The 72089-nt window shown below is 44.9% G+C and overlaps 3 protein-coding genes across 4 annotated transcripts in view; 2 read left to right on the forward strand and 1 right to left on the reverse strand.

The window, feature by feature from the left end:
- Positions 1-11671: 11671 nt before the first annotated feature.
- LOC134096159 (gamma-aminobutyric acid receptor subunit alpha-2) lies at positions 11672-41583 on the forward strand. The gene is made up of 10 exons (XM_062549913.1): positions 11672-11804; positions 12271-12356; positions 14010-14125; positions 19743-19810; positions 24485-24705; positions 25854-25936; positions 27127-27264; positions 33013-33165; positions 37809-38011; positions 41278-41583. Exons 2-10 carry the CDS (start codon positions 12286-12288, stop codon positions 41581-41583), a joined length of 1359 nt encoding a protein of 452 aa, XP_062405897.1. The 5' UTR covers positions 11672-11804; positions 12271-12285.
- Positions 41584-60498: 18915 nt separating this feature from the next.
- guf1 (GTP binding elongation factor GUF1) lies at positions 60499-69041 on the forward strand. The gene is made up of 17 exons (XM_062548512.1): positions 60499-60964; positions 61547-61658; positions 61927-62075; positions 62158-62238; positions 63291-63368; positions 63459-63542; positions 63635-63699; positions 64510-64713; positions 64982-65121; positions 65957-66080; positions 67056-67188; positions 67502-67645; positions 67884-68017; positions 68100-68201; positions 68444-68563; positions 68649-68685; positions 68791-69041. Exons 1-17 carry the CDS (start codon positions 60758-60760, stop codon positions 68923-68925), a joined length of 2049 nt encoding a protein of 682 aa, XP_062404496.1. The 5' UTR covers positions 60499-60757; the 3' UTR covers positions 68926-69041.
- A 111-nt stretch (positions 69042-69152) lies between these two features.
- Positions 69153-72089, reverse strand: part of gnpda2 (glucosamine-6-phosphate deaminase 2) — a 6037-nt gene continuing 3100 nt past the window's right edge. For both annotated transcript variants that reach the window (XM_062548513.1, XM_062548514.1), the window contains exons 4-7: positions 71940-72089; positions 71463-71647; positions 71058-71232; positions 69153-70511 (exon numbers count right to left, since the gene is read on the reverse strand). The exon at positions 71940-72089 is cut by the window's right edge and continues 33 nt beyond it. In XM_062548513.1, the coding sequence (XP_062404497.1) occupies positions 70447-70511; positions 71058-71232; positions 71463-71647; positions 71940-72089 (575 nt within the window). In that variant the 3' untranslated portion in view covers positions 69153-70446. The remainder of the gene's footprint in view (positions 70512-71057; positions 71233-71462; positions 71648-71939) is intronic.

A 72089-nucleotide genomic window follows, 5' to 3' on the forward strand; every position in this document is an offset into this window, starting at 1 on the left:
GTTCTGACTTTTCCATTCCCGTATTGAACTGGATTTATTGCTGTGACTGAAGAGAAGGAAATAATTATTCCTCTCCCCCAACTCACACACGCACGCACACACGCACGCACGCACGCAAGCACACACACACACACACACACACACACACACACACACACACACACACACACACACACACACACACACACACACACACACACACACACACACACACACACACACACAAACAGACAAACACACGCACAAAACCAAACTGTGTTAATACATTCTGAGGCTTAATTTTACAAAGAACAATAAAAAGTGCACTACTGCACAACAAGCAAATGTTAGATTACCACAACAATTAGTCCATTATGGATATACACTGATTTGGCTATAATGTTCATCTTGTGTTTGGTGCATGCTGCATTACACAAGTTCACACTTGTTTCTGTAGGAGCCATGAGATGTTCATCGTTGCCAGATTATCAGTGCTATTTTTAAGACAGTGGCCGCTTCTGCATAGTGTGATTCAAGATCATTTGAATAGGGCCCCCTTCTGGTTAAACTGATGAGCACAGAAACGCCACAAAATGAAAGTTGCTACTTTTAGATGGCCATTTAAAGTATTATCACATTGTATTTATCACAGAGGATTTTGTGGAAAACTAAACAAGGCTTGAACTGTAAACAATGGTTACAGTAAGTTATGTTTTTCAATTAGAGGGTTGTGTGTTTGTTTTAATATACAGTTAACTATGTATTTAATGGGTTTATCTTACTGGGCAAACAAAGACCTGTGGAATGGGACCAGATGAGGCAGCTAAAGACTAATGCCAGAAATGTCTTGTCCTTCACTGCAATACTTGGTAATGTGAGAGTAAGTGGGTGGTTATTTATTCACAATACATTTTTTTTTCTCTTTGCTTGTTTTATATAATTTTTGTTATAAAAGCCAGGGGGAGAAAAATCATTTGCAATTATGTTTCTGTCAGCATTTATTACTTGTGACATACCCAGGCATATGTGCAGGCAGCCCTCTCACACATAACCTCCGCCCACATAGGACCCGCACACACCCACACACCTACGCATGCATATATAGACACACACATATTATACAAACACACACACACATGCTCACAGTTTCTGTGCTATTTATAAACACTGTTCATGTAAAGATCAAAAAACGGTATGCCTTCTATTTCTGCCTCTCGGCAAGATGGAACAAGCTGGATGTTATATACTCTGAAGCTCAGTGCCCACTTTAATCCTTGGTGTCGAGTGAAAGTGTTACATTTTTATTTTGGCTGATGTTCTGTTTTTTGTTTGAGCTTATTATTATTATTTTTCTTTTTGAATGGAGAGAACATGAGGATAAATACTTGAACACATGACCTCCAGTATTGCTGTCCCTTGAATAGAAACACACACAGTTGTACAGAGGTTCGGTGGTGGTCCTCCTACACTGTATTGCTTGCGTGGTCTTTCCTTGTCATGAGCTCAAGAACAGTGTCCAGACCACTGAATGACTGAATGAAAAGACAAACTGAAGTGTATTTATTACCCACCTATTCATTTAGCAGATACTTGTTCAAAGTGCCTTATATATGTGAACTATATCATAAGGGGTTACACTGTCCCTGGAGCATCTTGGGGTTAAGTGCCTTGCTCAAGTGCACAACAGGGGAAGCTGGGAATTGAACCCACAACTCAAGCTACTGTACCCTTGCCCAGCTCCTTAACCACTACACTACCATCACCCCATGGTAGCTTGATAAACTACTACAAAAACACCTTGTATAAAAACATTTAGTCTGCGGAAAATACGGAAAATAGTTTTTTAAAAGAGGTGTATGCGCCATCCTACTTATCCAGGTATTTCCCGTCTCAGCCTCTCTCCTCTAAGTGAGGTACATGTCTTCAGTATGACTTTTTTACGTTGACATTCAAAACGCACTTAAGTGGTGTTTTCCAGGAGATTAAGCCCAGAACTGGATGCAAATTTCTCTGATTTTGCATGCCATGCCATGATGCAACAGCTTGCAAAAAGAACCGCAGAGGATCCGAACGCACATGACAAAGAATTCTGCTCAGGTTTGTTTCCCTGGTAACCAACTAGTGGTATATTAGCAATTGTAAGAGCACACACAAACTCCTGAGAATAGCACCAGTGAGGTTGGAATCGGCAGGCCTGTGCATTTTGATTCGAACAGAATGACTCACTGTGGAAGGTTTTAGACAGAGAGTGAGAGAGTGAGAGAGAGAGAGAGAGAGAGAGGGAGGGAGAGAGGGAGAGAGAGAGAGAGAGAGGGAGAGTCTCTGGGGCGGTCAGGAAGTAAGGCTGCTATTGCACAGGTTACACATGGCCTTTAGCCCACAGCGGTCACTGCCCCCAATGAAAGCTGTCACTCCCGGAGCTGCCCCACTGAGTTGCATTAAAACAGGGGAAGCCATGTGAGTCCCTGGGGAATTTCACAGCCTTTGTTCCTCTCCAGTGAGGTGAGTCCAGCCATGGTGGGTTTGAAAAGCCACTGAGAAACAACAATAAACAAGTATGAATTGATGGTGTGATTTTTAATCACAAGTATTAGAGTATATCTGAGATGACATACATACAATACGTCTGAACTGAGATGGCCTTGTCATCTATACAATGTATCTGATTTATGAGTCAAAGTCAATAGCACACCTCACACAGAGAGGTAAAATCAGTCATATCCTCTCTAATGAGAACATATGCATGTGATTTCCCCCAATTTGTCCTAATTATTGTTGGGTAGAACCAAGCATGTACAGTATGTAATGATCAGTCATTAGGCAACACTTGGAGAGTAACAGGAGTCCCGCAGTGTGCGGCGGTGCAGTTGAGGATCTGGTGAAGGTGTGATGAATGAATACCTGGGTTAGGTGCATTCCCATATGCCACACTCTGCACCTTGCAGCATCCCACCTCCCTTCTGCATTTGGATTTGCACTTGCAGTTCAACTGTGTAGCCATCACAACTTCTACACCTCTCTTACTTTTGTAACATTATGATGGCATACTTTGGAAAAATGGTTTCCTTTATCATCTCTCTCTTTCTCTCTCTCTCTCTCTCTCTCTCTCTCTCTCTCTCTCTCTCTCTCTCTCTCTCTCTAATACATGTTGCATCTCCTTTGGAACCTGATGTGGGCTTGTTGTGCTAACTGTAAGACTCCTGCCAAAAGAGGGTTGTTGCACAACCACCCACCCCCAACTCCTGACCCAAATCACTTTGACTGCCACTGACGATTCCTCCCACCCACATACGAATGTCTCACAACATACAATGTAGTATGAAAACATCATGACCCATTCCTCTTTAGTAAAAAAGGGTAGCATTTGTTTATTTATATAAGCCTCTACAAGGGAAGCATCTTATAGGCCCATTTCCAGACGTTATTATGAAACTCCATCTTTTCACCTGATGTATCTCACCTCTTTTCTTTGGAATCAAGCACTTATGTCCTCCGGGTCGATTCCTTTTGAATTGCTTGTGAGTGTAATATGATACAGTAGCTATGCGTGTAATACTAGAAATAGTCGATATCCTTGCTGGAGAAAATAGAGCTGAAGTCTGGTTTTGAGATACGATAGTGGTCAGGTAATATGGACCTGAGTGACAAGATTCTAAAACATTATCTTTTCATGGCAGTGCTCTTCATATAGGTGGCCGTGTGCACTGTACACACATCCTATAGTATAAAGCGCACAATAATTTGTACCAAATGGAGCTTGAAAACAAAACAGTAAACTACTCCTTGCAGATTATTTTCTTCGTCTTTTTGAAGATCAAGCTCAGGTCACGTTATTAGTGCCCAGAGGTAGATTTTGTTTATAGTTTAGTCCTCACACATGGGAAAAACAAAGAACACAGATGCACAAATCATACGTCATCCAATTTAAGATAATGGCAATTAAAAAGTTCCTGCAGGTCAGATTCATCGTGAGATACTGAAGTGCATTAAAAAGTAGAATTAAAATAAAGATATGTAAAATCATTCAAATATATCAAATATATAACTTTGACTTATTCCTCGGTGTAGTGGGGGCAGGAACAAAGCTGTTCTAGTTTCGTTTTGTTCTAGGGATTGTGAACCTGCGACTAGAGGGGAGAAGCTGAAAGTCAGTGCGCAGTGGATGGGAACTGTCATTTGAAACTGAACTGGTTTTGCGCGTTAGCTGCGCTTTAGCTGTCATTTTGGCCTGGCCTTGCACAATGAGAAAGAAAAGTGAGGGCAAAACAGTGTTTTTTCGCCTAAGATGTAGCATATTGTATCCATTTTGGCTGCCAAGACGAAGAAAAAATCAGGAGAGGAAAAACAACTTTTTTCTCTTTCTCTCTCCCGGCTGTATCGCCCATGGAGTATTTATCAGTGTCAGCGACCCACCACTGCCTCCGCAACATCACGAGCCCTCCGCGCTCGCTGCACACTGCTTTGTTGCCTCGGCAACAGGCTGTAGACTGGACCGGTAATCCATGCATCATGTCGTGATCAGCTGATTGAAGCGATGTTAAGGAGCATCTGACTCCGGAGTTTAGCACCCTGATCACGCCTAACCCCCAGGAGAATATGAAGTCGAATAGGGTACATTCTGGTAGCATCACATGATGGATCATAGCCACAGACAGAGGGACAAATGAACTGTCTTGTTGCAGGGTAAACTTATCTGATGGTGTCAGCAGGGCTTGATTTATGCGAGTCTGGTGGTATTCACAGGTTGTGTTATATCTTTTATTCACTACATCCTGTTGTTTGTTTCTTTTAAGAGCACACTATAGTCGAAGCAGGCCTATTGTGGACAGTAGCATTTTAAACTGATGTCCTCCAATGAAGAACACATCAAAGAAAGTTTAGAAATGAACAGATCATGCAATTCTGATGCTTTGTTAACTCTGTTCACTGTTTTCTTTTTCAAGCCTCATATGAATATATCATATTTCAAAGGAAAGCTTGAATATTCGTTGGTGAGTTATTGTTATAGACATATTTAGTTCATCCAGCAGAGGTCGCTGTTCGTTGATTGCTAGTTAGGCTTTCTGGAAAAGTGAAGTGGATGCCTGGGCACTTACATTTCCATTGGAATGTGGTTTGTGCCCCATTGTGCGCCAGGCAGCAGGTGGACGTCGCGATGTAAAATAAGTAGCACATTTTACCATCTGGTTGTCTTAGCTTCTGCCTGCTGGGTGACCTTCACCAGTAAGTAAAAGGAATTCCCTGTCCTTGACCAGCCAGTGTGGCTGATGTTGCTACTGATGCAATGCCAGGCAACACTAACACAGCACTTACGCCCTGGAGCTACACAGACATTTAATATTCATTCAATATCAACCAAAGCTTTTTAATCTTCATGGATAGAGGCTTGACTGAATAGTAAAAGTCAGCTTTTTCACAGCTCACTACAAATATGTGCTGTGTTTTAAACACATTTTGTCACAGATATTTTTTCCCCCATTGTTCAGTCAATTAGGCGCTTTAAAAAAAAAAAAAAAAAAAAAAAAAAAAAAAAAAAAAAAGAGAGAGTGAGACTGGAACGCACCAGTCACTTAAAAGCTTAACAACACAAGTGACTGCCTTTATCAGTCATTTAATGTACTTCTTTTTTAAAGTGAGCTATCACTTGCTTCCATACCAGACATATTTATGTGCAGGCTTTAACCCTCTTGTCGTGTTTGGGTCAAATCTGACCATTTCACAACTTACAATACATCTGATTACCTCAAGACCTTATGATATCCTCCACACTGCGTACTTGAACATATAAAAGTGATGTTCACCTATTTCATTCAATTTTGAGTGTTTTAATCAAGGTTGATTAAAACACTCAAAATTTAATGAAATAGGTGATCATCACTTTTATATACCTGTGGTGTTCCCGGTCAAAAGTGACCGCCATAGGAAATGAATTGGTATCCATAGTAAATTCATTCAACATACAGAAAACCTCCCCATACACACTGCCCCAGCTCACTCACACACTCTCACACACACACACACACACTCTCTCTCTCTCTCTCTCTCTCTCTCTCTCTCTCTCTCTCTCTCTCTCTCTCTCTCTCTCTCTCTCTCTCTCACACACACACACACACACACACACACACTCTCACTCACACCCTCACACTCTCTTTCACACACACACACACACACACTCTCATACTTCTGAACAAATTTTGTTTTGTGCTAATTTACTGTAAGAGCAGTTAAAACAGACCGGTTAATTTTGACCGGTAACACTAACGTAGGGGACTGGAGGCTAACATGACCGGAGGGTTAATTAGAAACACATTTCTCATAAATAAGGGGGAGTTGTGAAGTCTTTAGCTTTATGTTATATGGTTATGAAGAATAATTGGAATGTCAAGAGTAATGCTATACCTTTCAGAATCACTATCATAGTACCATAAAACAGCAGTTGTCATTGTAACATGTTATCTGAACCAAATGCTTGAATACCTTAAAGATATGTAGCAATATAACTACTACTTTGTTACTGTATTATGTGTCCTAAAGGGTTTATCTACTGCACCACCTTTGTTAGTTCACACACAAACACACACACACACACACACACACACACACACACACACACACACACACACACACACACCTTACACACAGGGAGACACAAAGCAGCAAGGGTACTGAAGGTCACTTAGCTTTCACTGTCTGCTGCGAGGGGCAGTGGCCACCGTGACCTGCTGTCACGGCGACAGCGTGGCTCGGGGATCAATATGGCCGCCCGGGGGTCTCTCATAATAAGCAGGTGGAGCTCCAAGCAGCTGATAAGCAGCGAGGGCTCCCAGCACAAAGAGAGGGCGCAGCGCGGGGTTCGGATCAGCTTGGAGGGGAGCAGGGGTGGGGATGGGGGGTGGAGGCTGTGCCTCCATTCATGCTTGGCAATGGCACGGTTGTGCCTTTGAGTGCAGCCGATGGACCTGGAGTGAAATGGCTTAGAGGCAATGCGGATTGTGTGCTTCTCTGGTCAAGTGAACCCAAAGAGGAAAGGAGAAAAGAAAGAGGGAGAAGGAGCGATAACCAAGTAAGTATTAATCACAGGAATTAGTCCTGAGTTGGACTTCCTTTCTGTGCATTTCAATGCTCAAAAAAGAAAGGCAGAAATAAATCGATGCAGTATTTATCCACTTTTATGCTGTGCTTGCAAGGGAGCCTAGGGTGTTGCAATTGGGCTTGCCGTATTTGCAGACTTTCTGCAAGACTTGGTTAAAGACCATTGAAAGGTTGCAGAAAAACACTGTGCTGGATGATTGCTTTGGATTGGAGTTACAGTAATTACTTGTTCACTCTATTGTCATCTAAGGAGAGTATATGTCCAACCCTCAAATCCAGGTGACATATTAGTAAGTCAGGAGTCATGTGCGCTAACTCAACATGATTGCCTTGGACAGCTCATCGTCTGAGCTTAATCAAAGGCTCTTGTTTTTTTTGTCTTTTCTTGTCTTAGGGATGCTTCCCATTGTGGTGAAGCATTCCTATAATGAACACAATGAGAGGCACGTTGCATATCTACATAAAGACACACCAAGTGGGATGTAAAAATAGGGCCAATGGAACACCAGGCATGTGTCACATGTAGCCACATCTCAAACAAGACTGTCAGCTCTGGCTCTGTAAGTACCACATGAGTGTGCAAACATACATCTCTGCAACTGCAGGGGACTTCGCTCAGTGTTTGTAAGCGTGTGTGTGTGTTGGTGTGTGTGTGTGTGTGTGTGTGTGTGTGTGTGTGTGTGTGTGTGTGTGTGTGTGTGTTTTCAACGCATACTTTTTTAATGGTATCATTAGACATTTCACCCTCCCACACACACAGCCCTCCCACGCACCCCAGCTCACCACACACACACACACACACACACACACACACACACACACACACACACACACACACACACACACACACACACACACACACAGCACCCCCACACACCCCAGCTCACCACACACACACACACACACACACACACACACACACACACACACACACACACACACACACACACACACACACACACACACACACACACAGCACCCCCACACACCCCAGCTCACCACACACATACACACACACACACACACACACACATGTTTGGCCCAGCACTTGCAGCGTTTGAATGTTCACAAGAGAGCATCATTTCAGTTGGAAAACTCTATGCCTCTTTTGTTCCTCAATCATGGTACAGTTTGTATGGACTATTCTTGTTTGTGTATGTGTGTGAGGGCATGTGTGCGCATGTGCGTACGTGTGTGTTTGTGTGAGTGTACAGTATGTGTGTGTTTGACTGCGTGTGTCTGAGTGTGTGTGTGTGTGTGCGCGCATCCGTGCGCGCATGTGTGTTTGTGTGAGTATTTGTGTGTCTGAGCGTGTGTGCATGGCGTGTGTGTGTGTGTGTGTGTCTGAGAGTGTGTGCATGGCGTGCGTGCCTGCGTGTGTGTGTCAGTGTGTGTGTGTGTGTAAAAAGACGCTACATGATTTATGCGATACATACAGCCCTCTTTCTCCCCCTCGTCAAATCTAAACTACAGTTCTGTTGAGCGAGACAGACAGAAGGGGTAGAGATCTGGGAATGCAATTAGTACAAGATCAAAATTGCATCTCAGCTTGCCCACCAGAGACGCGCTCATTTTTGTGCTGGGAAAAGATGTTTCAACTCCTACGCTTTCTTCACTTGGAGGTGTCGTAGTCTTCTGATGGGACTCAGCTGACAGAGGGGGCATATGTTTGCCAAGGATAGGCACAAGATGCAATTACTTTATATTAAAGACTGGAATATGAAACTCATAGGTATAATATATTTCTTTCTAAGCAATTTTGTTATGAAACAGTCGGCGCAGCATGAAAAAGGCATCCCAAAACTCCAGAGATGTGTGGTAAGGCTTTTTTTTCTACTGCACAGTTATGAAATGAGCGGTATTGGGGTGCCACTCTGGAGACGTGCATTTCAAACACAGCTGGCCTGTATGAGGAGCCCCAGTCCATGTTTCTGACCCCCCCCCCCCCCACACACACACACACACACTCCCCCAAAATCCCCCATGCAGGCACACTGTAGGCACATATGTGACATGATGCTTTTTGCCAGCAACCCTCTTGTTGAAAATCTCTATTTTACCTCCACAGAAGAAATGCTCTCTCTCTCTCTCTCTCTCCCTCCCTCTCTCTCTCTCTCTCTCCCTCCCTCCCTCCCTCCCTCCCACCAGATACACAGCATTCTCCTGTCTGTCTGTGCTGTTACCAGCAGGCGCACCATCATGGCCACACGGTCCTCTTGTCACTGTGCGTCACTTGGACAGAGATCTCCCCCAAATGGCAGAGCGCAGCGTGATGCCCCATCTCTAGCCACCAAAGGTGGATGGCAGAGCTTCCCCACTGAGCCGTGGTGGGATTGCATTGGACGTGAGCATGAGACGCTGCCGACAGTCAAAGCTCCATTTCACTTCCCCTTCAAGAGTAATTGCTCTCCGTCAGGCTGAGTGATCTCCTCGTGGTTTACATTTTATTGTTGTGAGCCTAAACAAAAGCCACGTTGAGATGCAGGCCTCAATTATGCTCCCAACGTGCTGGTGCAGGAGTTAAGTGTTTTGAAACAGTGTGATGAGTCCTATTCTTAGCACCAGTGATGTATAGCCACGTCAATGAAATGAATGAAAATGGTGTTAGCAGCCATTAGAGTACAGGTTAAACACAGCTCAGTCACAGAGGAAAGCTAGGTATCATTCTGTCCATCCCTCTCTCCATCCCTTAGTTCCCTCTCTCCCATACACTCTTTCTTCTCTCTCCCTCTCACTTCCAACATCTCTCTCTCTCTCTCTCTCTCTCTGCAGAGGAGCTTTATCACAGTCATTTATTATGGCAGTTGTTCTACTCTGGGCCAACCTAGACACGCCATTTCAAATAATGGCATTCCTCTGCATTGGTTTTCTCATCACTAACTTAATTCATGGACGCTGGCAGGTGATGGGAACAGGAGCAGGACGAATAAATAAATAAATAATTAAATAAAAGTCTCTCCACTGTTTAATGTCACTGATACTTTCACACAACATGCAAAAGCAACACAAGCCAACTCCTGTGCTGCAGGACCTGAAGAAGGCATGCTGAAATATTTAAGCCAGGACTGCGGGACACGTAAGCTAAATTAGAGTTTAATCGTTAGTGCTTGATCAATGATCATCCTGAGGTGATTTAGTGGGGAGGCTGGGAAATAAATCTGCCGACTGCGCAGTTGGGCAGCGAGGGAGCGCCGCGCCACCTGCCCTCTGCTCAGACGGCCATGCGAGACTCGCAAAAGCCGAGCCCGTCTGGGGAGAATAAGCACGGAGGCTTTACAGTGAAAACACTGGACTCTGTGTGGACACAGCCATTCTGCAGGATGAGGAGGATATTTGTTGGCAACCTGCGCTTGCTCCATTAGGCTGACTGGTTGTCAAGTCGCTTTGATTTACTCTGCTTGGAACTCATTGTATGCGGGGCCTTATTTATGCGTCTGTCTTTCAACAATGCATAAATTCTCAGAACAGTGGAGGCAAGCAAACACATAAAATATTACAACCCTCCTTGGGAGCATGAGGACGTTTATAGCAGATTTCCCAGATTAAGATGTTGGCCTGTGTCAGTGATTTCTCCTGTCCTCCAACCATGCAGTATGCAGCTTATATGCACACCACGTACACACGTACAAACACTCGCACCATATGCAGTGCTGTCTGCACATGTGCTTTACGCACTGCTGTATTGGTAAACATACTCTCTCTCTCTCTCTCTCTCTCTCTCTCACACACACACACCCACCCACCCACCTACCCAGCACCCACACACACACACACACACACACACACACACACACAGACACACACACACACACACACACACACACACACACACACACACACACACACACACACACACACACACACACAGAGAGAGAGAGAGAGAGAGAGAGACTTTATTACTCCTCAAACTATTCTATACTCTAATTGGTGTTCTACTATAGCACTGCAGTCTGAAGTGTAAAGTATGGCACATAAAAACTATATTGTACATTTTTGGGTGGATAGGTGCATAATTGTATCCATTAGAATCCATATTGTTTTTGTTTGATTTGTTAACCAACATGCTGTTGACTAAACACTTACTGTAGTAGGCTATCTCTGCCAAAATTCTTCACAGTACCGTCATGATTACCATCACCATTAATGATTCATCCCTTTGGTATCATCAGACACACCATCATCATCAACATAATCGTCTTCATCATCGTCATCAGCGTCACCATCATGTATTATTAACAATAAAACATTAATATCGTATTTAATGATTGTGATATCCCCATAGTAACTACCTCACTCCGTCACAATCTTTTGATTTGCAAAAAAAGGCTCAGTGCACTGAACACACTGCCTTTAGGACCCTGTTGTCAACGAGCGGCTCTTTCTTTGTAGTTTTTCTTCCCTCTCACGCGCAAAATATGTATTGTGGACTCAGTGAGACCCAACCAGAGGTGAACCACTTAGTGGCGTGAGTTAGAGTTGGGGTTAGACAGAGAAGGTGATAGCCGTTGTTTATTTTTCAGACTTGGAGACGTGAGTCTCCACTAGGAATGTATGAGATTGGCACTGGAAGTAGGCTATTATACGGCTCGCCCTCTTTGCAGTTGCGCGCTCCCTTGAAATCTTCACCGACACCTCACTGAAACCATCAGTGCCGTGAGCTGTTGAGCTCAACTTTCATATATTCAGTGTTTGGATTGGGGGAAAACAACAAAGATAAGCATCTTATCCAACAGGTGAGCATGTTCATACTCTTGTTTTACTTAATTTCAGGGCTTTTGGGTGCTGACAACAATGAGCGGATGTTAAGATCTACATTTCAGTGCGTTTGGAGAATATTTGAAGAGGTAGCCAACACGTGAGTGTTTGTTTGACACTCATCCACAAGCTGTATTTGTTTTGGACGGAGGCGTTATTTTTCTTTTCTTTCTTTTTTTTAAGGAAATTACCATGCAACGGCTGGAATTTCAGTGGCAGTCAATGCACATCAAGTGGCCTTTGTTAACGTGTTACAAATATTAATGTAATGGCTGTCCACCAAGATAGCCTAAATTCTTTTACATTCACAGAAAATAAACAGTTCACGTAAAATATCTACTAAATTGTACTAAGTTGAAGATTCTTAACTGTCAGTAAGTAAATGCTACTGGAAGTGTTACAATAATTTAACCGCTTTCCTCCGTTCCGCTCCATTTTCTGTAGGTGTTCAAACCAGCAATGAGGGAGAGGGTGATCATATTCTGCCATCTGTTCTTCTGTCTGTCATTAGCTGTGCTTTTGCACTCAAGGTAAGCATTTTATTTCAATTTAGTGAAAAGAGAAAGTATTAAAGATGAGTGGTATAGCTACAGCGTCAGTCCATCAAGTTGGTCAGCAGTCCAGATTCCTGTCTTGATACACATTCATTACACTTCATTTTAAAGGTCACATCACTTTTTTTGCCCGAGTCTGGTAAGATTCTTGTTTGAATGACCATTTTAAGCAGCATGGTATAGTATAGTCCCGCACTCCTGGGACCTGGGCGATTCCTCTAGGTGGAGGCAGATTCCAGCTTCGCTGAGAGAGGAGTGTGAGGAGTAGACTACTGAATGTTTGGGGGAGCCCCGTTTCATCAAGTGCACGTTGACTGAGTTTTGTTAAATCTGATAGTACAGCGCCTGGCGCGTTGCACAAACACAACATTGATTGCTGGCCAAGCAGTGGGCTTTAACTGTGCATTTTGTTCGCTTGTTCCTTTGTTTATTACTGTATGATTGGCTATTTCGCCAAATTGCTGCCTTGGATTTAATACTCAGAAATCTCCACCTCTAAAATTCGACACTGTACACACACTTACAAACGACACGGTCCGCTAGTCACCTCCAGGCAGTACAGCCTCGGAGAGGGTGTGCAGAGACCGTGACTTTTACCTGAGCAGATTGCCTTTACCCATAAAGAATTATCTCACTTGACCTCCAGCTAAGTTTACTACCTCGTTAGTTTTGCAAAAAGCAAAATGTCGCGCTCAAATGTCATTTCATTAGGCTATTTAACATGAACGAAATGTTGAGTAGAAATAACTGTTTTGAAGCACGAATATGACCTGACTGTTAATCATGGAACAAGACATCAGATGTTAGAGGGATACATATCGACCATCAACAGTCTGCATGTTCTAATTTCATAACAAACTTTGATGTTTTATGCATTCTTGCACAGATGTCAAAGTTTCATGGAGAATCATTGTAATCTACTTTATTTAGTGGTATGGATGTATATTTTTTTCATATACTGTAGACAATATAAATGATATATATTTTATTATGAATTCATAGAAATTCACCTGGTATGAAAAAAGCTTTGAGGAAATAGGCTATTGTTGGTAACAAATATATTCTGATTGTGTTGCATGTGTCACCAGTAGACAAGGCATTGTGTTCATAGATAGGCTGGTGACAATACTAATACTGTATATTGCACAAACCTTGCTGAATGTACAAATAATTCTCATCAATTAGCTGCCATTATCCCTCAGACTCCTATGGCATGTAGAATTGAGTTCTACAGGAGTAATGGCGAAGTGGAGGACATTCATTGTGCTTTTAAGTGCTTGTAACTTACACATCAGCAATTTGCAGTGGAAGGAAGACTCGTTTACGAAAGGACACAGAGAAAGGCTTTAGGGGGGTTTGGCACATTCACTAATGCATCTGCGTAGGAAGCGAACCTTGTTGGCTGAATTCTGAGTCTGGCCAAAGATGTTTCTAATGTCTGTCTAATATTGCTGGTGGATCTGCTCAATAAATCCTCAATAGTATAATTATTATATATTAGAAAAACAGGCCCCCATCAGACCACCCCATTACATGTCAAGATGATGTAATGATAACAGCACTTCACACATTGTTGCTGCCCGTACCCTGCATGAGCAACTGGTTAACACGTATCAAAATCCCTTTTAGGTCGGTTTCTGGCGACGCCAGTACAGATGCCTTCAAGAACAACATCACACTCTTCACACGGATCCTGGACAGACTTCTGGATGGCTACGATAATCGGCTGAGACCTGGCCTTGGAGGTAAGACACGGGACCTGCTGTGCCGAGTCATGTCAATTACATTACACTGTTTAGGCCATTGTTTTTTTTTTCATTACATTCTGTATGTGGAATAACCATTTTGTTTTTTGTTTATCTACCAAATGTTATTGCTATATTGATATTGTTCCCATTTCCCCCATTCACTTCATATCAGAAGTGACTCACTTATTTCATCACTGGTGGCAACTTGAACGGCAGTAGCAATCTCCTTCTGTAAACACATTGATGATAGCTGAACTCTGATCTGTGCCAGTTCCATTTAGGCCAGTGCCAAAAGCATCAGCTCAAGTTTCAGATGACCAAACATCATGAATAAGGAATGGCAAGAGTTGAAACACGGGCAAAGATCCTTGTTTTTACAGGAGCTGTAAACTGCCTTTGTTATCCCTAATCTCCTGCTGCTGCATTGAAACTTGTGTTATTAAAAGAAAGAAAACAAAACAGAAAGAAAATCCAATAAATTGGGCTCAGTGTCCGTTTCACACCTCCACTGTCCCACCGGCTCCCTCAGGCCATTCATCTTCCTGTCCTGCCTCCTTGCTGATCTTTCACATGCACACTTTGACCCCCCCAAGCCTGACCATTAGCACTCTGGGGTCATCATTAGGGTGTAGTGAGCTCCCTGTAGATCTCTCGTTAGTTGATTGGACACTATCATTTGTTCTTGATCCATGTGGTCAGTGTCAGGGGTCAACCCTCAGAGACCCATCTGATTGGGAGGTCATCCCAAAGCAGTGCTGTCAGCTGATTTGGATGATTCAAGTGCGGACCCAAGCCCATTGCTCTTAGAGAAGTGGCCCTTGCTTATGTTACTGCACTGAGCTGACTCAGGCCCAGCCCCCCCTTTCTCAACCATCACTTATTCCTTAAAGCTAATGAGAGCAGATGAAATTGTTGCGATGCGAGAGCAGCCAATCGGTGCACATTAAAAGACACAAGCGCTCGTGTCCATCCAGACGAGCAGAGAGGAGGGGAAACAGACGTGAAGTGATTGGGTTTGTCTGGCAGTCTGTCAGCAGCTCAGCCTCTTACTCACCCTGACACAGGGCCGCCCCATCCATCGGAGAAACCAATCAAAGTGCCATGAGCGCAAGAGTGACGAGTCATCACCGGCAGCAGCGCTAGCGGCTCGGCCAGACGGCCTGGGGTGGGGTGGGGTGGGGTGGGGTGCAGTAGGGGGGCATGGCAGCTCATCCACACTCAATCCAACGTGGCCACAAACATGGCTGACATTTAGATGCCACGGCCAGAGCACGAGTACAGTGTTCCTCTGAGGCAGGCTGATGAAATGAAACAAATCCACAGCTGAAGCTCCACTGACTTCACCTCATCTCATTTAAACTGACGAGCGGCTTCACCAGCATTGCCTCAAGTCCGCATGCTGTTAAAGCACAGCCTTGAAAAGAGAGGGACGGTTGTGTAGGATACTAACATGCAGGTATTTATACTGCAGGATCCTTTATAACTCAAGAGATGTCACGATGCACCCAGTAAACATGTGGTAGTCATGGTAATCGGTTGGCATCGCTAGCTCTAGTCTTCTACTGACTGATTGCCATGCCCACTTCTACAAAGTATTTATAGAACATCATCTGTGATACATCGTTTAGATAGACGCAGGTGAAGCCAATGGTGCTTGATGGTCTGTCACGTAGTATGGTTTGGTCAACTTCAAAGCACTCAGGGCCATGTGAACATATTGCCCATATGTCAAGCTCATCTGACACTGAATACAGATAGTGTGTGTGTGTAGAATCCACCATTAGGGTACATAGATGGACTTTGATCATGTACACAGATGTAGGCCTACTTGTCCATCTCTTGTTCCCACAGGGTTGCTTAGTAACCTACTGTATTTTTTCAGGGTCAGAGAGTTTTCAGGTGTCCCACAATCTTGGGAAGGGATCAAAGGCTCTCGTATTTTATCTTGCCTCTCAGGCCCGAGATGTCATAAGATGTACAGGAGTAATATTGCTATGACATTTTGGAAGAGTTGCTATGGCATTTTCATTTTCTTCACAGTGGTAAGAGAGATGATTTATGCTAAACTCAGGGATCCCAAGGGTCATGGAATTTCTTGAATATCATGGAATTTTAATAAAGTCTATTCCAGACATGGAAATTCGGGAAGTACATCAGTTTTGGGGCAAAGTCAGGGAATATCAGGACTATTTGTTATAGCAAATGAAAATGTTGCCAAAATACATAAACACAAATATATCTCCACACACGGCATCTGTGATTATCATGTTACTAACTTTTTCCATTACAGCTTGCTTGAGTGGTTGTGGTTAGCCCTACATTGTTCTTTCAATGCTCAGTTATTTATCTCCCAAATGGTCATGAAAAGTCAGGAAATAGTCATGGAATTACATTTGACTCAGAGTAGGAACTCTGTATGCTTTGGGTTTCATTTCTTGCGCTCACGATTGAAAGAAAATGTCCTGTTCTCCGAGTAAAGAGCACAGATTTCCTGTGGCCGCTTGCTATGTAATTGCGACTTAAACACACTGTGGGTCAGAGACACAGATGGGGAAGATGTTGTGGTTGCAGTCAAAGGAAATGGCGTGTCATTATCCCTTATTATCCAATCACAGCATGGCCTAACAGCTGATCAGCTTTGATGAAGGCACAGAGAGGTTGTGAATTTTTTGTCTTTGAAAAGGTGAAAGGGTCCACAACGCCCCCCCCAATCCCACCATCCCCCTTCCCCAAGACTTCACCTCCGTCGTTGGCACGCACTCAGATGGCATGGGCAGTAGCACCTCCTCGGGGTGATTAAGGTTTGCGAGCGAATCAGAGAGCAATCCCTCAACATTGGCTGAGCGGTGCAGTTATCAGCGCCGGTCAGGGGATTTAATGATCTAATAAAAATCACATTTCAGGGCAGCATAGGCCGGCCCTTTCATTATTATTCTGTCCTCAAGAGTGGGCTATTGATTGAGTTGAAGGTGATTTTTGTCGCCGGTTCCCCAGCCCAGCAGGTATTAGGCCCCCAATTGCAGGATGATGATAAACAGCATGGGTGGGGGCTGTTAATCGATGATAGGAAGTGAATGATGGTGTGAAGCAGCACAATAAAAACTCCACACAGGAGTCCCTTGGGGGGGTGGGGGGGGGGGGGGGGGGGGGGGTATGGTGCCTGGAGGGGTAGGGTATGTGGTGGTGGTGGTACAGCTGCAGACTCTTCATTTGGGAATACAAGGCCAGTGCAGCAGGCTGAGACGGTGCCATAACATACTTACAGAAGCTAAGGGCACCTTCACGATAACATTGTTGTAAATGGTTTTGAACATGGACTGCAGAGAATTTGCTTTGGAGAGCAATTTTTTTAATGTAAAAAAAAATCCCAGTTACGTGTTACAGCTCTAATTTAGCATCCGTGGCCAATCAGTGGAAATAAAGTCCATGCATGCATTGTGAGGGCTGAGCTATGCCAGAGGGATGTGTTGTTGGTTATTATTTAAGACTTAAATGGATGTTGGCATGCTATCGTCCATAAGCTGGAGCGGGATCATTAGGGGCGGTTGGAGTGTGAATTGGCAGCAGGTGAGAGAGGTGCAGGTGTCCACGTTTGTCAGCTGGCTCTGGTTGAAGCGCAGACAGGGTGCATGCATAACCATGTGTGTGGGGCTGCTGCTATTAGTGTAGTGCTTTCAAAACCAACCAACCCCCCCCTTCCCCCCCCCCAACACACACACACACACACACACACACACACACACACACACACTGTCATATATTCGCCATCTAAATTCCACCCCCTTTCCAACCCAACCCCCACCCAGCCCCCCCCCCCAGAACCTTGGTGCCTGCGCTTGTCCCAGAAGGACCCAGCCGCCGCTGGAAATTTAAATTCAGGCAGGCCCGCAGCCACCCTCATCTCATCTGTTATGGCAGACAACCCCCCTGCCCCCCCCCCCCCCCCCCCCCCAACACACACACACACACACACACACTCTCTCTTTGGGTTAGCAGGCATAAACGTTTGAGCATCCGCTGTTTAGAAAGTGGGAGTTCTCATGCAATGTCTCATCGCCCCCCCCAGCCCCCTAATACATTGTTGTTGTTTCTTCAGCAACCCCTCATTTTGACTGGGAGAGAAGCAGGCACACACGTCATCTCCATCTGTCCTGGCACATTCTGATATTTCTGGGCATATATGAATACTAAGGGGTGAGGGGAGAAAAACACAGGCATCAAGGTCTTTCAAAGCAGTTCTGAGGATTCTTTGCCATGAATAAACCAACCTACATTACATATCTATTAATAAAACAGACTAGCATCCTCGGGCATTGAATGCACTCTAGATTTTTTAAATAGTAAATCAAAATCCCTGAAGGCATTAGCTTTGTATTTAAGCATTGTGTGTGTATGTGCTTATCAGACATGTGCAACATGCTCTTATTTTGTTTTTATTAGGTGTGTGTGTGTGTGTGTGTGTGTGTGTGTGTGTGTGTTTGCAGAGTAACGGGGTCATATTTCTTCATAAGACAATTAGATGACAGCACTCATTAGTTGTCTTGTTGCAACCTTTCATTCCCTCCTGTGTCTCTAAATCACTTTTGGGAAGTAGATGGTCGGGCGCACCTACCATTTTGAAATGAAATAGATGGCCCCTTGTTTCTTCTGCGTTTGGTGTTTAATATAGAAACACCTGCACATATGGTCACAAAGACACACACATACACACACACACACACACACACACACACACACACACACATATGCACACACAGATGGTTGCACACACACACACCATCACACATTCACAATCTCACACATAGACTCACAATCATGTACACAACTGCACACACACACACATACCCACACATACCCACACATACCCACACACCCCACGCATACACGCGCACATAGAGGAGCATGCTATTAGAAATGCGTCAGCATGGCTGGGACTCTGTGTAAATTACCCTTATTGCCTGTTCCATTTGATCTATATGGGTTTGTAAATGAATAGGCTCTGGAGGTAGATGTTCTCCTCCCCTCCCTCCTGCCATATAAGGGGGGAGTGCTGGCTTGGGTACTCCTGCTTGATAGCACTTTGTTTAGCCTAATGAACAGCTCTTTACAATGGAGGGGAGTCTCAAGTCAGAGAGGGGGATAAATAAGGGAGGCTTGGGGGCGTGTGTGTGTGTGTGTGTGTGTGTGTGTGTGTGTGTGTGTGTGTGTGTGTTGGGTGGCAGAGTGAGCCCTCTGGATCAGGAAAGCGCTGGCGCAAACCTTTTCATGATAGACCAACATAAACGCAGGCTGGGGAAACTGCAGAAAAGTGCCCCTATCGAGGCACAGGGCAGCTCCTAAAGAGAAGAGGACAAATCCTGTGGTTTGTTATGAAACGATAACTAGGGGGAAACCACAGAGTTGAAGCCATTTACTTGGAATAGCTGGTTGTCATGGACAAACTGCCATGGCAGTCTGTGCAGCGGCGGTGTGTGATTGTGTAAGAGCAGCAGCAAAGTGAAACACATTAAAGTTGCTTCAAGTTTCAGGGACAAAAGGAGGGGAAGAACCGTTGGTGTTTTTTCTTTCCTCATCGTGTCCTTGTTTTCTTTCTCTCCCCCTCCTCTAATTGTAGATCGGATAACAGAGGTGACAACAAATATCTACGTCACCAGCTTTGGTCCTGTGTCAGACACAGACATGGTAAGAGCTCCTCTTTCTCTTCTATTAGTATCTCTGTGTTGACAATTAAAACTGAATCACTCATGCTCAACTACGTATATAAAGTATTCAAATAATGAATTATTACACAAATAAATAAAATACATAAGTGAAGTACAAAGGGAGAGATAGTAGAATATAGCTTGTGAGTAAATAAAAACAACAGGAAAGCCCATTACAGACACATTATCTACAGTGGTCTCTTCAAGTTAACGTGTTTAGAGTGTCATTTGAGTGGAGCTTAACACATAATTCCCTCTCCGTCCTTCTTTGTGTTGGTCGGTGGATAGTTCTTTATTGGTGCCTCAGTATAATTTGCAGCACAATAATGAGACGTGTGCTGAAGGACAGTTCTCATATCCTGGGTGTGGCGTCGCTCCTCTCCTGGAGTCTTGACGAGAGAAAAGCGCTTCCCTGGCATCTGACAGCCCCTGTGCAACAATTAATTTTGATTTTTAATTTCAGATAAAACAGTGTTTGATGTGAATGGATTGCATGTCTAAACACACACACACACACACACACACACACACACACACACACACACACACACAGCCATGCACACACACACACACACACACACACACACACACACACACACACACACACACATCTGGCTAGTGGCTACAATATTAATTTCAGCCTTGAAGCTGTAAGGCAGGGAGACCCTGGTATTAGAGTACTCAGCATCTTAATTCCCCGCTTGATCCTTTCGCTTTCGTTTCTCCAACGTCTTCACAGAGCAGCAGACAGAAAGATCTGGATTGCCCTCTAAACAAACTGAGGGGGCCACTAATTGCCCCTAATGGGAGAAGCTGCATGGCAGAGCTAAGAGACGGAGCTCTCTAAGTGGCCTGGCTCCGTATCGTGCCCGACTCCAGAGAATGATGCTTCAGGCCTCCTGAGCTTGTCTGATGATGAGTCAGTAGGATTGCATATAGCTTGTCTACCACATGTGCAGACGTAAAGCAAAATGATGGAGTCCACTTCCATATTAGGAATGCTGTAGAAGTATTAGGGGTGGAACAGCACTCACAAGTCACGATTTGGTATATACACCTCTCGATTGATTGATGGTTGAGGTCTTGAAGCCAAGTTCATTTTTGCAGTAAGCTGGCCGTAAGTACTGTTAGCCTAACATTCACTGAAAATATTACTGATGCTCAACACATAGAAGCAGGAATAGTATTTTGAGAAGGTGTCAAATGTTTTCTGGTGTTAATTAACTGCCACTTAAAATGTTTGGGAACTCACATTTAAAGCATGATCCACACGCAAAAAAGCCTACTGTTAATTGCTATTTAAAACTGCAAATGGTACATTCTCTACAAACCTGTGTTGAACATGTTTTTAAACCTAAATTGTTCGGTATATTTGTACCTTTACACCCCTAATAAATAAGCAAAGGTATTGGATTATGTTAGGTTTGACTGTTAGGTGTAAGGATTCTTAGAATCTTAAAAGTCTGGGACAACACCAGCAATAGGTCTCTTTGTAGTCTTGAGGTTTATTTTTAGTTTGATTGTGAGTACGGTGTACAGTACTGTTTATCAAGGAATATTAAACATACTTCATTTCTAACATCTGGATCATCCATAAACACCATTCTTACCAAATGCATGGCAGTTAAAAGTGTGTGCCTCTGTGAAGACGTCAACTCAACCCCCTAAACCCACTTGCTTGACTCTGCTACAGCACATATCCCCTTGGGCCTTCCCATTTCTTTTGTGAGCTCATGCTCCTCACTGTGCTTTATTCAGAGGGGGAAGGATGTAGCCAGTGTTCAATTCTGACGCTCTGTAAGTGGGTAAAAGAGATAGGCCATATGTGCCGCTTTGCCCTCGTCTCATAGCTCATCTCATTCACTGACTCCCCCCCCCCCTCCTTCCTCCCTCCAAGATAGATGTTCCGCTGTGAAAAACCTTCTCTCACTCACTCTTTGATATATTTTCCATTCGTTTTCAAAAGGCAAAACTGGCTCTTTTTTAACAGCCTTGTTCTGCCGTGCTCGTATATTTCCCTCCATTTCTTATTCAGGTAGCACATTAGTCACCTGTTTACTGCCACTGAAATGGATTCCATCCCCACCCAGGGTCGCATATAGTCCTCTTTCACAGATGCAGTTTTATATCTAATGAATAACTTAAAATGCTGTTTTTGTTTTGAAGCCATTTTTATAGAAAACGGGCCCTTCAATGTTGTTGTTTCGGGAGTTTTATTTTTTTTGGTTTTGGTCTTTAGTTCATTGCAAGCAGCAGTGTCAATACATCATCTGCAGCGTACTCCAAATGATCCTCTCAGTCATGCAAAGTCGTCTGTCCCCCCAGTCCACTCCGAACATGACACACAAAAACATTCATCAGTCATCAGCCCTGTTTCATACACACACCTATTAACCGGCGTGCGTTGGAAATGGCTGACTCCATGAATCTTAGAGGCTGATTAATGACTTCCCCCATAGCTGTCTCAAAAAGTATTTCAAAGACGCTTCCTAACTAGGCGTCAGCCAACTTGAAGGCTGGCAAAATGCCCACACCATACTGGATTAGCCACAGCAGTCAGTGGACCCTCGAACCAGGCAAGTAAACTGATGAAGACATGAGCTCCACGATTCCTTATAGACTCTCTTCGTCGCAGTTTTCTAGTAGAAAACAGAAGGAGGGGTACCGAAAGCAGATGAGAAGCCATGGACAGGTGTGGGCAGGATCCGGCCCTAAGCTGGCCCAACCCCATCACATTAGGCCCACGTCTGTCCCCCTTTCTGCGACCGCGTTGCCACTTTAATGAGGCCTAATGAGGCGTGAGTCTACGGCATTTTGTAAACAACCTGGAGGAGGTTAGGGAGTAATTTAGCACGGCCCTGGCTCCTGTGGCCAGCACGAGAGCGGCTCCAGGTGCTGCAGCGCTCCCCTGCCATTAGAGGGATCATTTGACTGAGCCTGCCCTGCCGCCAGTCCTATGCCTGCATGCCTCATTTCAAAGGGACACTCTCTCTCTCTCTCTCTCTCTCTCTCTCTCTCTCTCTCTCTCTCTCTCTCTCTCTCGCCGTTTTCATCTTCTCTGGATAAAACTCCTCCTCTTTCCACTGCGTAAACTGATTACAGTACTTCTACTCTCTATACCACAGCTGTTCCAATGTCCAAAGTCCCTCACCAATAAGCTAGAAATAAAGTGCCCCCCTTCCCACCCCACCCCACCCACTCATTTCCCCTTCACCCCCCACCGCCGCCTCCATTTGCCCTCCATAGAATGTCTGTTTTGTCTGTGCGTGATAGCGCCGCACACATTCATGGGGCTCTGTCAGAGTAGCACTGGCGGCCAGAGCTGGGATGACAAATGCTTAAGCTGCTCTAGTCTCTTAAGATGCTGTCATCCACATGTATGATAAAGATCCCCACACCTCGGGCGGCGGCCCCCCCGCCTGCAGCGGCCCATGATGGATCTGCGGCAGCTTTTGTCTCCCTTTTGGCCCCGGCTCAGCGGGGCCCCCTACTGTTGTGGCTGCTGCCTTGCCATGCGTTACTGTTTATCTCATCCCGCCGACACAAGGGAGGATAAGACGCACACGCGCGCACACAAACACACACACACACACATATACACACACACACACACACACACGTAATATATTCAGAAACATACACACATTCAAAGAGAAGAGGAGAGATTGTGTGAAAGATAGTGTGCTAGAGATTGTAGGTTTTTATGTTAGATTTATTTTTTTCAAACTGAAGGCCAAAAGTTGTCAGTATCGGGGAAACTGTGATAAATGGCAATTATATTTGACTCCACAGTGCAATGTTGAAATACATAGAAGATAGACTTTCAGTATTTTATTAAGTCCACTGTATATACACACACATGACACACACATACACACTCACGTATGAACACACACATGCGCGCTCAAACACACAGCCAGCCATCATGCCTATTAATGGTGTTTGCCTCTGAGCAACACAGAGAGCGTGTGTGCTATAAGAATGGAGTGGAGGATGAAGTGAAGCAGAGAGAGAGGAGGAGGGGAGGAAAGGAAAGGAGGAGGGGAAGGGGGCGGAAGGGCAAAGAGAGCTGTGGCTTGTTTGGCTTCTGGATTGCATTCTGGGCCCCAGGGCCTCGACCGGGACCCGGCACAACCGGGTCGGACGGGGACACGTCAGCGGAGCGGCGTACGGAGCGAGGCCAGGGAGCGTGCGCCAGACTGCACCTGTTAAATAACCCCCCACCCCTCCTCCAGCCCTCCTCCAGCGGCCTGCCGTGCTCATAAAGAAGGGGCTAGTTTTCCTGTGTGCTGTTTCACTGCCCCCACTGGTGTCGTTTGCGTAACGGGTGACAGCGAGCGTGTGTGTTTTTTATGGACTGGGGCAGGCCTTTGTAGCCGCTTCACAAAGTGCACATGACAGCGTGTTTGTGTTTTTCATGCGGCGTGCTGTAACATGCGCCACTGCCTGCTAATGGCCCCCACATAAAGCTGCAGGAGCCTCAGAGCCACGGGGACATTTAGGGGTGGGAGGTGATCAGCACCAAATCATAGCCAGAGAGTTATGAGCGAGAGATGATGTGTCTGTCAGTGGCGTTGTTTGGACAGCCGTGACTGTGCTGCTGATGCATGGTCACCGTGACGGCTGAGTAATGGCCTCATGTCTGACCTGACAGGAGTACACAATAGATGTCTTCTTCCGCCAAAGTTGGAAGGATGAGAGGCTCAAATTCAATGGGCCAATGAACATCCTGCGCCTCAACAACCTCATGGCCAGCAAGATCTGGACACCAGACACCTTCTTCCACAATGGCAAGAAATCGGTTGCCCACAACATGACCATGCCCAACAAGCTACTGAGAATCCAGGACGACGGCACCTTGCTCTACACAATGAGGTAGGCTACAGTGGAGAGTGGAGACTTCATCTCACCGTTGCAATAGACTCAGGTCCATGCATGAACTGTCTCTGCTGCTTTGACGCTGTATGCTACTGCCAAATCAGACAGGTGACTAAATCATTGAGAGGACTTTTTTTAGGCATCTACACTGCACTGTAAAATAACGCAATTGATTGGATAAAAGCACTGTAAGAACCACTTTTCAGAACCAATGAGGGCACTGAAAGTGGCCAAAGGAAATCTTGAAGCTGTCAAAAGTATAACAATTGATTAAAGAACCCTTGTAGACCTAATAAATCTGACAATGCTTAATATGGAAAAGTTTCACTTCAATGTAATATCCTGTGGACAAGCATATCACAGTAGGCCCACTAGGCCCAGACTTCCATGAAGCAGAGTAGCTAATCAAAAGTCCACATACGATTGGAAGTATTATCAGCCTGGGGATATCAGGAGCCTTTCAGCATGTGCTAAATGACAACATGCCTACTCTAAAGAGCGGAGTAGTTGGGTGAGTGTTAAAGAAGTGGTTTTACTCTAATGGGAACATGCTTTTGTGTGATCCTTGCTTAACATTTAAAGGGCACTCTGAGTCATAGTTCTCTCCCTTCACTCTGGCTTCCTCTCTGGCTTTTTCTCTGCACCTGAAATTGCCTTCTTTCCCCTTCATTCTGCCTGGGCACACGCTGAAAATGTTAAAGTGCTCCTGAATCAATAAGAGAGAGATTTAGTGCGGAGCCAGTGGCAGGCCGTTACTTGTGACAGGAGCTATTATTGTGAGTAGTGGGCCTCCGTAGATGTCACGCAGGGCCTTTGTGCCACCGGCCCAATTGACTGACTTTAGAGGAACATGCTGGGAGACGAGGGCAGCCAAATTTCCCCAGAGCTGCCCTATGGAGGGGGCCAATGTGTCTAAGCCAACATCTCAATGCATCACTTTTTGTCAGATGCATCAGATGTGTTCCTTCCACTGTGATTCTGTTGAGGTGGTTATCAAGCTATGAATTGATTATGATGTTTACAATACAGATGTCTTTCTTCTGTGAATCTCTTCTAACGCTCTCTCTTTTTCCTCTCTTTCTTTCTCTTTCTCTCTCTCTCTCTCTCTCTCTCTTTCTCCCCTCCACTCTTTCTCTCTCTCATAGGTTGACAGTGCATGCAGAGTGTCCGATGCACCTTGAGGACTTCCCCATGGACTTCCATTCCTGCCCTCTCAAATTTGGCAGCTGTAAGGACCCTCTGCACACACCTTCCAAGGCACACTGTTATGCTGCGACCGTAATTAATATGTAAAGCACAACAACCCAAAGTTTATGCAGCCTTTCCTAATGAATTTGGGTGAAGTTTATGCTCATCATAACTTGTGTCATAGACAGGTTTACTCTTCCAGTAATGCGCTGTGGTAAATTCAAAGGCCTGCTGTACTAAACATCTGGCTCGTAGTTAGAGATCTATATGCCTTGACAGGCACTGTTATGGAAATAAGATCAATGATAAAAGTTCATGATTCAAATCGGGGGCAAAATGCCTACCGTGCAGTTCCCTGATATAAATAGTGTTACCATCTCCCAAACAATCCAAGGGGTGCTAATTTGTAACTGGGTCCTGACATCAAATGTCAGAATGAGTGAATGCGTCCTGAGTGCATGCTTGTTTGTGTATCCTTCTCTCTGTTTCTCTCTCCCTCTCTCTCTCTCTCTCTCCCTCCCTCTCTCTCTCATTCTCTTTCTCTTTAGTGTTAGGGAAGGCGCTGAGGGGGAGAAAAAAGAGGATCATTCTCTAATGGCCTGATGACTCACCACTTGGCAGAGCGATGGCTAATATTCTCTGCCATTTGATATACATCATATTTTGCATGGGATGTGGGAGGGAGGGAGGGAGGGAGAGAGGGAGGGATGGAAAGAAGGATGGACGGGACGAGAAAAAGCGAGGGTGTCATCGACCCTCCTGGAAGGCTGAGGCTGTAACCAATCAGGCGCTGAGATAACTCTGAGGCGAATGCGTGCCCAACTCCTTGGTTTAAAGCGGAGTAATTATCAGGGCCTTTGTCTCTATCCTGATACCTGCTGAGAAAAAGTACTAAGTTGGAATTAGTGAGGAAAGCCTCCTGTTCGCTGTGGGGCCTGGACTGAGCTGTTCCTCGTCTGCTTAGATGCACACACCAAACTCTCCCCAGCTTCGTTCGGTAGAGACAAAACCTTGTTTTGTCTAGTTATAGTTTATTGCCTTGTGCAGACACTAAACTTATTTTACTGTCTGGTTCAAGATGCAAACAGCAAGGTTTTGTCTTGGGTTAGGTGCCTCAAATATTGTCCATATCTGCTGCTTTCCTTTTCCGTACATTTTGATATTTTTCTTGTTTGATGACATGCCAACGATGATGTTGTTGTTGTTGTTGTTGATGTTGTTGTCCCCCAGATGCCTACACCATGTCAGAAGTGACCTATGAGTGGACGCCCAACACCACGGTCGTCGTGGAGGGAGAGAGTTCTCGGCTCAACCAGTATGATCTTCTTGGCCAAACAGTAGGACGAGAGACCATCAAATCCAGTACAGGTCAGATGTCACACCAATAAAGGCATGTTAGCGGTCAGATATCAGCGCACGTAGTAGGTCAGATATCACTCTAATGAGAGATCACAGGTCAGACAGCACACTACTGAGGGATTGTTCCCGGTCAGCCAGCACACTAATGAAAGCTTGCAGCAAAGACCACCTTTCTTCTTTCCACCATGCACATGCATTTGAATTGAACTTGTAAAAGAAATAGCATTTCCCTAATAGCCCTACCTAAACCGCCATTATACCATTAAGCACAACCTTACATACTAATTATCCATCTGTAATGCTACAATGGTGTCTGTGCTTATGTGCACTCCAGCTAAATCCCACCTCCAATCTCCCAGGATCCTGTATGTAATTACACCAACGTACTCGAGTATCATCATGCTGCTACTCCTTGTTGCACCTCAACTGTACTTAATTGTGTAATATAAAAAAAACGAACAACAGCATAGTCATATAATCATCTTTGTTGCATGAGTCGGTGTTGTTGCATGTGTTTTAGTCATGTAGGCATTCATGTACATCAGCATATTCATATTCACGGGCCACGTGGAGTCCCAGGCAACATTATGTTTGTCATGTCGGCAGTTCGTCTCCGCGAGCTTTACAAGCACTCAGGGGCCGGCCAGTGTGTGCAGTGCCCTCCAGATCACCTCCTCGTCTCGCGCCCCTCCACAATAAAACATCTTTCAAATGGCTGCCCCCTAATACTGGCTGCACTCTCCAGCGCCGTGCCATTTAGTCGGAGTGCAAACACTCACGTTGGCACGGGCCACGAGGCCTGAATCAGCAGCCACAACAAGACTTTCCACTTTGCCGGGAAGCCAGCGGGCCACTGGAGGACAGACGCATCCGAGAGACGCACCAGAAAAAACGGCCCGGGGCGGGACACAGATGGGAAAACTCGCCGGTCAACTACTCTGCACTCTCTCCTTCTCTTTTCTCTTTCTCATCCTCTGGTCTCCATCTCTCTTTCTCTCTCTCTCTCTCTCTCTGTCTCTCTTTCTTTGTCTCTCCCTCTTTCATTCTCAGCTCATTCCTTTACTGTTCCCCTCTTTCTCTTTCTCTCTTCCTCTCTCATTCAGCCTCTCAGTCTCTTTCCGCTTTATCACCCTCTCTTTTCCTTTCACTCATTCTGGAGTTTACTCTCCCTCCCTCTCCCTGTCCCTCCCTCTCCCTGTCCCTCCCTCTCTCTTCCTCTCTCTCTCCCTCCCTCTCTCTTCCTCTCTCTCCTCCTCTCTGTCATCTTTCTGTCCTCTTTGCCAGTCAGGCAAGGCAGGCAGAGCTCTGAGAGATACAGAAATAGAGAGAGAGAGAGAGAGAGAGAGAGAGAGAGGTGGTTTAGTAGGAGGGACCTACAGTAACATACAGGGAGCTCTCGCTTGTTGGCTTGTTGGCTCGCTCAGACAGGAGGTTGCGGGTGAACTCCTACGTGCTCATGCCTGAGCTGTGTGCTGCTTACTCCAGGCCCCTCTGAGATGGAGTCTGGGAGAATGCGTGGCTTTCAAAAGGTCACTGATACATTAAGATGAGGAAAAAAACAAGTTGGCTTCTCCTCAGCTCAATGGAGATGATTAACCCTAAACTAACTGCTGATTAATGGACACCATAAAGATGACATGAATCAAGTCAACTACTTGTTGGCTCTAAATTACTCTCAGCTCATAAGTTCATCCATCCTCTGTTGCCATCACATGTTTAAGTATGCGCAATATTGTACATGGAATGTCAACTGTAAACAATCTCAATGGGGAGAGACTATCTCCAAATGTACTGGCCTATTAGTATGATACTGATCAGATTAGTGCAGTGTACTGGGCCTTTAGCATGACCCAGATCTGGCCGTTTGGTCCGGAATGTCCAGCGCAAACACAGAGCGCCTCAGACTCCCTCTGGAGCGCTGATCTGGCCCTGGGCAAGCACGCCGCTCACCAGGTCAGAGCGTGATTGATTCCAGTGTCAGCTGATAGCAGAGATCGCAATAACACGCGTAGGGCCTCCAACAAAAGCCCTCCAACAGCAGTCCCTGACAGGGGCGTTCAGCTTAAGAGCGCCTCGGTTATTTCCCACAGGACCCCGTCACCACGCTGGAAAAGCCCGTCTTTTGTGTCTCCCTGCTGCCCGTCATCCGCCTGTTAGGTCACCACACAGTCAGGCCCCCAACACGGCGCTTTGTGTTCTCAAGCTACGCGTGAAAGGGCACGCTTGAAGCTCTTCGCACATCGCCAGACGATCTCTGTGGGGGCTTTCGTAGATTTCTTGATGGTCTTGACGTCGGATTAATCATTCATTAATACAGTGTCAGTGGGTAGTCTACTGTGCGGGGAATCTGGGTCGTTTGGCACACTTGAATGTTCACTTGAGCTCAAGGGGTGTTTAAGGGGACATCTTGCACACAGCCGCGAGCACTGCATCCACTTAGCAAGGAGAGAGAGAGAGAGAGAGCAAGTAGACAGAGAGAGAGAGAGAGCAAGGAGAGAGAGAGCAAGAGAGAGAGTGGAGAAGGAAAGGAAAAGGCTTCATGTTGTTACTGTATGTTTCACACTCAGTTAAATGGCCATCTTCTCTGGTCTCAACATGAACACAGCTCATGTTGCACTTCTGTGTGTAGCCTGTCTGAGCAGGTATTCATGCAGCAGCTCTGATGGTTACTGCTGTGTGTGTGCGTGGGTGCGTGGTTGGGTGGGTGCGTGCGTGTGTGCACGTGTGTGTGTGTGTGTGTCTGTGTGTGTCTGTGTGTGTGTGTGTTTGGTGTTTATCAGTGCCTATCAGACAGGGAAATCCTCCCGAGCCGCCACAAACGTTAGTGGAAGTGTGTTTTGTGTTGGCTTTCACAGGTCATTTATTCTAAAGAAGTGATAAATGTTGACTTCTTTTCCTTTCAGGCATGAACACGCACATACATATGCTTTCTCTCTCTCGCTCTTTTACACACACACATGCACACACACACACACACACACACACACACACACATACACACACATTACATAACTAAACCTACATGCAATGGCATAAAACTACACACATATACTGTACACTCTCCCTTTTCTCAAAAGGGCAAAGACACACACATACAGTACACACACACACACACACAGACACACACACACACACACACACACACACACACACACACACACACACACACACACACACACATACACACTTATGGACCTATTCAGTAGTCCAGTGAAGGCCTACATGAGAGTCTCATTTCCATCTAATTGGCTAGCACTTGCTCTACTCCTCTCCTAATCAAAGGAAGCAGAGTTGTACAGAGATAGCAGGATGACCCAGATTCCTTCATTGACACCGTCTTCCGATTCATTATGAATTTGCATTACAAGTGACGCCGGTGTCATCAGTGCTGAAACATCGCAGGCCTCTCTTTCTCTCTCTCTCTCTCTGTGTGAGCGACGCTCATTGAGTCTCATTCACTAATTAAGAGCCTGGCTTTTTTCCGCCGTCATTCAGACAACGCAGAGGAACTCATTTCAGCAGCACGTCACCACGCTATTGCACTACTCATTTGAGTGGAGAAGGCAGAGAAAATGGCCGTCTGTTGCTGTGAGGAAATTGGATCGAGGTCCGGTGAGAGATAGCAACAAAGCTGACAGGAAATGAACAAGGTCTTTGGAAAACCGAGCATCCGAGGTCATTACCACGCTGTTCAGCACCAATGCTGACTTGCCTTATGGTACAGTAGTTATTGCCAATGTAGTAGTAATTGGTCAGTTAGTTCGGTAATTTTGGAGAAAGGACCACTGGTCATTATACATCATGTCTCCCTTTTTTTTAAAAAAAAGAAAAGAAAAAAGATGTAATTGGCATGTAATTGGGAGAGGTGCTTGGTATGTGATCTTTTCTGCCATATTAACCTTTGGAACTGATAGCCGTTAAAGAGCACTAATGGCAGTTCGAGCTGTACGTGCCAAACTCAGGCTTTAATGGAGCTGTTAATGTGGGGAGATGAGCTGGAGCAGGAGACTGGGATAACATGCTCTCCAGTCTGCACCAGAGTCTTCCATCCTCCATGTCTCCCCTAACACCATTTGCCATGGGTGGGTGGGTGGGTGGGTGGGTGTGGATGTGTGCCGCTCCGTGCTGCGATGGCGCCTCCACCCACTCAGAGGGGCAAATGCAGTGTGTTGTCTCTGTCCTTTGCATTCCTCATTGTTTCTATTTGTGTAGAGCTCCGTTCATGACAACTGTTCCCTCCCAATGCACAAGTTACTGGTCAATGGCTTTGTTTAGCTTTTTCTGTAAATAGGAATCTGTCATGGTAGAGGTCGGAAGGGTGATGGTGGGGGCGGTGGTTGTGTGTATGAGTGTCTGTGGTGTGTGTGTGTGTGTGGTTGTGTGTGTGTGGAGGGGGGCTGGGGGTTCGGATGGGCTTGGGCGGTGGGGGGTGGCGTTGGCAGCCGGGGTTTGACTCTGACAGGGCGACCACTGGGTGATTATCATCTTCATGCAGTAATTACCATCTTCACGGTCAGAGTAAAGAAGCATTAAGCCTCTCAGAGGAAAAATGGCTCTTACTCTCTCAGACACACACACACTCCAGCGCACACACACACACACACACACACACACACACACACACACACACACACACACACACACACACACACACACACACACACACACACACACACACACGCACATGCACACACACCCCTCCTCCATCTGCCTTTGTCCCTCTCCAAGCCTCCGTGCTCCTCTGAAAGCAATGGGCAAGAGCCATCGGCGCTCAAATTGAATTATAGAGATATAGGGATCTTTAGTGTACAGAAAACAGCCTCATCTTATGAAGATCAGTCTTCAGGGAGGTACACAGACACACACACACACAGACACACACACAGACACACACCTAGGCATTCAACAGAGGAGGAGAGCAAGGCTACAGTTGACACAATAGAGGCATGGCTAAATCTTTGGGGATTATGGAGAGGGGAAGAGAGAGAGAGAGAGAGAGAGAGAGAGAGAGAGAAACCCTACTCTGCATGCTCAACAGAAGACAGGGAGTTCCCCCTTCGCCAAGTGGCAGAATCAAGGCATCCTTTTCAGAATCACAAGGACTGAGACACATTCCTCTCTTCTGTTGCCATGGGCAACGGGCATATTTCTCCTCTTGTGTGTCTCTCTCTCTCTCTCTCTCTCTCTCTCTCTCTCTCCCCCTCTCTCTCTCTCCTCTGGTGAGGGATTCTCAGTTCCACATGTGGGCATGGTGCCCGTTGCCCGTCTCTGAAAAGGCAAGCGCTCGTGCAAATGATGCTGTTGTAAGGCTTTTCACGCCATTATTGTGTCCATTTGGTGCCCTTCCTCATGTGGTGCTTTGTGTTTCTCACTCCCTGTTTGCCTGAAAGCGAAATGATTAAAGAGGGAACGGGGGGTGGAGGGGTGGAGGGTTCGGCCAGTTCAGGCCGTCGTGTTCTGGTCTGCTCAAACTCAGGAGGGGAAACATGGACAGTGCTGCTGGTCAGAAATAAGCTCTGCACTTAATGCTGGAGATTTCCCGTTCCTTGTTTCACTAATGCACCCATGCGGAATTCACAGTGCTTTCTCTCTCCATATACGTATATTTATCTCTCTCTCTCCCTCTCTGTGTTTCTCTCTCTCTCTGTCTCACACTCTCTCTCTCTGTCTGTCTCTCTCTTTCCGTCCAATTGAATATGTAATAATTCCCAGTACCGTTGGCCTACTTACAGTAATTGATTTTCTGCGCCCGCACAGGCGAGTACACGGTCATGACGGCCCATTTCCATCTGAAGAGGAAGATCGGCTACTTCGTGATCCAGACGTACCTGCCCTGCATCATGACCGTCATCCTCTCGCAGGTCTCCTTCTGGCTCAACCGGGAGTCGGTGCCCGCCAGGACGGTGTTCGGTGAGTGCCCCTCACCACTCCCACTAAGGGGCTCTCGTAAGCATCCCATCTGTCTCCCCCAGACAGGAGCTGTACATCAGCGGTGTCATGTTTATGGCGTGTTGGTGGAGAGTTATGCATTCTTTGAGTTATGTCGGGGGGCAGGGGGGAATTGCTATCCTTTCATCTAAGGGGAGCGGGTGGGACGCAGTGGAAAAAATAGTTGTCAATCAAGCCAGTGTGAGAGACAAGAGGTCCTTTGAGGATGCAGCGAAAGAAGTTTGATTGTATGAGCGTTGGATGGAATTCAAAAATTCTAAATTCAATTTATTTACATTGCACAGAGACTGAATGAGCTCTCTTCAGCCCATTTGTGTGCTTTGGCCAGGTGTTTTTTCTCAAATGAGATGTTGCTGTCCACGGGGAGAGAGCGCGGCGGGCCTGGCAAGTGTTGTGCATTGTCTTCTTTTGGAGGAGTTGTGGGGGATTGAAGCCTGCTGATCATATTAGCGAGGGGCTTCCCAGACCTCTGTGGCAGAGCCCAGGCAGTGAGCAGGAGATGAACCTCCTCTCTGGCACCCGAGATTCCCTGTCGCTGCGTTTCTCCCTCTCCCTCTTTCTGTCTCTCTTTTCCTCTTCTCGCCCTCTTTCCCTGTTTCTCTCCATCCCTCCTTCTCCTTGTCTTTCCCCCTTTCATTCTGTCTTTCTCTCTTCCCTCCTCTTCGGTTGTTTGCCTCTCTCACTCTCTCACTCTCTTCTGTTCTTCTCTACCACTTTAGTTGTGTGTGTGTGTGTGTGTGTGAGAGAGAGAGAGAGAGAGAGAGAGAGAGAGAGAGATTATCCATGGCTAACACCTCCAATGCTCTTCTTGGTACCCAGCTCACGCCGGCTCCTGCCACTGTTAACTCCCCAGCTTCATGCCCCGAGTAGTGCCCTCTGCATCTGCCAGCCTGCCTGTCAGGATGCCAACAACCCCCCACCCACACACACACACACACATACACACACACACACACACACACACACACACACACACACACACACACACACACACACACACACACACACACACACACACACACACACACACACGCACACACACACACCACTAAACTCCTTGCCCACAACCCTACTCCTCTGCTCCCCAATCCCCTTACCTACCATCCCGTACGGGCAGCCTCAGTGGCACAGCCCTCAACCCCTGACTCTGGTGCCAGCCTCATCCTCAGTCTCAGTAATTAAGCGTGAGCTTGTTAAAATGGCCGCCTGGCTGGAACAGGGTGCCTGAGCTGAGCTGAGAGAGCACACCTACTCCACACGTGCCTGTTTGAAGGCCTCCGCCTTGTTCCTGTTGTAGTGTTTGCGTGCTGCCCCTCAGGTCTGAATATTCATGAAGAAGGCATGCACAGGGTAATGTATGCATGGAAGGTGTCAGGAGTAGCTGGCAGGCGGGGGGGGGGGTTACCTCTCCAGGCACTTGTGTGAGAGAAGGTGAGGACGAGACTCGTCCCCCTAAGGTTTGTGGTGGTCACGTAAAGGCCGTCTCCCACCGCATGCCTGGAGCGGCAGCTAGCCAGTGGACCGGGCCAAGGCACAGGAGCTAGTAAAGGTTAGCAGTAAGAGCAAGTCAAAGAGCAAGTCAGACTGGATCTGTCATGCAGAGTAGTTGGAAAAGCAGTTTCTCCTCTCTTTCCCCCTTTCTCTCTCTCTCCCTCTCTCTCTCCCTCTCTCTCTTTCTCTTTGTGTCCACGCCAGAGGTCGTAGAAGCTCATTGTATTTAGCTCAGAGCCACAGCAGTGGACAGCTCAAGCATGATCTCCTCTCCAGGTGTTCCACTGCCACTCCTCTGGTCCAGAGCATCATGAGCGTACGCTGAACAGAGCAGGGTTTCTAGCCTAGGTATCATTGACGTATTATGGCTTCCATCTTGTTCTTTTTTTCTAGCTTAATGTGCTTTGGGTTTATTTCAGCACTGAGTTAATTTCACAAGAGCAGCAAATGAGAATTTAATGACTTCACCATTTTAGGCCTCACTGCTTGAGTCCAAGGGGGTCACCCTAAAACCCAAGGAGATGTCCTGAGAGAGAGAGCTAATTTCTCTCCTACAGGGACACTCATGTGCTTTTACATGATTGAATGATTTTGTTTATTATTGTTGTTAAAAATAAACACCCTCTCAGGCACTCACAGCTCTGACTTCATTGATCCCAAACTTTTTAGCACGTTTCATAATGTGGACGTGTCACAATCAAAGTAATGTACAGTGTACGAGCAGGCGGAAACAGTCCTTTTAGACAAGTCTCTCCACTCGGTGGCCATGTTGCAATGTTTTTTGGGCACTTATGGGGCATCTATTTGGACAGAAATGTGCGTGCGCAAGGCTCCACAACATCAACCTTGCTCCAGCGGCAAAATCACAACACATGATTGGCACAATGTATGCACAACACACTACATGATTGGCACAGTGTATTCACTTGTCGACTTTTTTTGCCGCGGAAGGGAGGGGCTACATGTAAGTGTAGAGACTATTAAGCCCATGCATTTCTATGGGTGATTTGTTAAGTGCTGTCTCCTCAGTAGAAAGTCTCAGATGGAAATACTATCGTGCCTCAAAGAGCGTGTGACCTTGTTGTCAAACTGGAGCCATAAAAAGGCAAGAACTCGGTGATTAATTCCAATTAATCACCCTTTTAATCACTTTGTGAATTAATGAGCAGCTCAGTCAGCCATGATTGCAACACACCTAGCTCAATCTGCTTGCTTTGCTCAGTTAATTGTAGTTCATGGCATGCACATATTGTGATATATGTCAGGAATCAAAATTTGAACTGTGTCAGAATGGGAAATATGGAGTTAAATGCGCCACTGTGTTGGGTTTCTGTTTTGTAAACGCAGTGGTAATGCTTATGTATTCTGCTAGGTGATTGTATCTCCAGGTATATTTGGAATAAAAATGGACTTCCCTCAGGATGGGTGATCCCCTTGTCCAATACTCCAGGACTGGATGGTACAGGATTCTTTGATATGGATGTTATTATGTATAAATCCCGAATGTTATCTGGAAAATAAATTGCATGTTTGCCGACAGGCGGTTTCTGCAGTCTCATTGACAATCTGATCAGCTCAGTCTCGCTGAAGCAACGTGAACATCTTTCATCTTCCAGGACAGAGAGTGGAGCGCTGTCGGATATTTGGTTCCTCCCTGTCGTTTGCCTCCCCGCGTCTGAAGATTAGTGGCTGTTCCATCAATATGAATGAGCCGATTAGGAGTGTATGTGTTTTGGCAAATAGACCCACTGAGTTGGCAATCAGTTCTTGATGTGGCCCACCTCCTCTGTCCCTGAGCGTCTTAAATAGCCCACCTCCCAAAGAACCATTCATTTGGAGCCCAGGTCATCATGAATGCATTTCTCACTCCGTGGAGATATGTTTAGTGTGTGTGATGTATGGTTGTTCTGGTGTGCACTGATGGACTAATGCAGGCTATTTGTCATGGTGGTCCAGGAGTCAATGGAGAATGATCCATCTCCCCAAATGTGGGTGTGTGTCGGGGATGTTGTTTCTCTTTCCTCCTCTCCTTCTAGCTCAGACAATCAGGTGTCATCTCTTCGTCAGACACAGGGGAGCAGGCACAGGAGTGCTTTGACGTCGCCATGAAATTAATTAGGAGCTTTTGTTTATGCGCTTTGATAGACTTCACTGGATTGCACGTCTGTGTGTTCCCCCAAGGAGAGCTGTGCCTTCCCACTGATCCAGTAGCAGTTTTTGTTCAGTCTGTCTCCTGTGCTCCCCCAATCGGAGCTATGCTTTCCCACTGATCCAGGAGCAGTTTTTGTTCTGTCTGTCTCTTGTGGAATGCCTACATGATGTCACCAGTGCTCAGAGGACCCACCCTCGGTAACCTTCTGTGGAGACGTCAGTCTGCCAGTTAAGCCTCATTAAGGTCAATGTCTCATTTCTCCTTGCCAGAGTGGGCTGCCAATGCGATTTATTTTTCGAGCAATTAAAAAAAACACGCAGAAAGTAGGTTAGAATAATTCACGTCCGTTCTCCCTGACATACAGTCCAAAAATACACTCATAAATAACTTCTTTTTCTGGCCAGAAAAGAGGATGAAATGTTGTTCACAAAGAGAGAGAGAGAGAGAGAGAGAGAGAGAGAGAGAGAGAGAGAGAGAGAGAGAGAGAGAGAGAAGGGGAGAAATAAAACACCGAGAGTGGGACAGGGGAAGCCAGGGAACACTGCAGGTCCACTGGAGCATGAATGGATGCAGCGTTTCCCATCCAGTTGGCTAATGATGACTCTGAACAATGAGAACAAATGTGGCCCAGAAAGATACGGCAGGCGGCCCGTCTGGCCACGCCAGTGCAAGCGTCCGCCGAGGACAGCAATCATCCCATGGTGGCGGCCTGCAGTAGCTCAAATAACTTTAGATGTGTTCCACAATAGCACCCCCCACCACCACCCTTCCATCCCCTCCGTTCATACTTGAATGAATGCAGAAGTCCGAGTTCATGGATCTGGGGCTTCCTGTGATGTGTGCGCCAAAACAGTCAAGGACGTTCGCTGGGCCTTCTATTCGCTGAGTGCCTCAATCCAGATCTGTCCCAAAACAGAGAGAGTGTTTTCCTTTTGTGCTGATATGGTCTTTGTGTTCACAGGCGTCACCACCGTCCTGACCATGACCACCCTGAGCATCAGCGCTCGCAACTCGCTGCCCAAGGTGGCCTACGCCACCGCCATGGACTGGTTCATCGCCGTGTGCTACGCCTTCGTCTTCTCCGCCCTCATCGAGTTCGCCACGGTCAACTACTTCACCAAGCGCGGCTGGGCCTGGGATGGGAAGAGCATCGTCAATGAAAAGGTAATGAGCGCCTCCATTTCAGCTGTCAGCCTCAATTTTCTCACCGAAGCGCGTATTGATCCGATCGATGGGAAGGTGACATCCCATCACAACCCTGTGGTCATACAGCGCAGAGGGATTTCCACAAACATTGTGGCTTAATTATCCCCTGGTGTCCCCGTGGGTCCAGCCATGGTGTGTGGCCGTCACACTCTGCTCTTATTGCAGGGCTCCAAAATCCAACCCAAAAGCCGTAGTGTGTTCAGGCCATAACCACGCGGCTTCACTTGAATAACTATTATGTTATTAATACCAAGGGGATCGTTAACCCACAGAGTATGTAAAAAAAAAACTCCATACCATTTATTCTGATAATGTCTTCATGCAAGGTTTCTCTACTCTTTACACAAAGAGGTTTGCTTCACCTCCGTGTAGCACAGCCATTTCCCTGCCCTCTGGTGTGCGGTGTAGAGATGGGGGGGGGGGGGGGGGGGGGGGCAGAAGGGACTGTGGATGCAGCAGGCTTTTAGCCTCCTGTGAGCAATAGGGGCTAGCGTCACTGGCCCTCCAAGTGGAACAGAGAGCAAATGAGCTGTGAAGGGTCTCTGGTGACGGACTGGACAGGGCTCGGTCCATACTGATGCTAATAAAGTGGGGTGGGCTCAAACAGGGAAGAGTGCTATCATTAAACAAAGGTGCATTCAGGATAAAGAGGATGCATGCACATTTGATATTGAGATGAATATCTTATGAATATAAACTGTTCATTAAAGAATAATGGATGCAGAAAGAAAACCCCTGAAAGAAATCTGTGTTTTTAGTGGGTGTTTTTAAATGTTTTTTTTATTAAAAAGTAACAAAAGTACAGTGTCCCCCATATCTGTTGTTATTGTTTTATTGTTGTGTTTGACTATAGAGGACGGTGTATGTGTGTGTGTGTGTGTGTGTGTGTGTGTGAGAGAGAGAGAGAGAGAGAGAGAGAGAGAGGCCTCTGAGTCCTATTGTACATTCATTGACCTCCCTCTCGCCTTCAGTCCAGTTCCCCACTATCTCCCGATAGCACTAGAGAGCATTCTCCTGGAGAAATGAATGGCCTCTATAAATACGCAGCGCAGGCCAATCCTGATGGATGTGCTCTCACAACAAAACACACCATTTCAGATATTATCAGGCCAGGTACAAGCACTTGTTTTTGTATTTGCTCCGGAAGTGGCTGGAGATTAAGTTGTTACGATGTTATCGCCGGGGCTTCAGAAACACTAAACCCTCTCTCTCTCTCTCTCTCTCTCTCTCTCTCTCTCTCTCTCTCTCTCTCTCTCTCTCTCTCTCTCTCTCTCTCTCTCTCATCCCCTCTCATCCCCTTAGCATCCTCCAGGTCAGTTTGCTCAGCAGGTCAATTGAATTCTAATTAAGAGAGATTAATTAGACAGTAGCCAGTGTGTTTGTTTAAACATTTGACGCAACTGGACCAGCAGACAGAAAAAGCCTGAGCTCAGCATGCTGCCTCTCTGAATAGCAGATTAAGGCATCGCAGCTCTCTGGTGCATCCCTCCACAAATGATTGCTGATCCACAGATACGGCGTGCGGATCCCTCAATGCAATTGTGCGCTCGTGAGCTGGTGGCGGGGAGCATAGAAAATTGCTTTGAGCTCCGCTCGTGATAGAGATCAGTGTGTGATATCTTCATCCTGGCTGGTCAGTGCAGGACTGTCTGCTCATGAATTTCTGGATTTATGAATTTCCGGAGCTCCTTTTCTGATGCCCTGACGTAATCCTCTCATATCTTCACTGTTCAAGAATCTCCCCACCCCCCCCCCCCCCCCCCTTACACTGTGTCAGCTCCTCAAAATGAATGATATGTGTGCAGGGTTCACACATTGGCTATTCATGAACGTCCCCAGCCCACCCAAATTATACAGAATAAATGTCATCAGGCCAATCAAACGAGACACTCTGCTAAAGCCCCTGTGTCTGGAAGATAATGGAATGTCCACAGTTTGAATAGGCTCAAAATGAAGAGAGACATATTTGGTTTCCAGGAACTCAAATGAGGTCTGTTTGGTGAGCTAATAAGAAGCCTGTCAGTTCTTATATGCCATGCAGGTTATTGTCATTCACCGGGCTTAACATGTATTCAAATGCATTGAAGTACGCGTCTCAGTTGTTGGAGAATGGGTGTCCTCTCCTTTATTAAGTTCTAAAGGAAAGAAAAGGAAATAATGAAAGAAGTCCTATGCAATCTTTCTTCACATTGATAAAAATGTAACTTAAGTCAGTAATTGATATTACAACTGGATTTAGCTACACATTGATAAATGTCTCCCCACTTTGTAATGCATTTATATATTAGCATTATTTATGCACTACTTGTGTACAAACGGCATAGCCCACCCAACGCTTTTCCATAGCACTTAATGATAAATATGCACCATAACCCATTTGTCACTAAAACGGCACAATTATGAGGGGTCTCATCACAGGCAGATCTAGAGCCGCTTTCAGTGGCCTCAAAACTTCCTCCAGATGTAATTAGCAGATTGAATTAATGAGACCCGACCAAGGAGTCCCACCCTTATTTCCTGTTAAATTGTTAATGGTGTGTGGCTTGGCAGTATAGCTGACACCCCACTGCTCCCCGCACTGCAACAGTTTTGCATTTAGATTAATGCATTAGCCTCTCCTCAATCTCATTAATTAACATTGCGCCGCTCCCAAGTGTCTATTCGTCAAGCACAGCTCTGGGGAATGGCAGCTGTCCAGAAGTGTCCCTTTCTTAAGATGTGTGGCTTTTATTTCATTTTTTATTTAGTTTCATTATTTTATCTTTATATTTTTTTGGTCAGTATCACACACCAGGTGGCCTGTGCCAGACGAGCCGAATGCTATCAATCAGATGCCATCAGCATGAGTCAGCAGTTCCACCAGGAGACCTTGAGAAGCTCAAATGATTTTGTCAGTTGCATTCACAAGTGAATAGCAATAGCTGAACAGTAAAACAGGATGCATGCTCTGTGTACAATGGGATCAGTGGGTGTTAGGTGCAACCCTAGTCAGACTTCTAGACAGCAGCTTTTCAAATGTGAGAGGTTTAGATAGGTCTTTTTGGAGCTTTGCCTGCTTAATAAACAAAGCTGGCCTTCTCATTTAGCTCAGCTTGATGGCAAATTAGGCAGAAATGTGACCTCTTTACAAATCTATCATGTCTACTGTAACTGTTATTTATCTCTCTCTGTCTCTCTCCCTCTCTCTCTCTCTTTGTTTCTTTGTCCTTGAATGCTCTGCGTAGAAAAAAGAGAAGGCCTCAGTGGTGAAGAAGAACAACGCGTACGCTGTGGCCGTGGCCAACTACGCCCCGAACATCACCAAGGACTCCGTGCTGCCCACCATCGCCAAGGGCGGCGCCGGCGGCGACCCCAACAAGCCCAAGGGCGAGGGCAAGCAGGAGTGCAAGAAGTCCTTCAACAGCGTGAGCAAGATCGACCGCATGTCCCGCATCCTGTTCCCCATGCTCTTCGGGAGCTTCAACCTGGTCTACTGGGCCACGTACCTCAACAGGGAGCCCGTCATCAAGGACATGGTGCCCTCGACCTAAAGGCACACGCCCCCCCCCCCCCCCCCCCCCCCCGGGGCCTCCCGACCCTGCGGTGTGGTCTGAGCCGATCAAAGAGCGAGACCAGAGACATACCAAATACCCCCCCTCGAGACTGCTGATTCTCCTGTGCACGTCCGCGTTGGCTCCAGACTCAGCGAGGCAGACCATTTGTGGATAGTTTCCAGGTCTTCTCTTCCCTTTCTCTTTTCTACATCTTCTTTTCTGCAGTGCTTTTGGACTGACATTTGCCTTTGTAAATAACGTGTTGATTTATAATAATCTAAAAGTTGGGGTTGGGGAAGGGTGGGACGGCCACTAGTACTTGTGTCAGTGTGTTTATAATTTTTAGTTTGTGATATTTTTGCCAGTATTTATAGAGCAGTATCTCAGAACTAGTTATTTTTTTGGGAGAGCTTAGACATAGTACAATATCGCTGTACTGTATTTATTCACAGTTCTTTCTGTTTTCTCTGAAATGTTGCCTTTCTATTGGTTCTGTGATGGTGCTTGTTGTGGGATGGCATTTAACTCATATGTACGATCATAACTATAATCACTCACAGACAGTAACTCAGATGACTGGTTTGATGACCAGGATTCATATACTGTAATCACCTTTGTTTAGACATACAGTCATTGAAGTTAATTTTAAAACTTTCAAAAAATATGGTTTCATTCAAATACAAAAGCATAAAGTTTACTGAGCTTTTCACGGACGTAAAAGCCTCAACACCTTCACAGAGGACAAACATACGTTTTATTTTTGTTCTGTTTTGTTGGAGGTTTGACACAAGTGCAGGTTTAGCTTCAAGTGTTTTTGTTTGTTTCTGATTCCAGCCTTCTCCGTTTACTCTCCTCACTTTTCTAACTGACTATTCTTTTTATGGTTTCAAAGTAAGTGACGGCAACAAAGTTGATCACAGCAGCTGCGGTTTTTTGGACTGATCATTTGATAAAATGATGTTGCATCTCAAGATGTTTGGCTTGCATGCACTGAATTATCTCTACGACTACAAATGTGGTTAACATTGGACTTGCAACTGCAAGGAGGCAACTAGTAAAAGGCTGTGGGTGCTTACCTCTCATTCTAATCACTTTGGAGAAGTGATCAGATTTTCTAACAGTGTTGAACGGACCAAAACACCTGCAAGTGCTACAAGTCCTACTGCATGTTTGATAGTGAAAATTCCATTTATATTTTGTGTTTATTAACTTTTTGACAACAAAAACAAAGGCAGATTTTTTCTATATTCCATATAAGTTGTCATTAATAGCACCTGTCTGTCCTTGCACTTGTTGTTCTCATAGATATATTAGAACTCAACAAACAAACAGCACTAACTGTAAATATCCATGTGTACGCACTACGTTCTCAGTAGCAACTCTCACACCCCAGTGCTTCATTCTTGTCTGACATCAGTGTTCTGATTTAATTCAGTAACTAATACAACACATATGCACGTATATATTTTTAAATGATAGACAACCCTTCAGCAGTCATGTCTATATGAGCGTGTAATCGATTGATTTCAGAAATGAGAGCCAACAACCATTTTCATAGCTTTCTTATCTGCATCATTGGCTGTGCAGATACTGTTTAAGCAATAAAACACAGATGAAATGGCACCGTTCATACTGAGAGCTGCTGTACGCATAAGGAATGTAACAAAACTTTTATTTTGAAATTGACTGCTTCCTTTGAGAAAGATTTATTTATTTATTTATTTACGTCTATTTATTTATTCATTTATTTATTTTGTCTTATGGGGTGACTTGCAGACATTTTGGTTTACAAATAAAAATTATATCACAAAAAGATTATTTTGAGCACCCGACATTCTTTGATCATTTTCTTCAGCATGGTTCATTCTTGTGTCATATGTGTTGTACAAAACCTGTTTGTTTGTTTGTTTGTTTGTTGGTTGACATTTTTGGGAACATGTGGGCAGGTGTCCAAAACTATTCCACCTGGTGTCTTATCCCTGCTTGGTCAGGTTCTGTTTTATAAATATTGATCTTTACTCTTATCTTCCTCTTTCAAAGGCTTCTTGCTATAAGGCTGAATTAAAACTATGAATGATGCACTCAGGTTGTGCTTGAATCCTTTCATTCCATATATGATTCAAAGGGCACTTTACACTGTGGAAGAAACAGGCTATTTGTTTGGAAATAATTTTACATAAAATCATATTGAATGACATCCTGCATCAGTATCAGTAATAAATTATCCCACAGAGTATTGCAGGTAGTAATCAGCCATACTGCACATTCTGCCATTTTAATAGCTGTTGATCCTTATCTTGATAAAAGATTCCTACTCACACACACACACACACTCACACACACACACACACACAGCCCCTACTCCCCTCCCCCAAGGGACTCCTGCAGTGGATTTGACAGGTTGTCCTCTCTCCTGAGCTCAGTGCTTGATGGCGAGGGCAGAGAGGCTTTGGTGGTTCAGACATCGGAGATCACAGACACCCTCTCTCTCTCTCTCTCTCTCTCTCTTTCTTTCTTTTTTTCTCACTGGGCCTCGTCTTGTCTTGACTGACACAGTTGTGATGGAGTGCTCTGATTAAAACTCCTGGTCCTGTTCACCCAGAAATGGGCTTCTAAAAATGGCAGTGGGAGAGAGGAGAGAGGTCATTATCCAGGGTCTACCCGTCCTCATCACTCAGCTGCTGAAGGCAAGGAGTCTTCTGACAAAAGACGAGCAGGATCCTGGAAGATGGTGTCATTCCACCTTTCATGTCCCCAGGAATAAAAATGAGGTCTCTCACATGCATCATATCTACCTGAGGATGAGACATCTTTTCATGCCAACGCTGTGTGTAATTGATGAGGCTGATATGGTAATAGGAGGAGCTACAGGTTGTGTTTGTCACTGAACTTGAGTGGCAGTTTTAATTAACTCATTTCATATATTGCCACTCACGTACTGAATCAAGGGTGTCAAGGCGAGCTAAATTGAAAGTGATAATTTATCAAAAACCTTCACTTTGAAACGCACACCTATGTTGTGGCACTTGTGCCCCCTTTTCAGTTATTGCTTCAAAGAAGTGTGGTCGAGCTCCAAAAGCAATTGCGTTTGCCTACAAGGTCTCTTGTTGACCACCACCATCAAGAGTAAAGAAAAGCCTGCAAACCACTTTCTCAATACACGAGTAGAATTTTAATGCTGAGCTAGTGATGATATCTGCCCTGTTGAGCGTGGATGATGATAATGACCACAGGCTTAAATTGTTGTTGCACACTTTGGCTCACGTTTGAGAGATCAATAATAAACCATTCACCTGGGGTATTTGAACATATACAGTTTAAAATCAGGGGCCCTTTTCTGAAAATGTCATCTGTAGCATACATTGCTAATTGTCCTTTGCTAGTGAAAGATAAATAGAAAGGATTGAGTTGTTTTCCCAATTGCACTTTCCATTTGAGTAACTACTTGTTAGCTTCCATTAGGGTCATTCAATTTCCATTTAGCCCATGAATTATAGGCACATATAGCTTGTCAATAGCAAGCCTGGTACTATACCTCCTGAGACACACAAAGGCACGCATCCAGCTTCTCTCTCTCTCTCTCTCTCTCTCCCTCTCTTTTCTCTCTCCATCAACGTGAGCTGAGCTCACAGATGGCGTCTTCGCGTGGCCTATTTTTGCCACCTTTCAGCCATCGCCATGATAAAGTGGAAGACGTCTCACGGCGTTAACCCATCAACTCCCTCCTTTCATCAGAGATCCGGGAGGATGAGCTTGAACTCCATTGAGGACTGGGGGCTAGGGGCTGATGGTGAGGGTGTGTGTGTGTGTGTGTGTGTGTGTGTGTGTGTGTGTGTGTGCGTGTGCGTGCGTGCGTGCGTGCGTGCGTGCGTGCGTGCGTGCGTGCGTGCGTGCGTGCGTTCGTGCGTGCGTGTGTGTGTGTAGGTGGGGTGTGGGGGGGCAACAGATTGTTGGTTTGAGTGTCAGCTGGAGTCTGAAAACGAGGAAGTCATTTCCATGTTATTTGATTGATGCCAAGCGCTTAAGTTGTCAACAGCTATAGCCATACTCATTACATGCTTTCAGAAGGCAGTCAACTTCACTTCCTTGTCTCCCCCTTCTTTTCCAAATGAAAGACAAGCTCCTGTCTCCAGTTGAGGCCTTGACAGCAGGGATTTGGCCAACACTGTCTATGTGTACTTGGGGGAAAACAGCTTTCTTATAGCAATTTGAGGCTTAAAAAGGAAGACCATCTTTTAGACAACTACATGACAGTAATTATAACTTTCTTATCACAACTGTGTCATTGTGCAACTCCACAGATGAGAGGTGGAATAATAATTGGTTCCATCAGAGTGTTCTCTGCTGATGGGAATGCTTCCACTCCCAGATGCAATGGTGGAGGTTTATTTTGCTTCAGAACTTGTTTCAACGAAATATGTGGAGGCTGTGTGTGTACCCCCCACTCGATCAGTCCGCAGAGGTTATTGTTAGAACAATAGGAAGTCGAATGTGATTGCGTACACATTATTTTCTACCGGTTCCTGCTCTATCGAGCATGATAATTAACATATAGCTAAATTAATGCATCACAGTTTACTTCCCCGAACTCCAATGAAAATGAAATTATGATTAGGATTTCTCCATCGCACTAATTTAGGTTTCCTGCTCCTCTCTTAAGCTGACAAGCTCAGGCCGCTCATATTAATTGCACACGTGACATAATTTATCTACTCTTGCGTGAGATGTACTGTAGGTGATCATCATAACGTGATCAAATCCAGCAGAAAATGAAAAACAAGTGTTGCCATAGATTGGTAGGTCAAATATGTCTTAAATAAATATTTTGTCAGAGTGGTGCAAAGTGTTCCAACTGAGCAGCGTTGAACAGGAGCTGGTTTATTTTAATGAGATACAGGCCGATGAGTGGCAACATCAAACATATAGTATACACCATATAGGCCATTTCAACATCTTCAGAAGCACAATGGGATTAATTCAGCTGTAGTGAGCTGTAGTGTCTTAAGAATAAAAGAGTAAAACAGTTGTAGGTCAGTGAAATAAAGGTAGTGCATTTTAAAGTCAACAGGTGAAAGTCAAGGCTCTGTTGAATGGCACCCACATCAGTAATCCAGATTGGGGACCACTGATTGGGAGCACAGGGAGAGCCTTGGGCTCTTATACGTTAGCATGAAGAAGATAGACAAACACGATGACATGGAGGAAAGTACACAGCGTCTCACATTGCCTCTGAACCGCCCTCAAACAAGACACGCTGCTGACATGACCACAATAGGAAGCATGGAAATGATTGGAATATTATACACTAAATTTCACATGATCACCCTACACCCACATGATTGTGGGTAAACTCACCCTATCCAGAACTCACACAGACACAGAGGACAGGAATATGTGGGGGTTCTTTTCAGATTGCATGTGAGAATTTTTATCTATAAATCAGGGCGAGATATCTTTCTCCCAACTCCTTCAATTCCCTGGTTATTGGTGAGAGGGGTGGATGATGGGGGATGTATTAATGTGTTTCCAGCTTGCGCCCACACGCACACACACATGCACGCACGCGCACACACACACTCGTGCACGCATGCACGCACACACACACACACACACACACACACGCACACACACACACACACACACACACACACACACGCACACACGCGCGCACACACACACACACTCTCTCAGACACACTCATGTGCACATGTTTGTGTGCACATCATGCACATGAAAGCTCATAAGCACACACTCACACACACACCAGCAGTTTCTCACAAAAGTGATTAATATTGCATGAGATATTTTACAGTCTGGCAACCAAACTATTGCCATTCCAGTTCTCCCATGTATTTGTTGTTCACCATTATGATTTTAATAGGGACTTGCAGCCTGTCAGGCACAAGAGAAAGCCACAGTGACAAACACATTCGCATTCCAATTGTGCAAATGAACACTTTCTAGTGGTGAGTGATGACGCACCACACAGCGATGTTTGCAACTGGTCTTCCTCCAGAGAAAAAGCAGAAATCGAGGAGCACTCTTGACTTCTCTCGACTCGCTTGACTGAGAAAACGGTTACAACAAAATCATCAACAGAGCCTGAACATCTCTGGATCATGATGGGACAATATCAGGCGGATAATGTCAAAAAATTGGTCCCCATTTCCCATTTCCTTGTTAGCACTGGAGAGTGCAGTCAGCTGGCATGATTCACCTCATGACATAAGAAGTAAAGTGAATGAAAACGAATATGCATAGGCCCACTTGCTCATTATCTGTGTGCAGATCCACTTAAAAACGAGACACTACCCATTGAGGCCAGATGTGCTCCTCAAGGTGATCTATGTTACAGTAACACCTTGGTGTTTGGTGAAGGTCATGTGCTATTGTCTGCCCTCCCTATCTGTAGCACAGTGTCCTTGTTAATGTAGTCCTCTTCACCTTCATTCAGGGCCATTATATGACTGATACGATATAAGCATGTCCTGTTTGTGTTGGCTGGAGATACTGGCACCTTTCAAGTGTTCGGAACAGGTCACCATGTTTACGAGGCGTCAGGAATAGAAAGCGAAGGCGATGCAGCAGACAGCGGGGCTGAAAATTGGATTGGAATTGCGAGCTTGATGGCTCTCAAGTGTTACCCATCTAAATTCAACATCATTCTGGGGGCTTTCTGCGCGCCGACCTGTCAAACATTGATACTGCATCCCCAGGGGGGCGCCTCTGTGTGTCTGTAGAAGGATGCGCTGAGGATCCGCGGATCCTGGGGGAAAAAAACAGCAGTGACGGGAAAGGAGTCCAAGAAGATCTTCTGAGAAAGCCATTAGGTACCAGTCCCTGTGCTTCCTCCGAGTGTTAGTTACCGGGGAGAGAGAGAAAGAGAGAGAGAGAGAGAGAGAGAGAGAGAGAGAGAGAGAGAGAGAGAGAGAGAGAGAGAGAGAGAGAGAGAGAGAGAGAGAGAGAGAGAGAGAGGGGGGGGGGGGGTAGACAGAGGGAGACAGAGAGAGACAGAGTAAGAGAGAGAGAGAGAGAGCTGCAGCGCTGTATGCGGGTAATGAGAAATATGGACTACTTTGCTATGGTGAAACCATGAAAAAATAGGTATGGCCTAGAGGTGTTTATTATTCCTCTCCACATTCCAGTACATCACATCACATCATGTCACGTCATGTCACGTCACGGGAGCCTTTGTTGGGATGTGGAGAGGATATGTCACACCTTCACCACCATATCCACCTCCACCTGTACAAATCATGCTGTCAATGTATTGGACTGCTTTGCTATGGTGAACCCAATAACATAGGTCTTGGCCTATGGTGTGTGTTGCTCTGGGCAAATGTCTATACGCTCTGCTCCTCTGCGATGGCCTCACTAGTGGACACAGTGGTCGTCATGGTAAACAGTGGTGCGGGCGTGGCTCTCCGCTCTGTTTGCTTGATCCACTGTGTGCATGCAGATCTGTGCTGCTCTGCCATGCTGGCCTTTCCTTGCTCTGTTTCTCAGCACTGTTTGCCTGACTCTGTTTTGTTTTGTTTTCTTTTGTTTTGTTTTTTGTCAGCCGTCTATGCATGGCAGGCGAAAAAGCACTACCGGTGACATCTTTTATTTGACAAGCTCCCAGCTGTAACATTCAGAGACAGCATCCTCTGCGGCATTCTCCCCTAGACACTCCAATAGCAGGTGACTGCTGGAATCTATCACCCACATCAGGGCCACATCTGGGCCAAGCCTGGGCCAGAGTCCACCTCCGCCTGAGCAAACCGTGATATAGATCCCCTCCCCTGGCTCTTAGACTCTCTCTCTCAGTCTCTCTCCCAGACAGAAAATTGACTTTTTCCCTCCCTTCCATCTCTCTCATGTCAGATGCCAGGCGACTGGTTTCTCTCCATCTCGGAGATGCTGAGCTCAACTGGTCTCCCTGAGTCCGTTGGCTGCCGCGTTCGTGTACGCTGACATTTTGACATTTTTACTGATTCAGCGGCAAGACTGCTGTCTGCAGTTACCTCAGCCTTGCAGGGGATACCCTCATCCTAGGACTGTTGAGCATCGCCTCTTTTTTATATATACATTCTATCAGGATCCACATCTTATCATTTGTGTCTCTTCAGCATCCATCTCTCTCTCTCAGATCTGCTGTTTACACCATCAGGAGTTTAACCTCATTTCAAAGAAGCCTCTCCATTTCTAAAACCAGCACATTCTCATGTGGTGCTAACATGAATAAAATACATTCGATGGTTAAATAGTGAATATTACTTTGATTCAAACTGATAATCATACAGATACCAGACAATGTGACACAGAAACAGAATTCATATGCGTATTTATTCTCAAGTGGTAGAAATGAGTATGGAAGTGCATAGAGCATTACTTCTGTGTTGTTATTTAGGATAACACAGGACCTGTTTGTTTATTTTATACAACTGTGTACAATCACAGGACTAAAAGGCAAAAATGTGCCAAAAGTGTAACTTCACTGTGTAAAAAACATTTTAGAACACCAGTCTATTTTTTTCGCATACCATGTCTGGTGTAGCTGCTTCCATTGCAGACGGAACGGAACGGTACGCTTCAGTTAAGTGCCTGGTGTAGCTTCCCTGTAAGAGGTGGTCTCTTCTAAGAAGTGCAAGCTTCAAGGTTTCCTGCGTGATCTAGTTTGCAAACTGTCACTCCAAACAAATGGACTACTTCCTGTGTCTTGATGAATGTGCCGGAATTCTCTGCATGGTTCGGAACTCTTCACATTTCCAGATGCGTCCTACTAATTTCTCGTCAGTACGTCTTCTTGTGATGTATTGCACGGGGTGTTCTGATTCTATTAGGGTTAATGTGGCTGACATTGTCATCAATTTAATTGCAACTATAATGACAAAGGCAATAATGATTGTGTTGGCCAAAGAAAGCATGTGTCACCATGTTATTGATGATGGTCAGATGAAACCTTGGGAGGCCTATTCACTGGACAGCTCTCATGAGAAATGTGCTCTCTATGTCAGTCTCATAGCACTCTTAGTCACGAGCCATCGTCAAGGCTTTACCATGTGTCTGCGAGATGCTTGTTTTGGCTTGGATCTCTCTCTCTCTCTCTCTCTCACTCACACACACACACACACACACACACATACTAAAAGACAAACAAAACACACACTAAAAGACACAAAAACAAACTCAAAAACATACACACATAGGTGTATACACACTCACATGCACACACTGACATTCATACACAGAGACACACACACTCACACTCAACACACACACATATAATCTAAGGCACACATACGCAAACAGATACATACAAACACAAACAAACATAATCACACGCACACACACGCTCTCTATTACATACACATACACACGACACACACATGCAAACAGACGCAGACACTCTCTCTCTCACACGCACGCACGCACGCACACACGCACACACGCACACACGCACACACACACACACACACACACACACTGACACTGCACTGACAAACACCGAGAGACTCACACACACAGATTCTTTGAGACTCCCACCATCTGTACTGGCCTCTCAGGAACAATGCAATCTGTGGTGTGAGCTGAGCAGCGCCATCCGTCTCACCCAGGCGGCCATGCCATGCTGCATCACTGACAATTCCTCAAAGTTCTGCTGCTGCGCTGCAGCCACATGCTCATGAGTACACAAACCCATTTCATCTGCTGGTGCTGCACAGGTTGATTTCAAATTGTGTGACTACAAATGTACACTTATAACCTGGTCAGCCAAGAGCAGATGACCTGTCTGTCTCATTATTACAGTAAAGTGTGTGTCGTCACATCTGTGCTAGAGAAAACGGCCTTTCGATGAAATATCCAAATGACTTATCCACTGTAGCGTAGCAACTCTTCAGTTACTCAGAGCCCTGCTGTCCACATAACTGCAACATCCACACACGTGATATCTTGTTATGCTTCATTGAGATCTGTGGCCCAAACACTATCATCAGACCTGTTATTTACGTTGCTTTTCCTGGATACAAGCAGATGGTTTTCAAATGGAAGCTTCCTCGTCCAGGCTCCTGCTAGCACATGCTCTCTAGTCTGCAGCCCATCATGTTATCATGCCTCCGCTGTGCTCCTCTACCTCTGCATTAACACGGCTGATTTAACTGATGCCGTTTTTACAGGACACACATGTGTGTGTGTGTGTGGTTCACCACTGTTTGTTGTGTGTGTGTGTGAAGGTTTGGTTGTATGCCACTGGGTGCAGTCGCTCTGAAGTGTGTGATTGTATTTGTGAAGTAGAGCAGCAGACGGACGCGCTGATACGTTCGGACTGAACAGCTCTGCACGGGCATCTGTGGATTAACTGGCAGGCCAGGTTCAGCGTCGTGGCAGGACTCAGCCCTCTGGGTCACCCACAGTGATTGCTCAGTGAACCAATCGATTTGTGCTTCATGGGCGCTATGGCTGCGGAACCTATGGTGGGCGTTTTACACAGGCAGTGCAGCCCATAGAGGAGCAGATGGTAATTGGTGTCGGTGGTGTGGCCCTGGGGAATTATGGGGTTAAGACCAGCATGATGGCCGACTGTGGCGCGGATTTGGCTCACATGTGGCGTGGGTCTGGCGCTGATCTGGCCTGTCCTGTGAGTCCTCTGTCACTTTGCTCGGCGTATCTCAAAATGGATTTCTTAAGATATCTTTCAGTATAAGCCATAGTTTTAAACCATCAAATCCCTTTTAGACTTGAGAGTATGACAGTGTTTGAGTCATGAAATGGATTATTCGAGACATCCTCCAGTTTAGTTAAGACATAATCTTGAAGATGAATTAATCTCTCTCAGAGTTGAAACTGACACATTGTCTGCAGGGTCAAATGGATTAGTCTTTTAGTCTATATGGCCAGTGGCAGAAATGGCAAAGGAGCTCAGCTAACAGTAGCCACAAAAGTCGTGGGTTCAATTACCAACTGTCACCGTCTTGCCCTTGAGCAAGGCACTTAACCCCTGGCCCCTATAATTGGTAGTCGCTTTGGATAAAGGCGTTTGCTAAATGTATACATAAATAATTAAAGATATAACCACCAGCCGTTTCTCAGTTTTAATTAAATAACTAATCCAAAATCACCTTCAAAATCCCTCACATAAAACAATTGTACCTTTTCAATTTGAACACCATTGAAGATAATAGACACAAAGAAATAATCTGACATGACAACACCCCCCCCTCCCCCGCATCCCCCACCCCCACCCTTCTGATTCAGGTCAAAAGAAGATGAAAGGAGAAATGAATCTCAGTCAAAACAAAATGCCCTGACACCCCTCATTGGGCTGACCCAGATACAGCAAACTGTCCTCCGAGTGTTGATTTGCAGTAACACAGTTGTATAAATCATGAATGGACCTGTTTCCACGTCTCAACGTTGGCCCTCTTTTCCAGCCATCATCCTCATTATCGATAGCACAGTGTACTGAAACTCGCTCTCATGGAACTGTTGCCCCCATAATCGGCTTTGAAAACATTTGACCAAGCACAGACACCAGCAATTAGGCCTGTTGGAAATCTTCAGGGAAAAAGAGTGACATAAATAATAATGCATTTCATACAGCAACTATATTGAGCTGAACACTGTTCCAATATGTCACAAATGAAATGGCTTACATGACGGCCTTAAAAGGGTCTTTCAACTCCAGACCTTTAAGGAGGGAATCAGGCGACATTATAAGTTGCATCTTTCTTCTCTCTGAGCCAAGGAATGAAAGGGGGAGAAAATAGTCTTTGTAAATAGTTTCCTTGGAAACAGAGGAAAGAGAGGATTTTCTAGTTTGAACAGCTCAGCTTCCCATGACAGTATAGTGCTAGGAATAGATCCAACGTTTGCAGGACCCTGAAATCAAATCCCCTGTCCATTTAGAACCGTACTTTCAGAGTGAAATAGAAAATATATTGTATTTATGCACCTTAGCCAGTCAATCAATGTTATAATGTAGCAGTGTTATCGTTACTGGTAAACATAAAAGCAATATGTAAAGTCAGTGTAATATAATCTTATGGTGTATTACTGTAAAGCGGGCTGACGGAGAAGTCATGGTGTGTTAGGGCATGAGAGAGTGGTAGGGGGAACTCTATTAAAGCCACCACTGCAATTGGGATTAAGAACTTTCTTCAAGCAGCTGCTAAGGAAGAGCCCTCCTTGCCCTCACTATCTTCTCATCACAGTACAGTAAACCATGTTGACTAGTGGTGGATAGAATGTTCTTCTAATTACCAAAATATATGTAGGCGGGGGTGGTCTTAACAGTTGTGATCTTTATGAAGAGTGGAAGACACAAACGCAACCATGAAAGCATTTCCTCTGTGAAAGCAAGCACAGCATCAGATATAATCTCATTTCATGCCCCCCCCCCCCCCCCCCCACACACACACACACACCCCAACCCCAACCCCCTGCTCTGTGCCCCCCTGCTGAAGTGTCCCACTGTGGTTTGAGCTCACAGGCACACATAAGGAGTCTCCAGACCCACACAGCTGCAGGGGTGACTAGCTTTACTCAACGCCTCACTCCCCCACACTCAGACACACACCTCACACACTCCGACACACACCTCACACACTCAGAGCTGGCCCTGACGTGCTGTCCGTGCCACGGGCACCACAAGGAGTGATGCGCGTGCCACAGCTATGGTCCTGGCATCTAGGTATGGCGGGCATTGCGGGCGTGGACTGACCATATGGGGCCAGATAGGCATGCCATGCCACTCCAGATGGCCAGGCCTCAGCATTCGGAGCTCTGAGATGGGTGAGGCTGGACTAGATGACTGGAGAGGGCCTGTCCATGGTGATACTGTAGGTGCCCTAGAGTTACTGGATGCTGCAATAGGGTGAGGTCTCAGAGCCTTATCTCTGGGCTTCTGGAGTGATAATGCACTGAAGGAAAAACTTCAGCCATGCCATGAGATTTCATACAGCTAGTCGCTGGATGTGGTGGGATTATTTGTGTTGTGTGTTGTGCTGTTGTGTGTTTTAGCATGTGTGTTGTGTATACTTTGAGGGACATTTGAAATAAAAAGGAATATGGATTAGAGAAAGGACACGTTTGCATGTTATTGCTGATGTAAATGCATTATTATGTACTGTAGCCTATATGAGAGCATAAAGCAGCAAACAAAAAGAAACACTAATCGACACTAACATGATGCAAATTAAAAGCAAAAAAAAGGAAACTAGAACATGTCAGGTTTGAAACAGCAAATGTTAACACTAATGGATGGCAGTTTCCATGCCAACAAGGTTGTGCACAATTTCATGTGTAAGTAAACAGTGACTAAAATAATGGACGTGGAGGTTTGTGTCCGATTGTCTGCTGTCACTCCTGATGACTCAACTCTCCAAAGTAAAAGTCTCACAGCCCAGCGTGGCGCCGCTCCTGCTTTCCGTGCGATAACTGGCAGGCGGGCGCACCAAACGGAGAAACAAAAGGCAGCGCGTTAGGGAATCCCAGCGAACAGCTTTCTGGGTTTAACCTGTGTGAGGTGGAACCGTGGAGTGAGCAGATGTTCCCATCATGCTTCAGGAAGCACCGCCGCCCTGCCTTTCAAGTTGTCAGTTACACCATGAGAAGGGGAAAGGAAAACAGAAAAGCAAACAAAGGAAAAAACACAACTAAAGAAATAAATGCCTTATCTCAGCAACTCCCTTGAGTAGCAGACCGAAAAGCACAGACGGTGGAGGAGTGTACCGCGACCAGTGAGAGAGAGGATGTCACCGGAATCCCCCCCCGCCCCAAACTGTCCGCAGCATGAACCTGGGCTGCACAGGAGGACATGATGGGGCCTGCGTCTGATTAAATATGCAGACAGATTGCCATGGGGAGAGACAGTGTTGCGCACCATTCAGAGGTTTTCATCAAAACTGAGGATGCGTCCCTACTGAGGCATCAGACTAACACGTTTGCTCAAACTATCCATGTATATACATACAACACATAGCCCTATGCATACAGATTTATTTGCATACACACACACACACACACACACACACACACACACACCCTTGAACACTCAGACAAAGACCATTTGCACACTCTCATGGATGCACACATACAATTTACTAAGCCGTGCACCGCTGAAAATTGCTCTTGCCCTTGGTTCACCTGTCTGTCCTGTCCAGAAATTGAAGCGATTACTTCACGCTCTGGTTGACAGGAATCAAATAGTGGGGCTGTGCTTTGCGCCTTGCCGCTGTGGGAGGAGAACGAGGGGGGAGCATGATGCGCCCTGTTACCTGCGAGAGACAGCTCCACCTATACGGGGAATGAAGCATCCCAGCGTGTTTGTGTGCTCAACGCACACTATTGCCTCCATCCCTGAGTGGGTCATCACTCTCTTGAATGTCAGGATTGCACAGATGCTGCTGTTGTAGAGAAAGGGCAACCCAGGATTTCATTTCTGATATGATACCCAATGAAAGAGGGCCTCATAATGATATTTTGCCTGACTTTCATTGTATTACAGAAGTGTTTGGCGCAGAGACAGGCCGAGGCTCCTGATAACTGCATCAGATTTCACCTGTCATCTCTGATCACTGCATCCCTGCGCAGTGCCGCCAATTAAATCTCATCCACCAAGTGTCCAATATGCTTCTCAGACCTGTGTTGCTTAATTACAGCAGACAAGCAATTTCAGACCACCGTTTGAAAATTAACTTTGGATATTTTAACGCTGGGTTTTTATTGTTCTGGGATGGAGAGGGCATTCTGTTAATGTAGACAACTTAGAAATGATTTATGGTCCAGAGCCAGGCATAATATGGTCATTATATTTAATGGACATGCTTTCATTTTGTCTAATTCCCCATCAAACCAGTTTTTACTGGTTTAACATGCAGTACAGTAGCTTTTAGTCATCAGCTGCATCCCATGTGTGATTTCAACTCCATTTTAAAATGCATTCATGGTGACCCGTCCTCTCTCTAGAGATTGACTTGACATTCATGTCCAAATAGGGAGTGTCTATTAAAAATAGACAGTGTTTCTGGAAAATGAAATATGCATCATGAATTCTTCATGTCTGGCTCATTTCAAGCTACAGCATGTCTCTAGTTGCCATATAGACTGGAGCAATTGTCCCACCCCCCTTACTGATTCTTGCTGCTATAATTAGAATCGTCTCAGGCCCCAGTTTCAGCACGGCTTCTAGCAAAATGTCTGATCAAGGATCACAGAGTTGTATGATCAGATGTTCAGCATTCGGCTCACTGTTGAGCAGGATCCCACAGTTATCCACAGTCTCTCGCATCCATCTGGTGGCCTGGTAGAGACGCTTTTTTGTGCAGACCCTCAGAGCTATAACTAGGACTCGGAGGCACACAAACAAAAATCGGTTTGTAATCAATAGCAGCAGAAGTGAGAATTTTGTTGCTCCTTTACTTCATCCCAAACGGCTACAGGCTGAGTCGATAGAGAGAGAGAGAGAGAGAGAGAGAGAGAGACATAGAGAGAGAGAGGGGGGAGAGAGGGGAGAGAGACACAGAGAGAGAGAGAGACAAAGAGAGACAGAGAGAGAGAAAGAGTTGTTGTGTTTGTTCTGTTCTGCTGGGTGACAGTGACACAGGATATTGTTTTAGTGTGGGACAACTGAGAAGAGACACAACGCTGGCCTAATAGCACACTCCACAGTACCTTGTCCATGTCTGAGTATTTGGAGACATGAATATGGTTATGGTTATGGCTATTTGGCAGACGCCTTTGTCCAAAGCGACATACAAATAAAAACGATACAATCATTAATTTAACAGTGAACAATTTCAAAGTGTTGGTCAGACTACAGTAGGGAGAATAACATAAACATTAAACCATATCAATTCAAGCAATAACCTAATGAAAATAAACAATAATATAAAGGGAATAGCAAATAAACAATAAAGTCACTCAATCAATCATAACCTAAGATAGCAAGCATACTTGACAAATAGTTAGTCATGTCTGGTAATACTGCTGTGATCCCTTCAGCTCTGTCTCCAATACTAAACTGCTGTGTCTATGTTGTTAAAGGTAATGGATGTGTGCATTCAAAAGACTGTCGCGGTAGATGGATCTGAGTGTATTGTATTCCATTCCAGCGGACTTGCATTAGAAAATCTCCTTCAGGTAATTGGAGGTAGAAGCACAGAGTGAAGAGTGAGCCTTTTCAGGGAGAGCACTGCCTTTGTGTTGACTGATTTTCTTGTTCATTCAGAATGACAAATCCCTATCAGCCTGCTTGTCTTGTAATTGTTTAAGAGGGAAAAAAAGTACTAGAGACCATTTCACTTTCATTACGCCTTGGAAATTAGCAAGACTAAGGCACCTATCTGTAAACTAACTTCAGGAGGTACAGCCATCTCTGTCATGCTGGCAGAGGTTATGGCATCACCTTTGATGGAGGTTGAAAAAAAAGAAAAGAAAACGGGAACCAATTTCAATTTTTAAATTACTGAAACCAAAAGATGTTGTGAGCCACAAAGGCTGTTAGCACTCGTTGAGAACCACAACTGTTTTGAAGTGCTGGCCACAAGTAGACTGTATTGCGGCAAAAATGGGTACGTGGGTGGCTGCTCTCTCTCTCTCTCTCTCTCTGTCTTTCTTTCTCTCCCCTCACCTCTCTCTCCCCTCACCTCTCTCTCTCTTCCCTCTCTCTGTCTGTCACAGTGCTCCATGATGGTGGTTGCCCTGGTGCTTCATTTTTTCCCCAACAATTATAATCAGCAGCTGTGGTCTCCAATCTCCCTTTTAACCTTAATGCGGCTGAGTCAGGGGGTATTTGATTGAAGCCCTCTGCCAGGTTTATATAGGTGCGAAGCTGAAGCCAAATTGAAGTCGGATTGAATGTGAGCAAAGATCAGAGATGAGGCCATTTGTCGCCCGGCAGGGAGTGTGAAGGAGATTACTTGAAATAACTCCAAACATAAGAAATATTGGACCAAGAATGCTGCCAGATCATGCCGAGACAAATAGCCTCCTTCTCCACAGGTCAAGTTGGAACGGAGAATGCGTGCCCATTCACAGAGCCGAATTGAAGAGATGGATTTCCCATTTCGTTGCCCTTCCTCTCAACGCTGAAGAAGATGGCTGAAGCGCATTGGGATTTTCCTGTGTGTTTGGCCTTGCTTTCCCTTCCAATTACAGCATGCAGGCGCGACACAACACAAATGTACACAAAGAACATATCTGGAGTGGGGGGATACAGATGCATCTCTTTCCTCAGTGAATTCCCATTTTATAGCAGGAGAGGCAACAATGTCCCACAGCTACTCTTGGTTCCAGTTAATGAAAGCCACGGAAAGCCATCTTGAGCCTCACGCCCAAAGCTGTAGTACGCACTCTACCTTATTGCACGTCCAATCACTATGATCAGTGAACAGGGAATACACTCTGTCAGTCACCTCACCTCAATTACCATGGGCACGTTCGCACACACACCGGAGATGTTGCCAGATCTAGGCTCTGTGAGGTACAAACGGAAATATACCTGTATCTATAATGGCAGAGGTAAACATAGGCTAAGCCTTGTCTGGATCTTTGCCTTCATAGTGTTATTTTCATGACATTTGATAACAACAAGTTGTTGTTATCACAACACTAACATACTTTTTTCTTTGGCATGAAAAGGTATTTGAGATGTTGTAGCATTTGTCCTGCTTTGAAAAGAAACAAAATGTGTTTCTGGAAAAGAAATGCATCTGCAATGCATTTGGGTCAAGTGAACATGACAACATCTGGCACCTGGCGCCACTTTTGAGGAACAGGCATTCATTTTGGAATTGCCTACACAGTTTGACGAGAGAGAAAACGGAATGTGAAAGTACACTTGCTCAGGGAAGAGGAGATCAATTACTCTGATGTGGAGAGTGGACAATAAAGAAGGTGTAATGCATTTGACAGGTAGTTTTAGCACTTGCTATTCCCAATCAAACATGGCACACCATAAATAACACAGCAATGTATTTCGTGAAATAAAAGTGACTCTACTTTTTGCATCTGTAAAACATGAGCCTGTAAGAGAAGATGACAAAATATGTGCATGTATAAATGTGTTGTCAGTGTGTTTGAAGTACATTCTCTGAGCAAATTTGTGGTGTACGGTCACGCTCAGACATATTTGTGTTAATCTTTCACTTAAGTATTTGTATGTGACACAACATTAAAAGGTCTTGTAAATATTACTTCACGTGTCATCTGAATTACACTAAAGATGTGCTGAATAGGTCAGAGATGAATAGACATCCACCGCTTCGGAGAGAGAGGCTTGACAGAGACTGATATCTCTCTGCTGACAAGGATAAAGGCACCTGAGAGAGATTTCATTTGATGCCTTATCAGGGCAGCTTTCAGGATACATACTTAGGATGAGTGGGTTGCAATGTTGCCATGGAAATCCATTCTTTTCATTTTTCTCTTTTGGCTGTCACATTTCTTTGTGTTCGTGGCGCCCCCTAGTGGTTGTACATGAAACTACTCTAAAGTATTTGCGTATTCGAAATTAAGCTATGTTGCCACTTTGTGGACAATTTTAGTAAACAGAAAACATGACAAAAACTAAATATTTTCCTGAATCAACACGTGTCCTGTTAGTGATGGATAGAGAAAGAAAGAAAGAAAGAAAGAAAGAAAGAAAGAAAGAAAGAAAGAAAGAAAGAAAGAAAGAAAGATGTCCCAACAAGCCAATAAGTGGCAGATCATAGGCTAGGCTACTGCAAATGTAGTAGGCTATACTTTATCATTCAGTAATCTGTCTATCGGCATATGCATAAATTAGTGACGTGTCATAATGTTGTTGATGTCTAGGCTACATTATGCGACAGAATATCAGAGACCGTCCACTGTGGACTCTGATATTAGGCTAATTTCCTGAAAGAAGACTACATTTCCCAAGAATAACTGCGAATCCAAGATGGCAGCCTGCGTGATTGTCACACTGAATTTTACTGAGCACTTGAAACCTTCAAGAAACGCTTCTAATTAAATTGATTTACTAAAATTGTCAACGATAAGCATTAGCGATACGGAATGCCTTTCTGATATCGGGCTCCTGTTATCTCAGACATCCCCGAGTAGTTTTATGCTAAGGTTACACAAGGAGAGAGAGCTGTCAAAGTGTTAGCTGGGATTAGCTGCCTTGGCTTGTCATTATGGTAGCTAGGTAGCAAACGCTCAAAACATGCAGTTACTTATATTTAATAATCGTGGGCAGGTTATGCCCTTGATGACACGTTTTCTTGATTTGAAAATATGCACGATTAGAAGACGTAGGCCTATTCAGGCTTACAGTACCGTATGCACACTGATTAGGCACCGGTGGATGAAAAGTGCAGTGGTGTATCTACCAGAACAGCTTTCCAAAGGTTACAGCTCCAGTGTCGAAAAGGTAGGCTATGCCTAATACAATGTACAAGTCTCAATGTGTGCACTTTCAACTGAGTTAAAGGAACACTTCACCGTTTTTTCATATTAAGCTATGTTATTCCCCTAATTAAGACGAGTTGATACAGTACATACCTCTCACGTTTCAATGCGTGCACTCACTGGCTCTGGCGCGCGCCGCAACTTTGATAGCACTTAGCTAACCCAATGCATTCATTAGGATCCAAACAGAGATGAAGTTAGAAGCGACCAAACACCTCCATGTTTTCCCCTATTAAAATACAGTTACACGAGTAGTCACACGACCAAGTATGGTGAGACAAAATAAAACGTGGTGCATTTCTAAGCAGGTAAGAGGGATAACTATATTGTGTGGCGCAGTAATATCCTCACTCTTGCACTTTCAGTTTCACTTTGGAGTGAGGATATTACTGCGCAGAGTCTAAGTGCTCCCAATTTTATTCCCCACCACGTTTTATTTCGTTATAATATGAAAAAACGGTGAAGTGTTCCTTTAATGTTCCTATCCATGCAATTGAATGGTTTGGCAGTGTTTTGAGTGTGTCTTCTCACTTCATCCCTATAGGGAGGCATTGACATGTCGAAGTTCCCTGTCGACAAGATAAGGAATTTCAGTATCATCGCCCACATCGATCACGGGAAGAGCACATTAGCTGACAGGCTATTGGAGATAACAGGTGAGTGCTGGTTGAATCGTTTTCAGATTTCTTTGACTCCAAATAACCTCAAATTATTGAGACAGTTGCAACATTTGTTTGAGACTGCATAAAAGTGAGCAATTAATAAAGCTTCAGAAGTATGTTGATGCACGTATAGGGGAGTAGGTCTATCTGTATAATGTCAAACAAACTCAGAAAAATGATAGTGGTAATTATGTAACTCCACATGTAATGCCTTTCCCCACAGTCCAAACACACTGACTTGAGTTTTTTCTTTTGTTGTTAGGGGCCATTGTAAAAACTGAGAAAAATAAGCAAGTGCTTGATAAGCTACAGGTGGAGCGTGAGAGAGGCATCACAGTCAAGGCCCAAACTGCCTCCTTGTTCTACAAACACCAAGATGAAACATACCTACTCAATCTCATTGACACACCAGTAAGTCCTTGTTTAGACAAAATAGTTACATTTTTCTTATGCGTTGACTCTGGCATTTCATGACACTGTGCTCTTTGTTAAGGGTCATGTTGACTTCAGCTATGAAGTGTCACGGTCCATTTCTGCTTGCCAAGGAGTTCTTCTTGTTGTTGATGCCAACCAGGTGAGTTATGAACACAGATTATAGTGTAGCCTATAAATAAGGTATAGGTTGTGTGTGTGTGTGTGTGTGTGTGTGTGTATATACACAAGTATTTCCTTCACTATTTTTAGAGACCATATGTTGACTATTACTGATGCATTTGAACTTCTAAACAGATCTGTAGAAATGTAAAATAATTCTAAATAGGAAATGGCTTGTCAGATTGTCTCAATACTGGGGCATTGGGTTTTTGGAGTTATGATATGAGAATTCATCATATGGATGTCTTTCCACATACTCTGTGCCCAGATACAGATTTGTTGTAGCCTGGTTTACACCAGACTGCTTCTCAAATCTCAGTTGAGACTGGGGTATGTGGGAAGGTCTGGGAAGTGTTCACTGATTTACAATTTCCAGGGGTGTTACCAGCAATGAAATTAAACTTAACAACAAATCGTTACAAGAGATATTTTTTTGTAAACAAAGGTTTTAAATGCAGTTCCACATTCATGTCTGTTATTGTTAAGAAATCCAATTTCCGTTAAGGCAGAGGGGTAGAGGAAAGTGGTAGGGCTACCCCTCCAAACGAAGATCAGAGGCACACTCCAAACGGAGGGGTATGAGCAGGGGGAAGGGGAAAAGGTGTAGGGGAAGGGGTAGGGGTAGAAATTAGAAATGGGATTGGCCCATAAGCACTAGTACCATGTTAGGTCCATATGGCTGCACATGCTAGATGGCACTACAGGACATCTGCATCAGAGAGAAATATATGACCATCAGAAACATGTGCTCATCATCCTTCTAGTTGTATTACATGAGGGGGGTTGGTCATTGTTTCATTACTATGGATATTTGCTTTCATGGTCCCATAGTATGTTGTCAGTTACTGTAGGTATTCATGAAAATGTGTTGTGTATTGTTTTAATTGTATTTTCTTTTTTAGAAGCAATCTGTTAAATGCTAATAGCATTTAGTGTTCAGAGCAGTTGAATGAGAATGGCTTTTTTGTATTAGGCCTATGAAAAGTGCTGTTAAAACAAGATTTCATGAATTGATTTATTTCTTGCTTCAAGGGGATTCAAGCTCAGACGGTGGCCAACTTCTACTTGGCATTTGAGGCCCAGCTTGCTATCATCCCGGTTATAAACAAGGTACACAGGTGATGTTATTCAAATGCCTACCGCTGATCGATTACAAAGCTGTCATGTAATTGCTGACGTTTGTTTTTCCGCTATTCTCAGATTGACCTTAAAAACGCTGATCCGGAGAGGGTGGAGAAGCAGATTGAGAAGGTCTTTGACATCCCAAAGGAGGAGTGCATTAGGGTGAGTGCGTTTGGACCAGGCCTTTAAAAGCCCATTTGTGTGCCTGCCAACTCGGCTGACTCCTCTTGTCTGGGTTGCTCTGTTGTCTGTAGATCTCTGCCAAGCAGGGCACTAATGTCGAACAAGTTCTCCAGGAGGTCGTGAAAAGGATCCCCCCGTAAGTCATGTTCTTCTGATAATCTCAGTGTAATCATGAAAAGTTACAAAAGTGTGTGTGTGTGTGTGTGTGTGTGTGTGTGTGTGTGTGTGTGTGTGTGTGTGTGTGTGTGTGTGTGTGTGTGTGTGTGTGTGTGTGTGTGTGTGTGTGTGTGTGTGTGTGTGTGTGTGTGTGTGCGCGCGCGCGTGCGTGCGTTGAGTGAAAGAGGTTAGGTTAGATTTGTTGCAATCATTTTCTCACTTTCATCATTATAGAAAGCTTGTAGGCAGTTGTAGGCAAGCAAGTGTACAAATTGTGCTTTAGAGGTGAATGGTATCCTTGCACCACTAGACAGTACTGCTGTCCCAGATCCCTTTCGGCTCTAAGGTTATTGTGTGGGATTCCTCAACAGAGAAAAGCCCAGCCCAGCCCAGCAGATGTTCAGGCGTTTACTATAGCAGCTACAAACAGGTCTAATCACTCTCTGTGTAATTGTGATTGAGACACTTTAGTGACTCCCCTAACCCAGACTATAATGTCTTGCAGACCTTAATGACTAGAGTGAAAGTGTGTTCTGACAATGCTATGAATTACTCTCAGCCCTGGTTAAGTGGCACTTAATGAGTATGTTGCAAGTTGCAATTCTGCTGGAATTTTAGTTATTGCATATATGTAGAGATGTTAGACAGGTATGCTTTTAACCTATGTCAGAGCTGCAGGCTCTTAAAAAACCTCAGGGGCGAAAATGCTAGAATTTGTTTTGAAACTAACACCTCAGGACATCCATAAGCATGCTGACATCACTCCTGTTTTTGTCTGTCCCCATCAAAGGCCCACTGCCAAAAAGGAGGATCCCCTCCGAGCCTTAGTGTTTGACTCCACGTTTGACCACTACAGGGGGGTCATCGCCAACATTGCTCTCTTTGGGGGCCGAGTGTCTAAAGGGGATAAGATTGCGTCTGCCCACTTGGGTAAAACCTACGAAGTGAATGAGCTTGGTATCCTGAGACCTGATGAGCGTCCTACAAACACACTGTGAGCATTTCATATTCACTGCACATTTGTTGTTGTTTGTTGTTGAATTTTCTCTGCCATCATTGCAAAACTAATGTAATATGGGATATTGCCACAGATGTAATTTGACTATTGGCACCACAGCCATTCTTATACTGTTATAATGTTGTTATTCTACTACGCTCTCAAATTGTTGATATAATTTATTACTAAATGGCTGATAGATTACAAAATGAATTGACTATTTTACATTGAGACTATTTGATGTTTCCTCCTTCCCTCTCCCTAGGTATGCGGGTCAGGTGGGATATATCATTGCTGGGATGAAAGAGGTTAAAGAAGCTCAAATTGGAGACACGCTTTATCACCATAAACAACCGGTGGAACCCCTGCCAGGATTCAAACCAGCCAAAGCCATGGTATTCGCTGGTATGGACCAACACTTTTATTTAAGACTTTCAGCCAATCAGATGTGGTTAACGTTTACTTCTGACTTTTATTGTTTAGTACAATTCAGTAGGGACTTGAGGTGATGGTACCCTCATTTTGTAGTGATGTGTCTAAATGTAGCGTGGATCAATGGAGGAGAACTCGCACACCATTAGTTACCGTTGTAGAAGATGAGTTGTTTAATCCAGTGTTTTTCAACCACTGTGCCGTGGCACACTAGTGTGCCGTGACACATTGTTAGGTGTGCCGTGGGAAATTATCATAAGTTTATCATATTATTATAAGTGGTCTAAAAAAGAGTGAATAGACATCATTTTCTTTGTGTTCATTTCATTCCTATTCAAGGCACTTTGACAAGAATGACTTGATATCGTTAATGCGGGCTACAGATTTTTATTTAATTTCATTTTCCATAAAATTTCATTTTATTTAAAATTTTCGGCTGGTGGTGTGCCTCAGGATTTTTTCAATGACAAAAGTGTGCCTTGGCTCGAAAAAGGTTGAAAAACACTGGTTTAATCCATCCCAAAAAATAAATAAAGTGAAAAAAGTGCTACCGAGTGAGGACCGAAACGTTTGTTTTTCACTCTGATGATTTTAATGGGGGGAAATGGGACAGGCCTGTGTGTAGAGTAAGTACGTACAGTGAGAGTGTAGAGTCAGTGTGCTGTAGAGTAAGTGTGTATAAGTGTGCTGTAGAGTAAGTGTGCTGTATAGTACACGTAAGTAAACACACTGGCTGTAGAGTAAGTGTGCTGTAGAGTAAACACACTGTAGAGTAAGCATGGCTGTGCTTGTGCTTATGCGTGTGCAGGGATGTACCCCACGGACCAGTCTGAGTACATGGCCTTGCGGGGGGCCGTGGAGAAGCTGACCCTCAATGACTCCAGTGTGACGGTGCAAAGAGACAGCAGTCTGGCTTTGGGTGCCGGATGGAGGTTTGGACACACGCACACACACACACACATACACACACACACACACACACACACCGGCTGGGGTTTTGGCACACATTTCATATGCCAGCAACTCTCAGCTCCACTCCAGAGAGATTCACTGCAAAATATACACATGTGTACACACACACACACACACTGGCTGGAGGTTTGAGCAACATTTTATATGCCAGCAACTCTCAGCTCTGCCCCAGAGGGAGATTCACTGCAAAACATGCGTGCGCGCACACACACACACACACACACACACACACACACACACACACACACACACACACACACACACACACACACAGACACACACAGACACACACACGCCAAAGGTTTCCCCATCCTCTCCTGCTCTGCATGACTAAAGTAATCATCATGGCTGCTGCTGATTAGCTACCTATTCCAAGAGGCTCAGCAGGTAGAAATGGACATCAAACTGTGCAGGGGCCCTCCTGGCTAGATACCCCCCCACACACACGACCCCCCTACATGCTGTTAGGACCGCAATGGGTAGAGGGCAGTAGCGGACTCTGTTTAGCAAACGAAGCCAAGGCTGCCTAAAGCCCATTTATCAGCCATCAGCCATCCTTGGCCCTCGTCTCACCTAAAGGCCCATGCCTATGACTGCCCTACCATGGCCTGTTGTGGTCCCCTTACCTGGATTCCTGGCCCACACATCCTAGTGACCCATTACTTTCCTTAATACAATTTCTAATCCCTATGGTTTTTTCCCTACACTGGACTATTTGAACTTTCTGACACTAAAATGACCTTACTCTACTGTAATTGACCCTAGGCAGGTGGGTTGGGTCCTTGAATCGTGGATCTGTCCGAGGTTTCTGAGTTTTTCTGAGTTTTTCCTCGCCCCTGTTACTCATGGGCTCTCACTGAATGTTTAACACACTGTAAAGTTGAAGTATATGCTGTATGTGGGGCCTCAGTGGGATGTCCTCTTCCCCCTGTTAGATTGGGCTTTCTGGGCCTGCTGCATATGGAGGTGTTTAACCAACGCTTGGAGCAGGAGTACAACGCCTCGGTCATCGTGACGGCACCCACTGTGCCTTACAAAGCGGTCCTCACCGCGGCCAAGCTCATTAAGGTAAGCCTGGCCGTGGGCAACAGTGAGTAGCCACCTCAGCAGCCAGGTGGTGGTGGCATCACAGCTGGTGCACTATCAGTCTTTAATAACTCCACCATGGGGTGTTACTTACACGCTCAGCATGTCACTAGAACATTGAAAAGAAAATGTAGAAATAGGAGGCTCACCTTTCACTTAAAAAGCATAAAAGAAAATCCAAAACAAGTGTGTATTTTTGATATGATGGATAAATAAGTGAGTGAACGTGTACACCATGACCACTGTTCCCTACACAAAGCCACCCTAATGATCTTCTGTTCTTGTCTCTCTGTAGGAGTATGGGCAAGAGGAAATCACCATAGTGAATCCTGCCCAGTTCCCCGACAAGTCTCTGGTGTCAGAGTACCTGGAACCAATGGTTCTTGGCACCATTATTGCCCCTGATGATTTCACTGGCAAAATTATGACAATGTGCCTGGTAAAGCCTCCCCCTTCCTTCTGTCATTTAATGACGCTGTTTTCAAAACAAAGAGCAAATCTGTGTGTGTGTGTGTGGTAGGTAGAGAAGTACCTGGTGCTTTTTGGTACTTCTAATACAAGAGTAATATATTTCACATCAACTGGTTATTGTGATTATTTGATTTATTGTTGTCATCATTTTTTAAATCTTGTACTTGTAATTGGGGAACTAATGATCTGATTTCTGATTCCTGTAGAATCGCAGAGCTACTCAAAAGAACATGATTTACATTGATGAGCACCGAGTCATGATGAAGTACATCTTTCCCCTCAATGAGATTGTGGTGGATTTCTACGACAGTCTCAAGTCGATGTCCTCAGGATACGCTAGGTGAGTACAGTTAAGACTGTCAGCCTCACCCGCTACCATGCTGTGTGGCCGTATCCAAACATACCCCTCTGTATTTGTGCAGTTTTGACTACGAGGACGCCGGCTATCAGACGGCGAATTTGATTAAGATGGACTTCCTCTTAAATGGGAGACCAGTGGAGGAACTCACCACCATTGTGCACAAGTAAGGACATTCAGACCCCCCCCACACCCCACCCCACTTTTCCACAGTGACTGACCTCATGTCCAGAGTGATTTTGTATAGACGTAATTGACTCATTTAAAGCCATGCAATAAATGGTATGCTACTGTGCATTATGTCTAAAGAAAGACAAGAGTGTTTGTATTCAAGTAACTGAGATGTTACTCACCCCAACCACACACACTCACCCCTCTTTCTCCTGTGAATTGGTGTCCTGTTCTCAGAGACAAGGCCTACAGCATGGGAAAGGCCATGTGTGAACGGCTGAAGGACTCCATTCCCAGGCAGATGTTTGAGATTGCTGTCCAGGCGGCCATTGGGAGTAAGGTCATCGCTAGAGAAACGTGAGTGTGGTTCAAGGTGTGGCCAATCAGACAAAGCTACGTTGTGTGAGAACTACAACACCAATTTCTCTTTTACTTATTGTAGGATCAAAGCATACAAGAAGAATGTTTTGGCAAAATGTGTAAGTACTTTCCAAATGTACCTTTTGATAAATAAATTGATTAATTAATAATGCATATGAATGGTTTGTGTCTGACACATGATACAACTTTATGTTGTTCTACAGTATGGAGGAGACATCACACGAAAAATGAAACTGCTGAAAAAGCAGTCAGAGGGGAAGAAGAAGATGCGTCGCATTGGGAATGTAGAGGTCCCCAAAGATGCATTTATTAACGTTTTAAAACGGAAGGACAAATAACACATTAAAGAAGGATGTTCTCAAGATGCGCTCTATCACAGAACCACTGTGCATGATGCAATGGAACATGACCTCTGAACTTTGACATCATCATATGATGTGCTGATGAGGCTGCTCCTTTGAGGTCAACAACATGCAGAATTGGACACCCTGATAGGATCTGAGGTGTAGCAGCATAATACTGTATTTAAATGACCGCTACAAAAGATCCACTTGGAGCCGTGTCATTGAAATCAACAAACTTTTTATTGCATGCTGATGCTGACGGCACTCTTGAAGTAAAAGAAAAAGAAAAAAAAAACAAGTTGGTGAATTCACAACATTCTTTTCATCTCACCTGTCGCCTTACAAACTGAGCACAACAGCTGTAACACAACATCTGAAAATAAGCAGAACTGTATAAAATATTGTGGGAAAAAATGTAAGTAACATCTGGTGAGGTAAGGGGGGCGGGCATGGGGCATGGGGGAGATACAGTCAGCAATACAGGCATACATGGCCAAAGGAATGCCCTATGATTTGAATCAGTACACAGAGAATAAACAAATATTGATAAGAGAAGTGCTTTACCAGTAAACAGGAGCCACAAGGCAGAAAGGTACAGAAATGTAACTTAGCATTTTCAAACATACAATACATTCAGATTAGATGGCCTAAATGAAATGGAACATTAATGGCCGTATATCAAGTTATCAAAATGTCAAAGTTGGACCAAAATTAACTCCATCATTTTACAGATCCAGGCACCAATACAAGCTACATGACTAGCCAGCCAACATCACCTTAGACAATTTATCCCTTTTAATAAAAATGGACTCAAGCCAATATAACCGTGTGGAATCAAGCCAGGTTGGCTCAAAAACCCTGTCTCAGTCAGTGGCTCTCCCTCATACCTCACACCTTTAACAAGCAATATTGGTGACCCTTGGCAAGACTGAGGTGCTTAAGTCATTTCAAGTTACAGTATAAGATAAGGAATGTTTCTAACTACACGAGCAACAGAAAGGAATGTAACAAAGTGTCTAACTGTTCAGCCCAAGTGGGCCGATACAAATTAAAGTACAGTATAAAGAGAAGAATGTAATATAGATATGCTGTATGCGACTACTACCTTCTCGACAGTGTGCTGCTGAATTAGGCATTGGCCCATTAAACAAACCATGGGGGGATGCTGTGGAATCCCAGATGTGGACTGCCTCAGGAGCTCTTTCAGACCACAGAAACGCTATGTCCTGGATGTTACAGCAATGACACTACATGCATGACCCAGGGAGTGCAGCATGATTTACAGTATTTATAAAAGATAATATGCAGTTTGATACAAAGAGCAACCGCAACCTCAGCAAAGATCAGTAAGGCGGCCATTCCTGTGTCTTTGCATCAAAGTGCCCCTGTAGTAGGTAGACGTTGCATTCAGTTTAGTCACATGACCATTTGACACAACAACGTGGCGCTGGATTAAGTGAGTTCAGTAACTGCTGGAATATTGCTCCCAAGAAGACAACGTAACGCTCTCCCACTTCAGTCCTTGTAGTCCTTGATGCTGTGCAAAGGATCTACCAGCTGGTTATGGACATGCATCAGGCCTGAAAGAGGGCGGAGAAGGCAATAAATAATAATAAGCAAGTTGTTTATTTATGTAGCGCATTTTCTATGTACAGAATGCAACACAAATAGGGCAGGAGAGACGCGTGAGATGATGGGCTCGTGACGAGAGACAGGAGGGTCCCCACGCCCTAAGGACTGCTCTCCTTTCTCTATTGGCATCCTGCTCTTTACGCTCATAGATGCAGAAACCACAACAGCACACATATGACTCTCACTGACGACTCAAACTAAATCCTTGTGCTCCAAGCATTATTTTTTTGGCTAAAGATATCAGGTCATGTTTTGTCAGGGACAATTATGCCATTCATGATATTCCACAAAAGCTGTATTCATGAAAGCTGTTGTATCGGGGGCAAATTCTAAGCATAGATTGAACCAAGACAGCATGTATACTGTATGTCTGTTGAAAAAAAAAAACATGGAAATATACGCAACAATAAGACACTGAACACAAGTGACATCTAATCCTAATTTCATGAAAAGTCCTTGTCCTATGTTAGTCATCTCTGAGGGAGGAATGTTACCTTTGAAGTACTTCACAGTCTTGACCCTGAGTTCCAGAGTTGCGTCCTCATCACACACAAAGATGGTGTGGGGATGCTGCTGAAAGGCAGACACCGTCCACATGTGGTTGACCCCCTCCTCGATGGCCTTGTACAAGGCAAAGGCTTTGTGTGCCCCTGTGATGAGGATCATTACCTGGAAGAATAGAAAAGAAGGAGGATATACCATCACTTCAGACCAGTCAACACACTTAGCTTTGAATCATGTCTCTCTAACAAAACTTTTATATTCATCTGTGACACTGATAGATCATCACTAAAATGTATGCCTCGTCATGTTGCTTTAACTCTCCAGAATACACATTCGATTACACTGCCTTCAATTTACTTAACATTTTTAAACATGAATAAATTATGTTGTTTCACCTCCCGGGCATCCATCACTGTTCCGACACCGACTGTGAGGGTCATCGTGGGCACCCTGGATAGGTCATTCCCAAAGAACCTGGCATTAGCCACAATAGTGTCCTTTGCAAGGGTTTTCACTCTTGTCCTAGACACCAGGCTAGATCCAGGTTCATTGAAGGCAATGTGTCCATCTGGACCAATACCTATGGAGAACGGAAAGAAAACAGCAGAGTTGTGTGAATGTAGATGTAATATTCCTCTATCCAGATCCGCAAAGAAAGAAGAGTTCAAATACAGCTATGTGTATTCTAAACGTAAACTTGTATTTGTTTTCTAGACAAAACATCTTGCTACACAGCAGATAAGAGTTATCAATCATAACAAATTACAGAGAGTAATCTTCCAACTGTACCTTTACTGACATTAACATTTGAAACATTTGATATTTCTTGCATTACTTTCTCCAGGGACAGTGTTGGAATGCGTTTTGCGTACCCCCCATAAACAGGTCGATGCCACCAGCCTCTTTAATCTTCACCTCAAAGGCGTTGCACTCTGTCTGGAGGTCAGGGGCATTCCCGTCTAGGATGTGGGCATTCTGGGGCTCGATGTCCACGTATTTGAAGAAATTGTTCCACATGTACG

Source organism: Sardina pilchardus, chromosome 11, assembly GCF_963854185.1.
Source record: "Sardina pilchardus chromosome 11, fSarPil1.1, whole genome shotgun sequence".
NCBI lineage: Eukaryota > Metazoa > Chordata > Actinopteri > Clupeiformes > Clupeidae > Sardina > Sardina pilchardus.

Bases quoted from the DNA above. Each gene is read 5' to 3' on its own strand.
- LOC134096159 (XM_062549913.1), top strand. From the start codon at position 12,286: ATGAGGGAGAGGGTGATCATATTCTGCCATCTGTTCTTCTGTCTGTCA. The intron at 14,126-19,742 runs GTAAGACACGGG...CTCTAATTGTAG, and splicing joins GCTGAGACCTGGCCTTGGAG to ATCGGATAACAGAGGTGACA. The intron at 24,706-25,853 runs GTAGGCTACAGT...TCTCTCTCATAG, and splicing joins ACCTTGCTCTACACAATGAG to GTTGACAGTGCATGCAGAGT.
- guf1 (XM_062548512.1), top strand. From the start codon at position 60,758: ATGCAGTTACTTATATTTAATAATCGTGGGCAGGTTATGCCCTTGATG. The intron at 63,369-63,458 runs GTACACAGGTGA...CGCTATTCTCAG, and splicing joins TCATCCCGGTTATAAACAAG to ATTGACCTTAAAAACGCTGA. The intron at 66,081-67,055 runs GTTTGGACACAC...TCCCCCTGTTAG, and splicing joins GCTTTGGGTGCCGGATGGAG to ATTGGGCTTTCTGGGCCTGC.